The 57401-nt window shown below is 35.4% G+C and overlaps 2 protein-coding genes across 2 annotated transcripts; one reads left to right on the top strand and one right to left on the bottom strand.

Moving 5' to 3' along the window:
* Positions 1–1736: 1736 nt before the first annotated feature.
* LOC123553760 (DNA excision repair protein ERCC-5-like) lies at positions 1737–40424 on the bottom strand. Its single transcript, XM_053548826.1, is given in 16 exon segments — positions 1737–5439; positions 5817–5889; positions 14766–14892; positions 15055–15317; positions 16008–16195; positions 18712–18831; positions 20014–20237; positions 23484–23583; positions 25169–25491; positions 27155–28403; positions 29932–30075; positions 32772–32841; positions 33265–33473; positions 34319–34494; positions 34711–34818; positions 40284–40424. Coding segments are annotated over 15 exon segments (5043 nt in total). The 5' UTR covers positions 34799–34818; positions 40284–40424; the 3' UTR covers positions 1737–3750.
* LOC123553761 (leucine carboxyl methyltransferase 1-like) lies at positions 40409–57033 on the top strand. Its single transcript, XM_045343381.2, has 6 exons — positions 40409–40732; positions 41905–42088; positions 46999–47240; positions 48800–48906; positions 51515–51598; positions 53143–57033. Exons 1-6 carry the CDS (start codon positions 40532–40534, stop codon positions 53264–53266), a joined length of 942 nt encoding a protein of 313 aa, XP_045199316.2. The 5' UTR covers positions 40409–40531; the 3' UTR covers positions 53267–57033.
* The last annotated feature ends 368 nt before the right edge of the window (positions 57034–57401 follow it).

The following is a 57401-nucleotide window of genomic DNA, read 5'->3' on the forward strand; positions in this document are numbered from 1 at the left end:
AAGTACTGTTTAAACCAAGAACAAGTTTGGTGAAGATTCATCATGGTAGCCCTTGGCTGTCCTTAAAAGGGGGTCAAGTGCCACAATTAAACAAACTTGAAAGAGGTCCAAGGATGCTACAGTATGTTTGGTGAAAATCGTCATGTGGTTCGTGGAAGGTTTTTCTATTTTCAGTTCTGGTAGCCCCTAAAAGGGGCCAAATGCAACCATTTGGCCAAACATGAGAGAGGTCCAAGGATATTACAGAGTAAGTTTGTTGAAAATGCATCAAGTGATTTATGTGAAGTTATTTTAAGATTTTTCCATTCTAAGCTCCAGGTGTCAAATGGAACCATTTGAACATACTTGAGAAAGGTTCATGTCAGAATGCTACACATTTTAAGCACTTTATACTGTCTTTTGTTATGTCAAGTAAGATCAAACTTTTGTTCACCTGAATCAAAACTACTTAGTTGAATATTCAAAACTGTGAAAAAATAAGAACAATATGGGAGGTTCTAAAAACGTTTCATGGCATGTGTGCTCTACTCTATATTAAGTTCCTTTCACCTGAATCAAAGTCACAAATCATCTGTCGGCCATCATTTATTGCAAAATATGTCATATTACATTAAAGTCCCTTCAGTGGAGCTTCAGTTAATGCCTTCAAAGTTTCAGGATGAACAGCTAGAGAGAGGAATGGACAAAATAGCAATAACAAGAGCTGTCAGTGGACAGCGCTCTACTATTGTCAGTGCTTGATAGTATAATATAAGCAATGAGTAAAACTTTAACATTACAATAAGCATATTCTAAGTCGAAAAGGGGCCATAATTCAGTCAAAATGCTTAATAGAGTTGCCTCCTCCTTTTTACAGACTGGGGTCATGATGGTAAACAAGTATGCAAAATATGAAAGCAATATCTCAATGGACTTTGAAAATATTTAGGGTGGTACACAAACTTTAACATTTACTCTAAGTCGAAAGGGGGCCATAATTCAGTCAAAATGCTTGAAAGAGTTGCCTCCTCCTTTTTACAGACTGGGGTCATGATGGTAAACAAGTATGCAAAATATGAAAGCTATATCTCAATGGACTTTGAAAATATTTGGGGTGGTACGCAAACTTCAACATATGTGTGACGCTCACGCTCGCGCCGACATGTCGAGTAGGATAGCTCCGCTATTCTTCGAATAGTCGAGCTAAAAAGTGATTCAACTTAGTCCTGTACATCAACAAGAGCTGTCAGTGGACAGCGCGCTCGACTATTCTCATTGCTTGATAGTATAATATAAGCAATGAGTAAAACTTTAACATTACAATAAGCATATTCTAAGTCGAAAAGGGGCCATAATTCATTCAAAATGCTTGATAGAGTTGCCTCCTCCTTTTTACAGACTGGTGTCATGATGGTAAACAAGTATGCAAATTATGAAAGCAAGATCTCAATGGACTTTGAAAATATTTGGGGTGGTACGCAAACTTTAACATTTACTCTTAGTCGAAAAGGGGTCATAATTCTGTCAAAATGCTTGATAGAGTTGCCTCCTCCTTTTTACAGACTGGGGTCATGATGGTAAACAAGTATGCAAAATACGAAAGCAATATGTCAATGGACTTTGAAAATATTTGGGGTGGTACGCAAATTTTAACATTTGTGTGACGCCCACGCTCACGCTGACACCGACGCCGGGGCGAGTAGGATAGCTCCCCTATTCTTCGAATAGTCGAGCTAAAAATTAAACAATGTCAAATATTATTGCTGATAATTTATTATCTAAGTCAAATCAAGACAAAACAAAATATTTAGAAACATTGTAAGAGATTATCTTAACACTAGTTCTGTTATAAGCACTTCATGGCATGTAATAAATAGAAATTTTATATCAACAAAAATACATCATTCTTAGTTGTACATAAATATCACAGATAAAAATTCGCAGATAACATTTTACATTTCATACAAAAATATACATCTATCATTAAAAAACTGACCAATCTAAAGCTACCAGGCTACCCCACAGGGGCCATGATGGCCTCAGAAAGTACATTTATCATTAAAAAATTGACCAATTTAAAGCTACCAGGCTACCCCAAAAGGGCCATGATAGCCTCAGAAAGATCACCTGAGTTTCACAGCAGTTTTGGTTGGGGGTTATGCAAGCAAAATATCTGAGACATTATATTAAAATACAGTCTGAGTCATATGTCAAGTAGCCATTAAGTGAATGAATGATGGCACAGTATACTAAGAGACAATATCAAGAACCATAGCAAACTGAAAGTAAACAAATGTGTGTGTGTGTGTGTGTGCTTGTGTGTGTGTTTGTTTGAAGAAGTAGAGGGAGTGAGGGTTATGTGGGCAGGAGCTTCAGGAAATTTGGTAGAGGGTCACCCTGGGAACATTTGTAGAACATAGATGTTTGAATTTGGGCTAGCAAGTTTTCCATTTAGAGAAAACAAGCCTGCCCCATAAAGGCAGCCACGCTTTTTTAGCAAATCAATATGGCTTGAAAAAGTCTGGTAAAAGGTCACCCAAGAATCATTAACAGCAATTGAATCTGCATTTTCAGAGGAGATGTTCAAAGTCTTTCATATAGCCATACTATCACAGACAAATGCATGCCACAGATTTATGAGGAAAAGAATTTAAAGGTTTTCCTTTAGTTTGCCATGGCAACCAGAATTCTGAATGGATGACCTAGATTTGAATGAATCTGAAAGGGACCACCAAAGGAATATCCTGTAAAGTCTGGTTGAAACTGGCCTGGTGGTTCAAGAAGAGATGTTTTTATAGAAATTGTGGACAACAGACAGATGGATGATGAACGGACATCGAATGATCCTGAAAGCTCACCAAGAGCACTTAATGCTCAGATGAGCTAAAAGGTAAATGTCCATGTACTCTAGTAACAATAAAGAAACAAAATAGAGCCTGGTACTTTTGTACAAGAGGACACAATCCCCCATCTCTTAGTTATGCATTATACATAATAACAATGTAGAATTATTATATTATTATACCAGATTTATATAGCACCCTTTTCATGATCAATTTCATGTTCAAAGGCGCTTTACATGGTTCAAATTCCGCCACACAGGACGCATAATTCATCCTCTACTAGTACAGACACAGAGCAATCTGACCAGAGGGACAGAGTGAGACAAAGCCCCCACGACAGAGAGATCAGAAATTACAGGATACAGGCTTGTCAGGCTAACTTAGCCTATCTCGTTTGAATAGACAGCCTGGTTCTTTAACATGCCCAGTGTATAGCAGTGGATTGCCTGGGTTCCTGACCAGTACACCTCTAGTTGGGTGGGAAACTATGAAAAGCGTTTCTGAAAATTCCCAAGTAGCTGCCGGGGATCGAACCCCCGACCTCAGGATTGGAAGGCCAGTGTGCAAACCACTGAGCTATCCGTCCACCTATAATTAAATCTAGGTAATTTAGAATATTAAAGAAAATCAGGAACAAGTTGCTGAAAAGTTTTTTCCCACTAGATAACTAACTTTCTTGCTAAATCATCAACCCCAGTTTACAAAATATTCATCAATGTATCTGGTAAAAATGGCAATAAACTTGTTATAAGGAACAATGTTCATTGTTTAATCTGTATATTTGACCACACTAATAAATATGAAGGCCACAGCAACTTTGTTTGGAAAGCTTTTCTGTAAGGTGATTGTTTTATACAATTTTTGTAATTTCTAACAATCAGGAAGCTAGTCTTTCGTTTTAAATGCAGAATTAAAGTAACATTATAATTTAATCATCAGAATCACTTTCAGATAAATTCACACTTTCAAATGTTTTCTTATTTTCTATCTGTTTTGATTTTACCACTGTTTCTACTGGTGCTATAGTGTGAAGCTTTATTTTCCCCTGACCCTTTGCACTTTGCTTCTTTTTCTGCCCTTTCTTCTTGTCTGCCCAAGGCAATCCAGTCACAACTGGCTTAATTGGGTCATTTGTATAAATACTGTCATGCTTTGGTTTGCTCAATTTTGCACCGGTCTTTTCTGCTTTAATTGGCTTAACAGTTGCAACAGACTTAACTGATTTACTTTCATCAATTAAAATCACCTTTTCAGACATTTTCAATTGGTTGGATTCAGTGCAACTATCACTTTTAACTTTATCCACTTTTTCTTGTTTGAACATTGATTTAATAACTACAGATTTATCTCTCGTACTGTTTGTTCGGCTTGACCTGGTCCTTTTTGTTCCAATCTTACAAGATTCTTCAGAACCAATATCTTTAAAATTTGAGAGTTTTGAAGTAGCAATTCTTTCCTCAGAGAGTTCTTTTCTATTTCTATTTATCTTAACTGATTTTTTATCAAAATCTGAAGTCAATGCAATGGTCTTTTCTGAAGATTCAACAGCTTTAACTATTTCATCTGTCATTGTTTCAGGCCACTCTTCCATTTCATCCTCCTCCTCCTTTATAAACCCACCTTCATTTGCAAACGTATCATCAATAATTTGATCTGTTTCAAGCAAATTTCCATCTTGGTCTGCTTCTCCTTCAGCTGCCTCTTCAACAGTATTGCAAACATCAATTACTTTATTTATGTCATCTGCTCCACTTTCAAGGTGCAGAATTTCATTCACATTCATCACATTTTCGATTACCTTTCCTTTTTGTTTGGACATTTTAACAGGTTTAGCTACATCAAAACTACATCCCATTTTCAGGTTTAATATTTCATCTATGTTTAAACCTGTTTGTATGACATTTATTCCACTGCCTCCTTCATCTTCCTCATCATCAAAATCACCATCACTATCATCAAAATCACCATCATCTGATGATGATGATGTTGTTGAAGAGTCACTTTCTGAATCAACACTTGATTCACTATCCGAATTAAACCTTTCTTTCTCCTCAACTTTTGAGCTCCTTAAGCTTCTAGTTGATCCCGCACCTTTGCCTCTGCCCCTTCCACGACCTCTGCCCCTGACAGATTTACCTTTTCCAGTCTTTTCCGAACCCAGTTCTGCATTATCAGTGTTCTTACTTTCATTTGCCACTACATCAAGTACAGCAGTTTCATCAGGAGCTTCTTTTAAATGCCCCTGAGCTTTTGGATTTGGTTTCTTTTCTGTCATACTTTCTATATTCCCACCATTTTCCTTCTGTATAACAGCTCCATCGTTTTTCTTATTAACAGCTTTGGTTCTTCTTTTACTTACACTACTTGTACCAGTGACTTCCTTTTGATTGTCACAATCATATTGACCTTCTGACCCAGTCTTTTCATCATCACCTTTACCTTTCTGACCTTTTGACCTAGTTTTCTTTTTGACATTCTTCTGTTCATCATCAGAATCCTCTTGTTCTTCTGTAGGGTTGATGAATTTATTCACTACTTTTTGGAGTCTCTTACTTTTCACAGGTGCAGGGTTCATGTAGACCTCAGGTTGGAAAAATGCACTGATACTTCTTTGATGCTGTAAACGTGTAAATGTAACATTACAATTATTCAGCTTTAAAAAAAGCAACAGACGTATGTTTTGCTTTGGTGATAGCAACCTTCTTATACATAGTTTTCGGTATCAGTGCAAGTTACACCTTTCAAGGGTATGTCTCCAGATAAACATTATAAATTCAAAATTTGAAGAACTCATAGCACCATATATCAAATCTAGGCCTGAAGATGATGGATTTGGTAACTATTAATATATATTTCTTTGTTTTAATTCAAAAATGAACAACACTGGTTACTACAAACAGCTATTAAAATTTTGAAAATTTGATGTAACTCTTGTGGCATGCTTAGGATCAAATGTTCATTATACATGTAAACATGATGTAGAGGTACTCTCACCTGTTTTTCACTCAATCGTTTGAGTACAGGTAGAAGAACCTCATCTGTCTTTTCACGATTCCACTTCAGCTTACTCCCAGCAAATGTAGAGGCAAGTTAAGGAGAATATATCCCAAGTTTATACTACCAATCTAAGTTGTTTTTTTTTTCTGTAAAAACTTATTTTTTTCTTCAACAAGAGCTGTCCGTAAGACAGCCAAGCTCGACTATTCGAGAAAATTGTCCCAGAAGCAGGAAAATATTACACAAAATGTTAAATATCAAAAGAGTTTTTAGTTCAAAAGGGGACATAATTTGACCAAAATGCATATCAAAGTTATGGGACTTGATGCTATCAACTAGTTTTATAACCCCGAAGGCACAAGTGAAGTTTCAATTCAATATCTGCATTAGTTTTGGAGATAGTAACTTGCATGTAAAACTTGAACCAGATTTTTTTAAGTCCAAAAGGGGGCATAATTTGCCAAAAATACATGTCAGAGTTATGGGTCTTGACCCAGTGAGGTTGATAATTGATCTAGAAAATGAAAAAATAAGTTTCAAATCTATAAGCCTTCAAGTAATAGCTGTATGTACTTGCACGCAAAACTTTAACAAGGATTTTCTAAGTCCAAAGGGGGCATAATTCGGCTAAAATGAAGGTCAGAGTTATGGGACTTGATGCTATCAACTAGTTTTATAACCCCAAAGTTTCAATTCAATATCTGCATTAGCTTTGGAGATAGTAACTTGCATGTGAGGTTGGTAATTTATCTACAACAAGAGCTGTCACTAATGGTGACAAATGCCCCCGCAGCGCCTTGACCTTTGACCTGGTGACCCCAAAGTCAGTAGGGGTCGTGTACTCATTAAGTACTATCAGCATGTGAAGTTTGAAGGTCCTGGGTGCAGTGGTTCGCGAGTAAAGTGCCTTCATGCAAAAAGTTAACGTTGCTTTCATGCAAAAAGTTAACGTTGTGACAAACAGACGGACAGTTGAAAACTAATATGCCTCCCTTCTGGGGCATAAAAAGAAGAAATAAGTTTCAAATCTATATGCCTTTTAGTAACAGCTGTATGTACTTGCACGCAAAACTTTAACCAGAATTTTCTAAGTCCAAAAGGGGGCATAATTTGGTCAAAAAGAAGGTCAGAGTTATGGGACTTGGTGCTATCAACTAGTTTCATAACCCCAAAGACACATGTGAAGTTTCAATTCAATATCTGCATTAGTTTTGGAGATAGTAACTTGCATGTAAAACTTTAACCAAAATTTTCTAAGTCCAAAAGGGGGCAAAATTTGCTCAAAATACATGTCAGAGTTATGGAACTTGGCCCAGTGATGTTGGTAATTGACCTAGAAAAAGAAATCAAAGGCCTGAAGGGCCTGAGAGTTGGCTAATGATTGATGTACTGGTAGTATAGTCTAACAGTTTCAGTTTGGTTTTAGTTTTTTTCCCCAACTGAACAGAGATTTTGTTACAATAGATGAAATGGACATTCAATCGATGCCTAGTAAAACTTTGATTGACATTATACAAGTATTTAAACCCAATATATTTCTCTAAAATTGAAGAGTGGTTCGCAGAAATAAAAATGTTGAAAGTACAAACTACAATTTGACAGGTGACACTAAGATACTGCCCATGACTATAAATATTTTTCCAGTAAACATTTGCCTCCGGCATTAGCAAAACAGGCAATTATCGGCTGGTATATATTCGCACATGATAAAATTTGAATATGAAAATTTATATATTTATATTTTATAGCGCGGATTGCCACATGCAATTTGTAACGGATGGACGAAAGAATTGTTCAGATATTTTACAGATAAGGGGCCTGGCAATAACCGTGTCACACGCTAGGTATTGTTCAATCATATTATAAGGGATGTGAATTTAAAGTATACTTACTTTTGCGTTTAAAGATATGTAAATGTTGCTGAGTGTCAATATATAGTGTCATGAATGTTTACACTGACAGGAAAATTGCGCATTCGAAACTAAGAGAAGTTACTCGGACTAGCTACCAATTTCGGAAAAGATAACCAATATTAATAAATGCAGTTCTTTTTTAGTTAAAACCATCATTTATTCTATTTCAGACCTGTTAACCCCTTCAAAACCATGTCAGTAGTCCCCAAGTCTATGTACTTTCAATTATCCGTTTTGATTCATGTAGACAGACAGGCCCAGACTGGGCTGAAAAAATGTTTGAGCCATTTTTACGTGGTCGGTAGCAGGGTGGGTTTGGGGAGGGGTGTTCCTTCCCGCTTTGAAATGCAGTCAGATTTTGAAATGGGCATTGTGGCAGGTGGTAAAAGAGCAGATGTATCAAACTGTAAAGTGGCAATATGGGGGGAGGGTGTGGGAGGATACCCCCTCCTGCAATTAGGGTTTGGGGTATCACCACAAGGAAATTTTGAAAATGTAGACCCTTGATACTGCCTTTGGTGCGATTTCTAACTGAAAATTTTATGTTACAATTTCTAAATATTACCTCTAGATTCCTTTTTAGTATTACAATATTCAAAGTTTGAATGACTGTCACTTCATATTTTTACTTTCAGGTCATGCCTCAGCACTAGAATATAAGTCTGATATTGATTCTATGTATGTATTATAAAAATAAATTCTAGAATCATTTCTGTTACAATAATATCTATCATGTCTGTTACTTTAATGTTTAAATTTCATAACACAGCTCGATATTTACCCAAAATATTATATCCGGATATGATTACACTTTCTTTTATACCGCCAAAATCTCCAGTTTCAACAATATGTTTTACAAATTGTGATGATATGAAGACAGTTTAGCAGCAATTGGCAATATCTGACATTGAAATTTACGGTGAAATTATTTAAATCATTTCATAAAAAAAAAATTTATCGTTTCGTCAAAGCACTCTAACATAGACGATCTACTTTCGATTTCAAAAACTACAAGAAAATACAATTTAATGTTTCGCCGATTTGTTTATTTCTCGAAAAATAAGAAATAAAATCATTTTTAAAATCAGTAGTAATTAAACAAATCAGTAAGAGCTCTTTCTCGGGATAATTTATCCGCTTACTGACTGCAAAAATCAAGCCATGTGTCATCATGAAAAGCAGAATGGGTGACGGTTTCATTTTTTTGCGAACCAGAATCGTAAGCAAATTATCCAAACCAGTCAAAATTCCAGAAAGGTTACGATCTAGATTCTTTCTAGTATTACAATATCCAAAGTATGACTTGACTTCATCTTTTTACTTTCAGGTCATGCCTCAGGACTAGAATACCAGTCTGACATAGATTATATGTAGGTGTAATAAAAATAAATTCTAGAATCATTTCTGTTACAATAATATCTATCATGTATGTTACATGAATGTTAAAATTTCATATTAAACACAGCTCGATATTTACCCAAAATATTATATCCGGATACGATTACACTTTTCTCCATTTTCAACAATATATTTTACAAATTGTGATGATACGAAGGCAGTTTAGCAGCAACTGGCAGTATCTGACATTGAAGTTTACGGTTAAATTACCTCTTATTTAAATCTTTTCATTAAAAAGTTGTTTCGTTTCGTGAAAGCAGCCAAACATAGACAATCTACTTTCGATTTCAAAAACTACAAGAAAATACAATTTTATGTTTCGCCGATTTGTTTATTTCTTGAAAAATAAGAATTAAAATCATTTTTGTGGGCAGCGAAGCGTGACCACAGATTTACCATACCACAAATTTACGGTCAAAATTCTTATCCGAAACCGAAGAACAAGTAGTTCCATGTCCTCCATAAATTTTACGTAATTTAAGTCTGTTTAACTTTCAGAAAGCTTCTGAGATTCAACTTTATCAAAAAATGCACTGCATAAGTACAAATTTGTCGTAATCTATATTCTACAACAAAAACAACGCCTATGAAAATGAGCATGCTTGCTTTGATCACATGACCAAAACAATTCTTCATCACGTGACCATAATAAACTGTAAATAACCTATAAAAATACTATATAGTACTTCAGCACCATCCGCGTAGATCTATAATCGGTATTAAAACCAAGCTGTGTCTTTTGTAAACGTTTTAAATTAAAACTCAGTTCCTGCTAGAAAAGTTAATCGAAATTTTATTATTATAACAACTGTTACACCAGAGCTTTGTTGTTTCAAAGAAGTATATATATATAGCTCTTTGGTTGTTTTGGTCACATCTAACTAGCTTTCAGATAAAATTGCACCCGTGTATCCGTTGAACTTTGTAGCATAGAAATTGGTTTATAGAAAGATATATTGCATGAAATCAACTGAAGAGGTGTTATCCTATTTATTTTCCATAGAGAAAGATACGATCCTTTCATAATATTTACGTAAATAATTTTTATTTGCAATTGCAGCCGTAACGGAGGGGGCGAAAAATTCGTACCTGTTTCCCGAAAATACGAACGTAAGCACTTCAATTTGATTTAATATTACATTCCACCTGGCGTTTGTGATTGACATATCATTAAAGGGTATAATTAATTCGAAAGAAGCATTATTTTTCACAAATTCGCATTTTAATCGCCGATAGATTTGCGGTGTTTTCGTCCCCAAATAATCACGTTATGGAGTACGATTTCTTCTCGGATAATTATACAATAGCGGAATTCGGAAGACTGCAATGAAATCATTTGAGATCATTCAAACTAAGTAAGAAAAATTTAAGTTTTCAATATTTATATTCGTAAAAAGATCCTTTGGAAGATAGAATGCAGCCAAGAAGACTAATAGCAGACTCGGTTTGATTGAGCCTGTTCATGAGAGGTAATGAAATGTGCCCCTAGCGCCGGCTTATGCAGAACTCTATTACACATATGTTGAATGGACTCATGATCCCAAAGGACCAGAAATTTAACAATACTTAAACATGCATGTTGTCATGATTATGAGACATATTATATTAATCTACAGTTGAAAAATGACTGAATGCAACCCGAAGATCATGATGTGTGCTGATATTGGAGATAGTAGTAGTTGTTTTGGTTGTTTTGAAATTGAATGAAACATTTAATTTCATTGTAAATATTCTTTTATGGTTGCTTTTAGTTTAAGAATAATTCTGAAATGTCTTTTACCTATGTAATTTATGTTTAATATATTCACAGTCTGCTATTACCAAGATGAGATCTCATTTGGAAAATTTTTTTTAAAAAAAAATCACCTGTCAATGTCACAGGGGCCTGAACATGGAAACCCGTTTCTGATCAATAACTTGAGGACCACTGACCCAGAATGTTGAAACTTCATAGGATGACAGGACATGTTGAGTGGATGACCCCTATTGATTTCTGAATCATTTGATCAAATGTTAAGGTTACAAGAACCAGAACTTTGAAAACGGTTTCCAACCAATAACTTTAGAATTATTTGACCCAGAACCTTTAATCACGATGATAGGAATTACAAAGTCAATGACCCTTAATGTTCTGGGGTCACTTGACTTAAGGGAAAGGTCACAGAGGCATGAAGATGGAAAAACTATTTCTGGATCAATAACTTGAGAATCAGTTGACCCAGAATGTTGAAACTTCATAGGATTATTGGACATGCAGAGTAGATGACTCCTGTTGATTTTGGACTCACTCGAGCAAAGATCAAGGTCACAGGGGCCTGAACATGGAACACGGTTTACTTGAGAACCATTTGACCCTGAATTTTGTAACTTCATATGGGGATTGGACATGCCAAGTAGATGATCTCTTTTGCAGCCAAACATAAGTGTCTCTTTGTCTTTCGCTCCTATCCTCTATTGACTTCTTCCCTATTACGACGACTATGCATTGGGGGACTAGGGAGACATGGGCATTTTCTAATTTGGAATTTAGTTGCCCTCATTCGAAGGAGATGGGATAAATTGTAAATGTTAATGTTTGATGATGGATGTTGGCCAGTCTGTAAACAAATCAGTTTCCGGATGATAGCTGGAGAACGCTTGGGCCTAGGATCATGAGATTGGGAGATTTGTCATGACCAGGAAATGACCCCTATTGGTTTTGAGTTCAGTAGGTCAAAGGTCAATATCACATTGACAATAGAACTTTTTTGCCAGAAAACTAGATTATGCTTTGGTCTAAGATCACATTTGATATGGTGGTCATTTAAGACTGGTAAATGACCCATGATATTGATTTAAGATCAAGACGTTAAATGTCCAGTAGGCAGTGACCAAGTAATTTCTGTTCCTTGTCAGTTAATTCATGCAAGTGTTCTACAAGCTCTTGTTATAACTAGAATCTCAAAACAACACATAATTATCAATTAGTCCATGACCTTTCCGTAAAAGCAGGGTGTTTACCATTGATTTGTTGAAAAATAAATGCTTATAATTAAAAGGGAAATTGAGCAAAATTAACCAAACCTCACAAAATTTTCAATAAGCACACAAGCTTTGCTCATATATTATTTTATTCCCTTTGACAGAGTAAAAGCAGAGTTTTACCCCTTGATTTAGTAAAAGAAAGGTTGAAAATGCTTATTAATCAGAAGTAGTTTAACTAGAATCACCAAACTTAAGCTATCGGTTCATGCCCATTACTAGAAGCTGCCAACCGCTGCCCACATCAGTCCTCTCAGTGCTTTGATTAATATCTGTAGTAACTAAACAAACCAGTAAGAGCTTCTTCTTCCGATAATTTATCCGTTTACTGACTGCAAAATTCATGTGTGTGTGTAGAAACCCACACAAAGTTTATAGAAATCATACGATGCGTGTATACGTTCAATGTGGGAGAATTAAGGCTGATCGGGATCGGCTATGTTACCTAACGCATCCAGACGATTCAGGTTTTGTTTTTAAAAAAGCATTGTGTGCATTTCTGTAATTTTATATATGTTTTTATACGCGTAGAAATTATTAGACATGCGTCTTTGCATTATTTCTATACGTAATTTACGCTAATACGCATCTTATCTGGAGCCCTGTGGAACTATTTTTTGTCTTTCGCTGGATGTTACGCAAGCTTTGTAAGCCTGCGCAATTCATAAAATGCACATTTATGCTTAATGAGTTACATTCGAGTATTGCACAATTACAAGTCATAAATGTGACAGATTACATCGTATATTGGTCATAGCAAAGGGAATTCACACAACTTAACTTCATTCATGCAGTGAACTGTTTGAAGTTTGAGAAATCTAATGGAACTACATCCCTTCACTGTGTTATTTGGTCCATTTAGACTTAGAGAATCGCTGGATAGCAAGGACTCGTCAAAACGATTTCATCGTTTAGCCGACTCAAAAATAGGTTTCAAAGCTATATGCCTTTAAATGACAGCTGTGTGTACTTGCATGCAAAAACTTAACCAAGGTGTGACGCCAACGCCGACAGTGAGGCCGACGCCAGGGTAAGTAGAATAGCTAGATTATTCTTCGAATAGTCGAGCTAAAAACTTATTACATTCATGGGACAAGAGCTTGTAGAATATGAAATGCCCACCTTGATGCGTTCAGTAACTGCACAAGGAACAGAAATTATTTGGTCGCTGTGCACTGGACGTTTGACATACTGACGTCAATAATTATGGGTCATTTACTAGTCATAAGTGACCTCTGTATCAAATGTGATCTTAGATCAAAGCATTCTCTAGTTATCTGGCAAAAAAGTTCTACTTTTTCTGGGTCAAAGTGACCTTGACATCTGACCTACTGACCTCAAAATCAATAGGGGTTATCTGCTGGTCATAATCAACCTCCCCATTAAGTTTCGTGATCCTAGGCCCAAGCGTTCTCAAGTTATCACCCTGAAACAGTTAAACTATTCTGGATCATAGTGACCTTGACCTTTGACTTCAAAATCAATAAGTTCATCTGTTGGTCATGATCAACCTCCCTGTCAAATTTTGTGATCCTAGGCCCAGGCGTTGTAAACGATCAACTGTTCCAGGTCACTGTGACCTTGACCTTTGACATGCTGACCTCAAAATCACTAGGGGTCATCTGCTGGTCATGATCAACCTCCCTATTAAGTTTCGTGGTCCTAGGCCAAAGCATTCTCAAATTATCATTGGGAAACCATTTGACTGTTCCGCATCACTGTGACCTTGAGCTTTGACCTACTGATCTCAAAATGTATACAGGTCATCTGCTGGCCATGACTAACATCCCTATCAACTTTCATGATCCTAGGCCAGAGTGTTCTTGAGTTATCATCCGGAAACATGTTTGTTGTCCGGGACACTGTGACCTTTACCTTTGACCTATTAACCTCAAAATCAATAGGGGTCATCTGCTGGTCATGACCAACTTCATTATCAACTTTCATGATCCTAGGCCCAAGCGTTCTTGAGTTATCATCCGGAAACTGATTGGTCTATTGACCGGAGGACCGACAGACCTACCGACATCTGCAAAACAATATACACTCCTTCTTCGAAGGTGGACATAATAAAATCATGCAAGAGTTCTATACAATATCATTTACATTTGCACAGCTCCCTTTTGGCACTTGACCCGTATTTTGGCAAAACTTCAACCATCAATGCAGAGTTTGTGGGCCTGAGCCCCCACCCTGGACTCACGACCATGACTTCTTCTCATATGACACCAGTATTGGTTTTTCCAGGAAGCGGATTCGAGAGTGGTTCCAATAAGTTTGTGTAATGTGAGCTATATTAACCACATGACTAAACAAGCTCTTCTGTATTTTCAAGTAATAAAAATGGCATATTGTAAAACCACCAATATTTGTAGTGTACTTACTTTCGTGGATTTTGTTACTATGAAACCAGCAAATTTCATGGTGGACTAATTTTTCATGGATTTTATTGTTGCATCAATCCATAAAATTAACTCCCAATCAGCAAATTAAATTCCAGTTCATGTTATATCAAAACTAGGACATCTCGAACTTATAACCCCACAAAATTGCCAATACCACCCAAAGTATGAAATTTCCTGCACACAAAATTAACTGATTTTACGGTATTTACACCTTTGATCATTATCAAGGATATTGTCTCAGCTGCTCAAGATTTGGTAGAGACCAAGAGAACTTCTCTCTGGAATCATCAACAACTGGAGATAGGTAAGCTTCAACCACCTGCGGATTTGGGAATCCTGAAAATGAAAAGGTATGCAAAAAATATGTCCTTGGCAGAAATAAAAGAAGTTTGCATGGTGATCACAATAAAAAAGTATGCAAGTAGTTTATCTAATCAGCATTAAAATGGCGTGCAAAAATTACATAATGAAATAGAAAGAGACTTTTTTCAATGTTACCTTCATCTATATCCAAATCCCTCAACTTAGAAAGAAGTTTAGATTGTTTTGAAGGCACTTTGATTTCCTTCTGAGCATTATCCCACCATGTCTTCAATTTAACGAGACTTTCAAGACCATTCCCTGGAAACTTTGCCAGAATTTCCATTGCAGTGACAGTTCCAACACCCCGGATTCCCTCGGTGTAGTCGCTACCACAAAGCAGGGCAATATTTATCAGGCTTTCTCTGGTTAACCCCAGCTGTGACTTGATATTCACTTCTCTGCAAGTACAATAAACGAACACTGTAGTTAAATACGATAATGTTAGCAAGAGGTCGTTTCATCAAAATCTGTCATTCCCTTTAAAAATTTCTCATGATTCAAATAAAACTGTAACCTTTAAACACTCAACACTTTTTAACTTATCAGTCTCTTTTATATCTTCAAAAGGCTTTGAACAACCTGAAAAGCTGCAGTTGCTGTGTCTATCAACAATGGCAAATATCCAAGCAATTTTATCCACTTTGTAAACAAAATTTAATAAGACCTGTCCAATAATCTGAAAAGTAATCTGTACAAAAAATAGGACCTTAGATGTTCAATACAAAAAAGTAAGTATTTCTTTTACCCCATGTGCATACAAACTGACCTGATGTAGCTTAGTAAGCACATTTTACTAATACAAAATTCCTTTTCCTTTACTGTAAGACCACTCCCACCCAGCTAGCTAGAGGACAAGATTCCCAGATAGTGTTCTAGATGATGATTCACTTCTGACAATGTGTTCATTTATCCTGCCACTCTGGTGTATGTGGGGAAGTTGTCATTTTCTTGCTGAGAACAAGTTAATACTGGTAAGGAATCAAATAATGTTGGTAAGGTTAACTGACCTGTGTACATACTTAGTGTAACTGAAACTCTGTTACATAAGTGTTAAACATAATACAAAGAAAGAAAGAAAACCTACTTACTTAAAACACTCTACATGTTTTTGCTGATTGAAGAAGTTCTTAAAAACACATTTTCCACCAAACAGCCAGATATCGCTATCATCTGTTATTGTTCCATTTGTGAGTTTAATGAGCTCTAATTGAGCACACTGAGCTTCAGCTTCAGTTGGACTCACAATAAATGGGATACCAAACAGCTGAAGTAATTCCTGAAAAATATTACTCGCAATAAATGGTATACCAAACAGCTGAAGTAATTCCTGAAAAACATTACTTGCAATAAATGGGATACCAAACAGCTGAAGTAATTCCTGAAAAATATTACTCGCAATAAATGGTATACCAAACAGCTGAAGTAATTCCTGAAAAACATTACTTGCAATAAATGGGATACCAAACAGCTGAAGTAATTCCTGAAAAATATTACTCGCAATAAATGGGATACCAAACAGCTGAAGTAACTCCTGAAAAATGTTACTCGCAATAAATGGGACACCAAACAGATGAAGTAATTTCTGAAAAATGTTACTCGCAATAAATGGGACACCAAACAGCTAAAGTAATTCCTGAAAAATATTACTCACAATAAATGGTATACTAAACAGCTGAAGTAATTCCTGAAAAATATTACTCGCAATAAATGGGATACTAAACAGCTGAAGTAATTCCTGAAAAATATTACTCACAATAAATGGGAAATTGGATACCAAACAGCTGAAGTAATTCCTGAAAATATTACTCGCAATAAATGGGATACCAAACAGCTGAAGTAATTTCTGAAAAATGTTACTCGCAATAAATGGGACACCAAACAGCTGAAGTAATTTCTGAAAAATGTTACTCGCAATAAATGGGAAACCAAACAGCTGAAGTAATTCCTGAACAATGTTACTCGCAATAAATGGGACACCAAACAGCTAGAATGTGTTTGTCGGACACAGGGTGTGCCCCCCACTGGTACATTTGTCACAAATAAGGGGCAATAATTCAAATGTTTGCAGTCTTAATGGGGTATAGCCTCAACAAACATTTTATGAAAAGGATTCATTATTCTAGGCCCTATACTTTTTGAGCGATGAACATCACAAACAAAAAATCCACTATTTTGGCTATTTCAAGGGCCATAACTCTGTAATAAGAGCTAAGATTCTCAATAAGAATGCCAAGTGTGCAAGGTCACATCACGATAAAGACTCCAGCAAGGTTTCCTGAATTTACATCTAATACTTTTTGAGCTAGGCACATAATTAGGTGAAAAAGTGCATTTTTTTACTATTTCAAGGGCCATAACTTTAAAAATAGGGGGTGGAGCCAGCCAAAAAATTAGAGGTGTGCAAGTTTATATCATGATAAAGACTTATGCAAGTTTTCAACCATTTATATTAAATACTTTTTGAGCTAGGTGCGTCACAAGGTGAAAATGTACATTTTTGACAATTTCAGGGGCCATAACTCTAAAAATAGGGGGCAGACCTAAATGAAAAATAGGAGGTGCGCAAGTTCATATCATGACTAAGACTCATGCAAGGTTTCATGAATCTATATCAAATACTTCTTGAGCTAGGCTTGTCACAAGGTGAAAATGTGCATTTTTGACTATTTCAGGGGCCATAACTCTGAAAATAGGGGGCGAACCCAAATGAAAAATAGGAGATGCGCAAGTTCATATCATGATGATACTCGCAATAAATGGGACACCAAACAGCTGAAGTAACTCCTGAAAAATGGTACTCGCAATAAATGGGACACCAAACAGCTGAAGTAACTCCTGAAAAATGGTACTCGCAATAAATGGGACACCAAACCCAAACAGCTGAAGTAACTCCTGAAAAATGGTACTCCCAAGAAATGGGACACCAAACAGCTGAAGTAACTCCTGAAAAATGGTACTCGCAATAAATGGGACACCAAACAGCTGAAGTAACTCCTGAAAAATGGTACTCGCAATAAATGGGACACCAAACAGCTGAAGTAACTCCTGAAAAATGGTACTCACAATAAATGGGACACCAAACAGCTGAAGTAACTCCTGAAAAATGGTACTCGCAATAAATGGGACACCAAACAGCTGAAGTAATTCCTGAAAAGTGTTACTTGCAATAAATGGGACACCAAACAGCTAAAGTAACTCCTGAAAAATGTTAATTCATGATTCTTTACAACCTTCCAGTACAAGCATCTTCAATTTAAGATTACCACTTTCACTGAAGCGTGTTTGAATGCAACAGGATTAAAATTTGAATTAAACAGATTTTTCATCAAAATTTTGGAAATCGGTCACTTTGCAACAATTTTCTGGATAAATTACCAGTAAGTCCTCTGTTAGATAATGGCAAAGTCCCTATATTTAAGGAAGGCAGGTGGGTGACCAATAAATTGCTTATAATCTCCCTTGTTTAATTCTTATGAGGTGTTCCAATCAAACATCAGACTAAACATTGATGAAACATGCATTTAGATTAATTTAGCAGCATTTGTGCTTTAGGAAGCAACTGTGGCGACTACAGTCACATTCCGAAAAGGAATAAAACCCTAGCCCTACAGATGAGGATCAAGAAAGATGCTCTATTGAAAACCACGAGCCTCCATCTGATTTACTCATCTATCAAGGTTACACATGAAAAAGTAAAACACAATTTGCCTCTTTTGTCTGCAGTATCAAGATACCACTCACATCATCCTGATTGTCTAAGGAAGAAATTGAGAACACCCAACAGAAACCAACCTGAGCTTCTGAATGCATCTGATCAGTGATAGACACTGCAAGCCTCTCCTGTCTCCCCTGTTCTAGTCTCAACTGTCTGTTCTCTGATGCTAAATTCTCTCTCATTCCACGCACATTTTGCTGAAAACATTAGACATAATCAATTAAACAATCTATATGAATTGATTGTAACCTAATTCTTACTTTACTGTAGCTATGACATTATATAGCAGGAAAATACAGTATCTGCAGTAAACAGATATTTAGAAATATAATGTTTTCTATAATGTTTATGTTTTCCTCATTCAGAGCAAGTACTTGTGCAAGTTTCAGCTGTATCACACTGTCTTCTTCAGCACTGAAACGTGACTGAAGGTCATGTGACCTGGCCTGAAACAGGAGCTAGTATACAAGTTATTAAAGCCCCTTGTATCTGTTCAGAGACAGGCTGCACTGTAGTATCTTGATAGCCTCTTTAATTTCTGTTTGATGAGAGAACTTTCATTGGTTGTAATTTTTGTTTTCAGTTCTTGCAGTGTGGCATGACCTCCCATATATAAGCAGCATCTCTTGTCAGGTCACAAGCATGTAGTCATAGTTCGGAGCAAAGGAAGACAGTGCGACGCTGTTGAAAATAATTCACCATGAGCCAAGGAAACAAATACATTATGAATCATCCAGAACATGGAAACAACCTATATAGTTGACATTCAGAAAGATCATGTCTGTATTGTTTGCTGCTTTCAATATCCAATCTCAATCATCAATTCTATATCATTTTTTCCTTACAGCAATTTCCATAGGACATATTCAAAATGAAACCATTTTATCAGCCTAATCATACACAACTGTCTTTATAGTGGCAACTTCTTAATTATTAGGGAGACTAGTTTCTACAGGAATTATATCATCAGCTTTCAACATGGAGAAAAACTGTAAATAAAACCAAAAATTACCATGCTACTGCTATGTAAAACTTAAAAAGTAGAATGTTTTAGACACTTATTTCTGCACAACTACATTTCACAGCTGTAGTAAAAAAAATGATAAAATATTTGGTTTTATTATAACTGCACCAAAATTTAACTCATAACTTTACCTAAATAAAAATTGTGCTAGATATGTCTAAAAAGATAAACTGATATAGGTGGAACACATTACAGTCGTACTTGATGACAATAGTGTAGTCCTCAGTCAAATATTGTGGTTCAATGAGAAATCATTACTGATTATTTATTCAGTAAATGATAACTTTATGGATGACTGTTAGAAAATATAGGTACATGCAGCATCAGTAAAGTTAAGGTATTTAACAACACTTACTTCATTCACACTTTCAAACTGTCTTACAAGACTTGGTACCGCAGGGCTAGACGCTCGTTTATTACTGTGTTCCACCATACCTGGTTCCTCTGAAGATTCATCAGAAATGTTGTCTGCTTCTGTTTCCATGGTGATGTTATCTTCTGCTCCAATTTCTTCACCTTCTGTTGCCTTTGCTTCAAGCTTTTTGTCAACATCAGGCTTGGTTTTAATTCTTATATCACCTGAAATCCCAAAACAAAACCTGAACGTTTTCCGTTGTTTAGTATGACAATCATAAACATCTGTGACTGCAAGTCTGGCTTTAAATATTTGAGTTGCACCATGTGAAAACCAACATAGTGCATTTGTGATCAGCATGCCAGCCTGCGCATCCATGCAGTCTGGTCAGGATCCATGCTGTTCGCTTTCGAAGTCTATTACAATTACTGAAACCATTAGCAAATGACTCCAGATGCGCAGACTGGTCTGGATACATGAAACTGAATAATTTGATTAAACGCCTATTTTTATACAAAGGTATACTCAATGGCGTTGTACATAATAATAATGATAATAATAATAATAATGATAATAATAATAATAGTTATTATAACAATATTAATAATGACAATAATAATAATAACAGCCTTATTGTAACAAACAGTTATGACCGCACACCTCACCTTGAGGTCATTTTACCCCTATTGCCAATACCAGTGCTTAAAGCATCTGGTACGCCCAGACAAGCTGCATATAGAGGTTCAAACCCCACGGTTAATGGTGCCATCATCTACTATTTAAGAAAGAAATACCACACACTTCCCTACCCATAGCGCCTTACCAACAAGTGCGTTTATTAAACAAACATTGGAAATATAAATGTTGAAATGTAAAACCTTTTACAAAAATTTAAGAACTATCACCTGCTGTTTTTGCATGATAAACAGTTATCAAAAAATTTAAAAGAATGCCGCAAAATCTCTCAAATAGTGTCTTAAGATTTTTTTGAATGTGTCAAGTGATAACTTTTGCATAGTTCTAACGGCAGTTCATGCCAAAGTTTTGGACCAATAGTACAGAAACTTCTATCATTGAATGTTTTGCACTTGTTGTATGGAACAACATAACGACATTCAGAATTTTCAGACGATCTCAAACCTTGTCTACTAGGAATATACTCTGTAAGCAATTCTGTTAAGTACAGAGGTGCTCTGCCAGTGTGACAGCTATACACGAAAGAGGGTTTCTTGAACTCAATTCTTGCTTTCACCGGCAACCAATGTAAGTGATACAATGCTTGTTTAGAACTATCAAATTTCCTCCTGTTAAGGACAAGTTTTGCGCACAATGTCATGTTTTGAATACGTTGCATCTTACGCACCTCACAGTTAGCTACACCATACAGTATGACATTGCAATAATCCAGATGTGAAATAACTAGAGGCAAAACTAAAATTTCAGTGGCTGCTTTTGTTAAGTATTTTTGAAAGTTCTTAATTCGTAGGTAATTCAACATGGCTGTACGACATTTGCGATTTACATGATCTTTAAAGTTCAAGGTTTTGTCAAGAAATGCACCAAGATATATAACTGTGCTTTCACGTTTGACATCATCACCAGCAATGTTAATGGAATTTGTAAAACAGTTGTTCAATTGAGGTCTGCTACCAAACATAATAAATTCAGTTTTGGAAATGTTCATTTTCAGTTTGTTTCTATTCATACAGTCATTGATTATAAATGTGCACCTTTCAAGGTCTCTGATCGCTTGTGATTCTACGGAAACAGATGTAGGTCGAAAGCTTTTATTTGCTATATGATCATCAGCAAAACCGTAGACTGATATGGATTTTGGAATGACATCAAAAAGAGTTCCAGCATAGGTGAGATACAGCCACGGACCTAGGCAACTGTCCTGGGGCACACTGCATTCAAGATGGCGGTCTGATGAATATACATTGTTGATATTAATCTTACAAGTACGAGACCTTAAATAGGAGTCTACCCATTGAAGAGCTGTATCACAGATGCCATATTGTGCTTTTAGGACATCTAGAAGAATGTCATGGTTGACAGTGTCAAATGCCGCACTTAAGTCAATTGCAATAAGGGCCGTGACTTCCTTTTTCTCCATACCACTTAGAAGATCATTGACCAACCGAAGTAACGCAGATTCATAGGAAAGGTATTTCCTGTATGCAGACTGGTTCTTAGGCAAAAGACTGTTTTCATTTACACGTTTGTTTAATCTGTAAAGAACAGCTTTCTCAATAAGTTTTGATAGACATGATAAATTACTCACAGGACGATAATTGGAGAGCTCTAGTTCAAGACCAGCTTTTTTTAACAGAGGTCTAATAACTGCTTGTTTGTATTTCACAGGGAAAACATCTTGTTGTAATGAGAGATTCACCAATTTAGTGATACTAGAGAGAAGTTCATCTACATGTGATTTCAGAATACGTGTTGGCAAAATATCTAACTCTGAAGACATAGTATTCAATTCATTGATGAGATATTTCACTTCATCTTGAGTCAGTTCAGTAAATTTATTTAAATTTTGTATATCCTTTACTTGAGGTTCAAAGTTTTGGTATTCACTTAGGGATTGTTGTATTTTGGAGATTTTTGCCATGAAAAAGTCAGCAAATGTTTCGGCCAATGAATTATTAGACTCTCCTTGAGGCAGTGGGTTTTCAGATTTGGTACCAGTAACATGCTGATTGCAAATGCACTATGTTGGTTTTCTCATGGTGCAGCTCATTTATGCATGCACTAACACTGGAACATTTTTCTAATGCACATGATCTCACAATCTAATTTTATGCAAATAAAAATGAGAAGCACAACTAATTTTGCTGCTGATACTGGCCACGTACAGAGTATCAGAATCTTTCAGAAATTTGACAAAAATATGCAAACAAAAAGTCCCTTCCAATTATCAGTATTTACTTCTTAAAATGTGTAAATTTCTCTAAGATAAATTCCACATTCTGCAACTCCAAGTGTTTAAAAGAATATTTTAAGTCCTATTAATCAAGACACTATATATTGCACTTTGAGAAAGGAAGTATTCATTTAATGGCCCAATTAGTTAAATTTAATGATAAAATATAACATATAAATCCAACCAATGAATGATCTTTTACCAAAATAAAGCTGGTACTCACTTATAGAAGTTATGAATCTTTTCATAAATATGGGTCAGGTTGTGTATATTATGATGGTAGCATTTATACACTGAAAATACATTTATCTAACATTCACATTGATTTTGAGAGTTTGACTATCTAACAGCAAAATATTATGTCCCTTGGAAAGCAGTATACATGTATACAAATTTCTAACTATTTTGAAACCTATCATTTCTATAAAACCTAACAACTGCTTCGGGTCAGTTATCTCTTTGTTTACAATTCAAACAAAAATATTTATATGAAGTAGATACTGTTCAGTATCTGTGATTCTGATAGCTTTCTTATACTGACCATTTCTATCTTCACTCTCCAATCCTTCTTCTTCACTCTCTACAACAGTAATCTGGTCATCAATGTGTCTCTTGTCTTTATCAAACTTAGATTCCTCATCCTGTTTTTAGAAAAAAAAGACACTATTTGTACAATCAAGCTAAAGGTCCTAAAACTCAGGGAAAGTGATGATACCTATTGTCAAAATTTACCTACCACAAGTCAAATTTCCTTTTTCAATATTGTATATATACAGTCAAACCTGTGGTAAAGGCCACCTCTAAATAAACGCTACAACTAGAAAATCTGCTTATAAAGGCCATTTTATGCATTTATCATAGTGTACTTGTGTTGAGGGACCACCCATATATAAAGATCACTTTTTTCATTTCCCAAAGGTGATTTATACAGACTGACTGCATTGCCACATTTGACTGTGTTAGTAGTAAAAACAATATTACTTTACAATTTAATATATATGAAGGAATATTTGGTCTGAAATAAAGTCTAATGAATATTTACAATTACATCAGAAAAAATATTCAATTGTGAGCCTCTTTGTTTTAAATGTGTCAAAAGGTTCTCATTTCAAACAAGTTTTCAGGCTTATTTTTCTAAAATTATAGCCTATTTTGGCTGATACAACAGTAGAAAAAGGTATATGTCTATAATTAAAGTGTCATTAACCTTTAGCTTGCTGGCAGCAAGTGATTTTGCCTTTGCGAACAGTGCAGACCAAGATCAGCCTGCATGTCCATACATTACATGTAGTAGTACTGCCCAAATTGAATGATGTACCAGTCTGTTTTAGAAATTTAGCTGGGTAATTGAATGATGTACCAGTCTGTTTTAGAAATTTAGCTGGGTAATTGAATGATGTACCAGTCTGTTTTAGAAATTTAGCTGGGTAACTGAATGATGTACCAGTCTGTTTTAGAAATTTAGCTGAGTAACTGAATGATGTACCAGTCTGTTTTAGAAATTTAGCTGGGTAACTGAATGATGTACCAGTCTGTTTTAGAAATTTAGCTGGGTAATTGATGTACCAGTCTGTTTTAGAAATTTAGTTGAGTAACTGAATGATGTACCAGTCTGTTTTAGAAATTTAGCTGAGTAACTGAATGATGTACCAGTCTGTTTTAGAAATTTAGCTGGGTAACTGAATGATGTACCAGTCTGTTTTAGAAATTTAGCTGGGTAATTGACGTACCAGTCTGTTTTAGAAATTTAGCTGAGTAACTGAATGACGTACCAGTCTGTTTTAGAAATTTAGCTGGGTAAGGGTTAAAGCAGTACCTTCTTCTGCAATAATGCATTCTGCTCTTGGCATTTTGCCTGACAGTATCACACTCAGTGCAAGTGCCTTGTGAAATACAGGTCTAGCAAAATATACCTACTGCATATCAGGTACAGTTTTAATAACCCTATTATACTGCAAACATCACTACTGTTATAGGTATGCAGTAAAAAGGTGCTATAAAATAGTTGGACTTTAGCTGCACTGCACACCAAATAAAGTAATGCATTGTACTTAGATAACACTGAATTATGACTTTTGACATTTACTAGTAATTCATTTCCATTTATTTCAATAGGTGTATCTGGAGGAATGTCCTGTTACAATTAAGACTTTATTCCTTAAGAAAGTACTGAATATCCAATCTGATATAAACTAAACTTACTTGGACAATGTTTTTAGTACAAACCTCAATCCCATTAACCTCGACATCATTTTCAACCTCTGCTATAGTCTCTACTTTCTTGTGTGCTGCTGAACTGACATTCACTTTATTTTCCACTTCTACATCCTTACGTACAACACTGACAAATGCTTTTTCATTTGCTGTCTCTACAGTTACTGTATCATTAATATCTTCTGTACTGTTTTCCACTTCCTTGGCATTGTCTTTGTTGACTTCAGGTTTGTAACTTGCAGTTGCCTCCCCTGTATCAGTCTCAAACATACTGGCAGGAAACAAATCATCTTCCTTCACTTTGGTCAAGTCCACTTTCACCTCTATAAAGTCTCCTGTAAAATGAAAGTGGTATTTTAGGTAACACTGCATCAACAGATGCATTGTGTGAAACCATTACTTTTAAAAATATAAATGGTATAGTTTAATGGTGTATTTGTGACTCAGAACTCTGTCCCATGTCACAGTACCCTTTCAAGCAGATTCTGACCTATTAAGAACAAGAGCTGTCTCCATAGGATGACACATGCCCCCGATGGCACTTTGAATGAATAGTTATGGCCGATGTTAGAGTTTAGGACCTTTGACCTACGGAGCTGTGTCTTGCGTGCGACACGTTGTCTTACTGTGTCACACATTCATGCATAGTTATTTTAAATCCATGCATGATGACAAAGATATGGACGACACGCCATCAATGCACTATCCTTTACGTTAAGTGTGACCTTGACCTTTGAGCTACGAACCTGGTCTTGCGCACGACACGTCTGTCTTACTGTGGTACACTTCATGCCAAGTTATTTGAAAATCCATCCATCGATGACAAGAATGGGCCGGACACGCCATACATGCACTATCGTTTAAGTCTAAGTGTGACCTTGACCTTTGAGCTACGACCTGGTTTGTGTGGACACGTGTCTTACTGTGGTACACATTCATGCCAAGTTATTTGAAATCCATCCATACATGACAAGATATGGACCGGACACGCCATCAATGCACTATCCTTTAACGTCTAAGTGTGACCTTAACCTTTGAGCTACAAACCTGGGTCTTGCGCCGACACGTCGTCTTATGTGGTTACACATTCATCAGATATTTGAAAATCCATCATCGATGACAAAATATGGACCGGAACGCCATCAATGCACTATCCTTTACGGTCTAGTGTGATCTTGACCTTTGAGCTACGGACCTGGGTTCTTAGCGCGACACGTGTCTTACTGTGGTACACATTTTTTGCCAAGTTATTTGAAAATCATCCATCGATGACAAAGATATGACCGGACACGCCATCAATGCACTACCCTTTAATGTCTATTTGTGACTTTGACTTTGAGCTTGGACCTTGGTCTTGCGCGGAACGTCGTCTTACTGTGGTACACATTCATGCAAAGTTATTTGAAAATCCATCCATCGATGACAAAATATGGACGGACACGCCATCATGCATATCCTTTAATGTTTAAGTGTGACCTTGACCTTTGAGCTACGGACCTGGGTCTTTCGCTCGACACGTTATCTTATGTGTACACATCATGCAAGTTATTTGAAATCCATCATCGATGACAAAATATGGACCAGACACGAAATTGCGGACAGACCAACAGACCGAAAGACGGTTCAAAAACTATATGCCTCCCTTCGGGGGCATAAAAAGCAATTCGGCTTTCATTTCAAGACAGAATGAAATATAGGTGTTTAAGTCAAGGCACATATTTACAGGTGAATAAATATTCCAATTCTATCTTGACATACAAAATATTATTTTCTTGGGTACATATACATATACAAGATAAAGAAAGAATGATAATGTCATCATGCAATCATTAGCTGCATCAGAAATGAAATAGTGATTCTAATTATATTTTTGAATTTTTCTCTTTTTTTTTTTTTACTTCTGTTTATATTTCAGAAAGATCCATCTGATTTCACATGTTTTCTAATTCATTAATTCCCCTTTAAATTACTTATACCATACAGTATTGCCAATCTCACCTTCAGAGTCGGAAGATCCGTCACTGTCGGCTTCTACTTCACTATCAACATCTGATAAATCTACTTTACGTACTTTATTTGATTCTTCACAACTGTCAGTCGACTCGTTTGAAAGACATGAAATCTTCCTTTTAAAAATACCAGTGGTAGACTTTATTTCTTCCATTCTTGCAGTAGAGTCTAAGCCATCTGATTTGTCTATACTTCCTGCATCAGTTTTGGTCTTTTTGACTCTTTTATTCTCTCTGGCAGAATCTGCTTTTTCTATTATTTTAGTTTTACTAGTTCTGATTTTCTCAAAGGTTTTACCACTATTCACCTTGTTACTAGCACGTAATGTTTCTGTTCTTCTTTGTTCAACTGAATCCTGTTGTTGAACTGACGAGTCTCCTACAATGTTTTTTTGTCTTTGTTCATTGGATCTTTGACGTGTTTGTCTTCTGGCTGTTACTACAGGAATGCCTGAATTATTAGAATTTTTATTCAAACCACTAAAAGATTCTACATCTTTTGACTTCTTGCCTGTATAATGTTTACTTTTTTCATTTAAATCTTCTTGTTTACTTTTATCTATATGTCTCTGTTCCTTCAATGACAGCTCAATTGCAAACTGCAGCTCAGGATCAACTTGTGGGTCATCTATTACAACAGCCTCATTTTCCATTGTTTCAACTATTTGCACACTTTCATCACTACTTTCAGACCCAGAATCTGATTCTACTTCAATGACTGCACGAAATCTAGGCTTATCCTCTACAGTGCCCTCTTTCATTTTGTTTCTCTGAATTTCTTTCGTTTCTGTGGTTTTGCTTTTCATTTCTTCTATATTTTCACTTACATCATCAAGTTTACCACCTAACTCCTCAAAAATCAGTCTACTCTCTTCCATAATATCTATTTTATCACAATTATCTTCATCAGAATCCAGTAATAACTCATCTGCTTCTTCTACCGTTTCAAGCTGATCATTAACAGTTTCCAACAAATATTTGTTCATTTCTCTTTCCTTTTCTTCCTCCTCCCTCTTCCTTCTTAAATTTCTTTTAACTAGAATATAATGTGAAGAATCTTCAGACACCACTCTCTGAGAATAAATATCATCCGTATCTTGGAATCTTTTGCCATAGCGTTTGGTCAACGAACGTGTCTGTCTATCATTCATTTCTTTACGGACTTCATCAAGTCTTGTATTGAGTTTATTATGCTTTACAAGTTTAGCTATTTGGTAGTTGGCGAAATCTTTAGAATCCTGTGTAGTGTAAAAAGATAATTGAAGATTTTAAAATGTTTCCATTCTTAAAGTAGTTACAATAATAGTTGTTTACAATACAATATAACGAAGGTCTGTCTTTTCAATCAAGGTGAAAATATTACTGGTTAAATGTATTTATCACAGCTTAAAGTAAGTACTGGTACCTATTTGTAGTGAATTATTTTATGGAACTTATACTGATATCAAAACTATGTTTTTAAATAAGAGTACCAGAAACACCACATAGAAACAAACTATACCAGAATCTTCTGAGAAATCTGTTAACATAATCTAACTGACTGAAGTCTAAAACACAAATGAAATCTTCCAATTTGTTTATATAACTGGGTTAAAAGAGAATTTTTAACAGTATTTCAGTTATGCAATTAACAGTATTTCAGTTATACAATTAACAGTATTTCAGTCATGCAATTAACAGTATTTCAGTCATGCAATTAACAGTATTTCAGTCATGCAATTAACAGTATTTCAGTCATGCAATTAACAGTATTTCAGTCATGCAATTAACAGTATTGCAGTCATGCAATTAACAGTATTTCAGTCATGCATTTAACAGTATTTCAGTCATGCATTTAACAGTATTTCAGTTATGCAATTAACAGTATTTCAGTCATGCAATTAACAGTATTTCAGTCATGCAATTAACAGTATTTCAGTTATGCAATTAACAGTATTTCAGTCATGCAATTAACAGTATTTCAGTCTACATAACAGTATTTCAGTCATTACTTTACAGTATTTCAGTCATGCATTTAACAGTATTTCAGTCATGCAATTAACAGTATTTCAGTCATGCAATTAACAGTATTTCAGTTATGCAATTAACAGTATTTCAGTCATGCAATTAACAGTATTTCAGTCATGCAATTAACAGTATTTCAGTCATGCAATTAACAGTATTTCAGTCATGCAATTAACAGTATTTCAGTCATGCAATTAACAGTATTTCAGTCATGCAATTAACAGTATTTCAGTCATGCAATTAACAGTATTTCAGTCATGCAATTAACAGCATTTCAGTTTATGCAATTAACAGTATTTCAGTCATGCAATTAACAGCATTTCAGTTTATGCAATTAACAGTATTTCAGTCATGCAATTAACAGCATTTCAGTTTATGCAATTAACAGTATTTCAGTCATGCAATTAACAGCATTTCAGTTATGCAATTAACAGTATTTCAGTCATGCAATTAACAGTATTTCAGTTTATGCAATTAACAGTATTACAACTAACCATATTTCAGTTATGCAATTAACAGTTCAGCAATTAACAGTATTTCAGTTTATGCAATTAACAGTATTACAACTAACCATATTTCAGTTATGCAATTAACAGTTCAGCAATTAACAGTATTACAGTTGTACCAGTACCAGCACCTACATGGCTCAGAGATGGGTGAAGAATGCCTTCAAACACAATATCACACATCGGAATTAAACCTTTCAGCTACTTACTGAGCAAACTGGGCTAATGTTCCAATAAGTACAAACAAAATTCTTACATCTGGTAAATCAACAATTTTTGACAGGTTGTAGTTTTTCTTTCGTAATCTCATATCTGTCATGATTTCATGTTGAACATCTGGTGGCAGAGCTTGGAAATCCTCTGATTCCACGTCAATTTTACTGATATCTTCATACGCATCCTGCAAGTGAAAAATTGTAATATGTCATTGGCAAATTCTTAGAATCAATGACTTTCCATAACGCAGCTTGAGTGCTTCTTAATATGAATGGATTCTACATTCAAACCTAGGTGCCCTACCCATAGCAGAGAGGGGCAAGTGATTCAAAGTTGGCAACATAACCCTTCCGCCACATTGCCACCCTTGTACACAATGTAATACAGTCAAACCAGTCTGGAATAGCCAGCCTTTGGAAATTAAAAGTGGTCTTTGTTGATGGGTGGTCTCTCAATACAGGTAAATTTTTATGATTTACTGTTAAACAGGAGGAGGAAATGGCAGCTTTTATAAGCTGCTCTGACATAGTAATGACTTTTATTCAAGGAAGGACTTTTGGGCAGGTTTGACTATATACTCAGTAATCATGTTTATCACAGCAAGAACATCCATCTTTTATATGATAATAAAATCATTTTGCTTCTTCCACTTTATCAAAAGCTTAACAGCATTTATGCATGCTTTATTTCACAGGGTTAACAGTCAAGCTGATAAAGCTGATAACATACAGTCATTCTCGATATGAAGAAAACTCTGGATGTCTCTTCGACTGGGCATTAATTTATACACATGTTGTCTCCTTGGTAGACTCATTGTCAAAAATAATAACCACAAAGCTATGTAGATCAGGCCTTAAATGTGTTTTCTAATGTCTGCAATGTCCTATTGCTGTCAGGTATACAGAAATTCTAGCAATCAAAAACTTGATGTCAGAAGCAGTGCTGATAATACAGCTTAGTTATGATAAGGTGAATTGCCACTATTAGCTCATAAAATTAATGCTAACTAATTATAACAATGCATTACTTTTCATCATTATACTTGTTTTAAATTTTATAAACAGCAACAGGAAACTATCAACCTTAAACAAGAGGGTCATGATGACCCTGAATCGCTCACCTGAGTAATATAAGCCACATGTTTAAAATGGCACACTGATGCTAAACTATTAGAAAGTAGGTCACATTCATGGTCACTGAAAGTCAGTTTTAAGATCGATTTGCAAAACTGTACATGTCATACATATTTCAAGGCTTTAACTTAAAAAACAAGAAAGTAGGTCAGTAGTTCAAGGCCACAGTCAAGTGACCCCTAACTGCTTGTGGTCATCAGGTAATTATAACAAGGCAGTCTGAAAGACAGCTAAATCCCTCGCCACTGCTATGGATAGTGAAAGGGTAAACCTTTGACCTTTAGCTGTGACCTTGACCTTGAACTGACATGGCTTACACATGAATTCTGCACGTCCTGATGAGGTGATCATTTGACCCAAGTTTCATGAAAATCCTTCAAGGGGTTTAAGAGATACAGAGCTTAAACCTTTGACCTTGAGTTGTGACCTTGACCTTGAGTTGACATGGCTGACTCATGAGTTCTTAATGAGGTGATCATTTGACCCAAGTTTGATGAAAATCCTTCAAAGGGTTTAGGAGATACAGAGTGGACACAAAATGGAAGGCTCATACCTTTGACCCTAAGTTGTGATCTTGACCTTGAGCCAGCATGGCTGACTCATAAGTTCTGCACATCGTTTTGATGAGGTGATCATTTGACCTAAGTTTTATAAAATTCCTTCAAGGGGTTTAGGAGATATAGAGTGGACATAAAATGGAAGGCTCAAACCTTTGACCTTGAGTTGTGACCTTGACCTTGAGCTGGTATGGCTGACTCATGAGTTCTGCACATCGCCTTGATGAGGTGATCATTAGACCCAAGTTTCATATGAATCCTTCAAGGGAATTAGGAGATACAGAGCAGACACAAAATGGAAGGCTCAAACCTTTGACCTTCAGTTGTGACCTTGACCTTGAGCCGGCATGGTTGACTCATGGGTTCTGCACATCGTCTTGATGAGATGATCATTTGACCCAAGTTTCATGAAAATCCTTCAAGGGGTTTAGGAGATATGGAGCGGATACGAAAGTGTTACGAAAGTGGAAGGATGGAAGGACGGACGAAGACCATTCCTATAACCCCCCACCACTTGTGGTGGGGGATTAACAGAACAGTCTAGGAAATATGATCTGATAATTTTTTAAGTATTTATTCCTATATAACTCATATAACAAATGACCCCCAGGGAGGGGCCTCTTTTCACCCAAGGGGCATAATTTTAACAATCTTGTTAGAAATCCACTATGCAATGCTACATATCAAATATCAAAGGCCTAGGCCTTGAACATTCAGACAATAAGTTTTTTTCTCTCCCTATTTGAATAATCCTTATAGAGGACCATTAGATGATGTCACATGCCAAATATCAAGACTCTACGCCTTGCAGTTTTGGACAAGAAGATTTTTAAAGTTTTTCACTTCGGTTGCCATGGCAACCAGAGTTCTGCATGGAATTCAATTCTTTGAAAAATTTTGAAAGGGGGGCACCCAAGGATCATTCCTGTGAAGTTTGGTGTAATTCTGCTCAGTGGTTTTCAAGAAGAAGATTTTTTTAGAAATTGTTGACGGACGCACGCCGCACAACCCACGATGGACTTTGGACGACAGACATTGAGTGGTCACAAAAGCTCACCATGAGCCTTTGGCTCAGGTGAGCTAAAAATGGTAACATCCTCAGCATTATTTAATTTTCTCAGATTGACATATATCACACATCACCCTCACTAGCCTATGTCATTTATATATTATCTACTATTACTCCATACCTCAACCATCTCCTGTAGTTCTCGTCTCTCAATGTACATCTGATCTTCATCATTTTTCTGGGACATATACCTATAGTATGATGTAACATTAGGCGAGAATTTTTTGGATTCATAAACATTTATTCAAGTTTGTTAAAACATATTTATTCACTTCAGCAGCTACAGAAGTGAAAATTCTAAAAACTTATGTTAGCATGCGTCATGTCTAAATCCGGGATTTCTGGCCTATATGCATCTTAATAAGGAATGTTAAAACTGAAATATTACTTCACTTCTCACCAGATCTGAACCCAAGACTTTCAGATTACAAGTCCAGTGCTCTACCCAAATCCATTTGGAAACATTTGGCATAAAGCTAACTCTGGGAGTTTTCAAGCTCACTAAATCAGACAAATAAGACTATGAAAAGAATTGTTAATTCATCTGTTACAAAGTAATGTAATAACACTTATATTTATCATGCTTGACTCTTTTGATATAAATAAATACATACGGCTTGGAAGCTTCTGGTATGGGTGGCAACTGGAACATAACATCTTTATTTCCCTTTGCAGAGCTTTTCGGTGGTGGAGGTAAATCTGGTAATTTGTCCAGTCCACAAGCCTCTTTGAGAGCCTGACTACGAATCAGATTGGTTAGAATCTTTTGCTGCATTAAGGAGCTTGTTTTTTCAGCATCTTCTCTCTTATTACGTCTGGAAGCCTAAAAGGAAATAAGTACCTGTTTAAAACTTACAAGAGTTTTCTCATTTGTCCCAATGTGAATGCCTTGAGTGCAACATTTAAAGTAACTTTAAACAACTTCTCATATTTAAACATCCTTAATAACAGCATTAAGTTGTATTACTTTTTTTCTTTTTGCATGCATACATACATCTAACATTTGAGCAGAAAAAAGTCATATGAATGAAACTGTACAAAATCAAGGTTTTAGGTAAATCTAGATTGTTACTTTTCTATAATGCAGAAGCATGTCTCTAAAAAGGGAACTTTGACTTGTCTCCAATATTAAGCACACAGAACAACCAGTATGAACCTTTACTATTCACTAAGTATTTGATCATTGATCTCGGATCATGACCTCGGCTAAGCATGACCTTGACCTTGAGTCAAAATGGCTGAAAGTTGCTCTATGTATGCACAACATAAAATAGTGGCAAAATAATAACGCCATATTACATGTGTATTTGATAATCCTTAAATAGATTCAGAATATCCAGCAGACATGACAGATTCATATCAAGCAAAATTTAAAGAAAGATTTTTCTCTATTATTCATTTACCTGCATAAACAAAAGTTAAAGAAAGCACAGATTGTCTGTAATCTACTGTGCTTAGAGCCATTTCACTTCAAACAACTCTTTGACAATCAAAGACGGTACAAATGTGTATCTCTAAAGAATAGCAACAGAAACAATAACTTCTGTAAAAAAAATATCTTTCTTTCTTTCTTGGAACATTTGAAAATGAACTCAGAAAACCTCCACTTTTTACTATAAATGACATTTAAACACAATGCAATTATTTACAAACTTCAAAATAACTAACCAAAGTCTGTTTCTTCAGTGTAGGGACACCACCATCAAAGACAAACACAGGTTTAATTCTGTAAAACAGAAGCTTGCAGATCCTTGTAAACAAACCATGAAGATGTGCGTTAGGTAGCGGGTTCCCAGAACTGTCTCTCATTCCCTTTGACAACTGGTGTAACCATACACTCACATCTGAAACAAATAAATACTTCATGTATGCCAGACTGTAAATAAAATTTAGTACTTCTTACACTAAACTCCATTTTCCATTTTTGTTATAATATTGAGAAGTTGGAAGACTAAAATGTCTTTTGCAGATGGACTTTGAGCCAGTTTACTGTAAGCTCTGACATTAACAGCTGAACTTGTTTAACACAATCTTTAACTTCACGGGAAATAAATACACACCAACAGCCAGTACTTTCCCCTCCAGTGAGTCTAAAGGTACAGGCTTGCCTGTAGAACTCAACAGCTGCCAGAGTCCATGCACTCCCATGTTGTTGATGATAAATATGCCTGTAAATAGAGTTTGAAATTTATCTTTATTTATTTTTTCCATTAACAATAAATATGAATAGAACATTCTTAAACCAATCTGTAACTCTTAAAGCTCAGGAAAACTGTATTTCAGGAGTAGAAATAAAGAACCAGATAGATCTACTGGTCTTGTTTTTACAGTTTCCAACAGAACAAAATTAAATGGTAACTAGAAAATGCTTTTGTAAAAAAGCGCATGTCTCCCCCAATGCAAAGTCCTATAGGCAAGAAGTCAATAGGGGTCAGGAGTGAAAGTCAAAGAGACACTGATGGTTGGCTGCAATAGGGATCATCTACTTGGCATGTCCAGTCATCCCGCTAAATTTCAACACTCGTGGCCTAGTGGTTCTCAAGTCACTGTTCAGGCTCCTGTGACCCTGACCTTTGATCAAGTGACCTCAAAATAAATAGGGGTCATGTACTCTGCATGTCCAATCATCCTATTAAGTTTCAACATTGTAGGTCAAGTGGTTCTCAAGTTATTTCCAAAAAATGATTTTACATGAACAGGCCACTGTGACCTTGACCTTTAATAGACTGACCCCAAAATCAATAGGGGTATAGGGGTATTCTACTCTGCATGTTCAATCATCCTAAGTTTCAACATTCTGGGTCAAGTGGTTCTCAAGTTATTGATCGGAACTGGTAATCAATGTTCAGGCCCCTGTGACCTTGACCTTTAACGGAGTGACCCCAAAACCAATAAGGGTCATTTACTCTGCATGAACAATCATCCTATGAAGTTTCAACATTCTGGGTTGAGAGGTTCTCAAGTTATTGATTGGAAATGGTTTTCCATGTTCAGGCCCCTGTGGCCTTGACCTTTAACAGAGTGACCCTAAAATCGTTAGGGTTCATCTACTCTGCATGACCAATCATCCTACGAAGTTTCATCATTCTGGGTCAAGTGGTTCTCAAGTTACTGACCGAAAATGGTTTTCAATGTGCGGGCCCCTGTGACCTTGACCTTTCACAGAGTGACCCCAAAATCGTTAGGGGTCATCTACTCTTTATGACCAATCATCCTATTAAGTTTCAACATTCTGGGTCAAGTGGTTCTCTAGTTATTGATCAGAAATGGTTTTCAATGTTCAGGCCCCTGTGACCTTGACCTTTGACGGAGTGATCCCATAATCAATAAGGGTCATCTACTCTTTATGACCAATCATCCTATCAAGTTTCAACATTCTGGGTCAAGTGGTTCTCTAGTTATTGATTGGAAATGGTTTTCAATGTTCAGGCCCCTGTGACCTTGACCTTTGACAGAGTGACCCCAAAATCAATAGGGGTCATCTACTCTTCATGACCAATCATCCTATGAAGTTTCAACATTCTGGGTCAAGTGGTTCTCTAGTTATTGATCGGAAATGGTTTTCAATGTTCAGGCCCCTGTGACCTTGACCTTTGACGGAGTGACCCCAAAATCAATAGGGGTCATCTACTCTTCATGACCAATCATCCTATGAAGTTTCAACATTCTGGGTCAAGTGGTTCTCTAGTTATTGATCGGAAATGGTTTTCAATGTTCAGGCCCCTGTGACCTTGACCTTTGATGGAGTGACCCCAAAAACATTAGGGGTCGTCTACTCCAGCAGCCCTACAACCCTATGAAGTTTGAAGGTTCTAGGTCAAATGGTTCTCCAGTTATTGCTCGGAAATGAAGTGTGACGGACGGACGGACGGACGGACGGACAGACCGACGGACGGACAGGGCAAAAACAATATGTCTCCTGGGGGAGACATAATTATCTTAAGGCACCTTAAAGCCAGCTGACCCTCTGCTTACATCAAGGCCAGTTGCCCCGCTGCTTACATGAAGGCCAGATGCCCCGCTGCTTACATGAAGGCCAGTTGCCCCGCTGCTTACATCAAGGTCATATTGTAAATATGTGTTTTTTATGAGGCTCAAAGGGAAGATTAGGCTAAACTCCTGGTCTAGAAGTCCAGATACCTGACACCTAGCCACTTCCCATTAAAGAAGGAAGTGTCTAGGGGTACGGATCTGTACCTCTAGACAAGCCTGTTAGGGGTTTTCTAGGGGTACAGACCTCCATTTTTCTAGAGATTTAGGGTTTCATATTTACATCTTAAAATTTGTTGAAAATGAAATATCAAATTTATAAGACTTAACCAGTGTTCACTTAAAACTTGGATCTAAATGGTTAACAGATACCAGCGTCCACCCAATTGTTTACCTTTTCTTTCAAAACCTAAATAACCGAGGAACTCCAAATGAATACACTGTTCCATGCTGATTTTAAGAAATAATTTATAGCAAAAGAGTGTTTTAACACTATTTAAACAGGCTGGTAACATTGCCCAATCGGGCTTTCAACAGAAAAACTAATATTTCTTGAAAAGTAACGAAGATATTTCTTTCAAACTTGGTCCATTTTATAAGCATTACATATCATACAAAATAAAATAAAAATAACTTGGTTGCCTTCAGTTTTGGTAGAATTATTTCCCCTTTTCAGATTGTTATGATGCATAAGTTTTGAAGTCCAAAAAAAAACATGCTTTAATGCAAAGTTTAAAACATAAAGGGTTCAATGGCTTTCTAATGCTCTAAATTATTGTACTTGTACATGAATGTATACATTTTACTGTGCTTTCACTTACAACATTATAGAAAAATGTTAGCTGTAAAAAAATTGTTCATACATCTGCACTAGAAACTAGTCCAAAAAATTTGACGTTCAGATTGTTTTATTTTTCTGATGGGCAATCTTAATGTCAAGGACCAAAATAATGGAAGTTAAATCACAGTACACAGTCATGTAAAGTTATTGGTTTTATATGGCATGTAAACACACGGTAAACGTTGATTGTGTACAATACATACAAAGGTTTAAATCACCAGAAAATTCGTAATTTTGGATATTATTTGATAATTTTTACATAGATTAATGAGGAATTGAATCCCCTTTCGATACATGTAAGTTTTATTTTAATTTATGGCCAATTCGTGAAATAATCGGCATTTAAACCTATAGCATGTAAAGCGTCGGCAGCGATGAAAATTTCATCGGAAGTTGCTTCAACTATTTTGGTCTTTCGAGTATTTGACACAAGTGGGGATATTGCCCATATGAAAAAAATATCTCAATATTTCCTAGGATCGCGTCAAATTAGTTGGACTACACTAGAAACAAAGTATTAATCCTTAATATATAGAATAAAGGTATTGGTGCACAAGTTTGGAGCAATAGAAAGCCATTGAACCCTTTTCTGTTTTAAACATTGCATTAAAACATATTTTTTTGGACTTCCAAAATTATGCATCATAAAAGTCTGAAAAAGGGAAGTAATTCTAACAAATCTGAAGGCAACAAAGTTATTTCTGGCAAAAAATGGCTGATATTGTACACGGTACTCAACCACAAAAATTAGTCCCCCATGAATATTAATGATTTCACAGTATCATTTTTATGTTGAAAGCTGGATCGGGCAATGTTACCAGCCTGTCTAAACAGTAGATAAAATATAGAAGCGCTCTTCCTTGGTCGCAACAAATGTCTGTACATAGAAACATGGAGCTCCGTACCCACTGACCATATCGACATTATCCCGTGTTCCGGTATTTCCGTAAACAGGGTCAGGGGGGCTGGCGAGATTAACCGATATATGGACCGTGTACAATATCAGCCATTTTTTGCCAGAAGATAAGATTTTAAGAAAGTACTTACTTTTTCACAATGAAAATAGATCTAGTATTTTAAGACCTCGGCAAAAAAATTTTTGCAAAAATAATTAGTTAACATTGAAAAATGCGAATAATTTCACACCTTCGGTGTCGAGCAACGGAAGTGGCAGTGAAGAATAAAAGATAAAATTTCAAAAATAAATTAAACTTTGAGGATATTTTTGCTAAATCTTAATGTCAACAATGTTTTATGATAATCTGCAATACTTTTTTATTCATAGTCTTTGTTTAAACCTTGAAAAAAGGATATTATTAAACACTACTGCTATACAGCGTAATGACCGATATCCCCCTCACCTGGAACAACTGATACGGGGACTGGAAACCGGCATTTATCTTATCTGATGCTGTCGTCCAATCGAAGCGTATGCCGTAGGTTATTCTGGTATTACTCAAACACTTACGCCTTACAGTTTAACTCGTCCTTTCAGTGAAAATCTGAGAAAGCATTTGTTGAATTTTTATGTTGAAAACAAAAGTTCTGCCATGAAATTATTGCCTGCATCTGTTTTTAAATGGAAAATATCTACATTAATGTTACTTTTCGCCCTGTGAAAATGGCTAAATCTAGACTTGTCTTACCCAGAAAGAAAGATGTCGTTTTTTACATGATATTTGCCTTGTTGATTCAGAGTATTTAGAATAAAAGATTAGGACATATTTTAGTGAAAATAGCAAGTCAAAACTGTAAACTGTTGCCTGAAAATATTTGTTTATGATATTGCTCTGTTCTTCACCATTTAAATGCGTGTTAAACCTAGATGATTTTCTGCAGTTTTATCTAAAAGTTCGGAATACTAAATGTGACTTCGTTGTCAGCCTTTTTTAAAAAAAAATATTATTTTAATTTAAATACATTGTATTTTTCACACATCAGTTTTAAGATTAAATTTATTAACTAATTTTTGGAGTTTAAACAACAATTTCGTTTGATACATTCCCTACGTTCAAGAATGTTTGTTTCTGTATGTAGAAATCTGACATTATAAACAATAATTATGACTCTACAAGATTAAGAAAAGTGTCAGCTTTCTGTTATTTTCCATTTTTTTTAATTCAAATCCAACAAAAATCGGCCCTTTGATAAAGGTTTGAAGTTACGTGGTAAAATATTTCTTCAGGGAAGTGAGCTCGAGTTAATTCATAATAATTAAGCATATCACCACATGCAGTCGCATGCTGTTTTTGCTTCAGAATCCCTTTAGATCAATCTCTGATCATCTAATTATCGCCACTTAACATGTGACTGGTAAACCCTTTGAACAATAAGTGTTATAGCTCCATGATTAACATGAGGTAATATGCTAATTACGCGCTAATCGATAGTGGCGAAAACAAAATATCGATCGCTAACGACTGGTCGATATTTACAGGTATGGACGACAGCATAGTACAGATAAATGTATTGATTTATACGGAGTTTCTACTCCCCGTATTAGACCTTCCTGCCCTCACCGTAAAACCGGGAATGGGTGTTTATTGGTGGGTAATTCCAGAAAACGGGATTTATCCTATAATGTCGATATCGAGAATAGAAAACCCCTAACAGACTTGTCTAGAGATACGGATCCGTCCGTACCTCTAGACAACTCCATTAAAAAAGAGGCATGTGTATGATAAAAAATTATTATAGGCCCTAGAAAGAACTAACAAACTCATTACATCGTTCCTTTATCCTGGACATTTATTCATTTTACAAATTATAATGAAAAATATGTGAGACGTTCAAATTACCAACCAAGATATAGAAGGTGTATATCGTCTGTTTAATTTGTACCATAAACTGTGACAATTTAATTAATGACAGAACATTTTATTATCAAACCAACATCATGGATTTTTTTACATGAACACCGCTTTAGAGTTATTTACACGACTCGTAATTTATTACAAATCACCGCCGGAAAAACCCATGTAAACAAATCTAAAGAATTTTTAAGAATTAACATGATTTTGAAGTGATTAAGTCAGAATATTTCATGTGCAATGTCAAGTGAGGAAGGTGTAAGAGCTACAAATGATGACGCGTCCCAGTGCAAAAGATTTGCCGTTGACAAAGGCTACTGGGCAGACCCCTACATTTCAATGTTCACTCCAAAGCCCAAACAAACCCATGCCCCAGAGATTAGTATTGGTTACTACGCACGTGTGAAAGGACTTCGACTGCTGGTTGAGAAATTTGTTTCGGTATATTAATTATAATAACATTTTCAGGCAATAACCGGTTATCTTCCCCTCTATGGAATGAAGTATATCCCCGACCACCACCCCTAAGAGTGTCTTAAACTTATAGATATTGAATTATGACATTCAGAAAGGTTTCTAAATCAAAGTATTTTTTACCTCCCTTTATTATTTTCATTCATTCCGTACACAGAGGGGAAGATTCCCGGATATTGCCTATTTTCAATTCTTTCTAGTCTAATTAACACTGTTTCAAACCTATCAAGACACATGCATCGGCGTGTGTCACACGCATTTCAGCCCTAGATCACGCTCACACACCTATTATTCCAAGTCACACGCGTTTAAAAAAATAAAAAAACTTTTTTTTATAGAAAATCATTGAATCAAACTTGCCTGGCGACATTAACATGGTGTTTTCATACCGCTTCATACCATATATAATACAGGTTTTACATTCACCGGTGCAACGTGTTTTTTCTGCAGCATAAATTAACATCATAGATGATTCAAAACCAGGTCAATTTGGTGTTTAAAAAAACCAACTAAATTTCCATTTGAGGTTGTCTCCGGCTTCCAGGGCGCTTCGCCTCCCAAACCCCCATGACGGTCAACTGCCCCTTCGAACTCCGATCACACTCGTGGCCTCTGTAGAGCCTTGACAGCTATGCTGTTTAATATGTAGTTAAAATAATTCAATGTTTAGATTGTTTTATATTTGTGACGGGCAATCTAACATTAAAACTTTGATTGACAACCCTGCAGTCCATAAAGGATTTTGAAATAACTTGGCATAAATGTTCACCATGATTAGACGATATGTCTTACGCTAGACCAAGACCCCTAGCTCCAAGGTCACAGAGATCAAAGGTTAACAGGGTCTGTTTCGTGTCTGATCCATAACTCTGCCACCCATGAAGGGATTTTGCAATAACTTGGCATAAATGTTAATTATAATTATGAGATGATGTGTCATGCACAAGACCCAGACCCCTAGCTCCAAGGACAAGGTCACAATTATAAGTCAAAGGTTAACAGGTGTCCGGTTCATCACACTGCCATTCATCAAGGGATTTTGAAATTACTTGGCATAAATGTTCCCCATAATGAGACGACATGTCATGCCCAAGACAACAGGAAATAGTAATTTAATGTTTCTTGGTACTGTATTTCAGTTGACAAAGGGAAAATGTCAGGTGATCAGCCTGGGTGCTGGCTTCGACAGCCTCTACTGGAACTTAAAGGATGCAGGAACCAATCCAGCTTCCTATGTGGAGACAGACTTTCCTGCTGTCACATCAAAGAAAATACAGTTTATCAGGAGATCACAGGCATTGCTTCAGAAAATTACAAGTGAAGGTAAGTACTCTTGAAAATGTTTACACCTTACAGCTATAGCCAGTAATTTGTTAACATTTCTTTCTCCTGCATGGGTAAGATTTTTTTATATAAACAGAGCCTGTTTGCAGAGCAAAAACATCTGGAAGTCAATTAAACATTTCAAAGTTTGTTACCAAATAAATTATATAATTCAATTTTTAAAGTATTGGAGATTTTAAAGAAAAAATACAGTATTCACATTCTTTGTGTAGCAGATTATATTATATAAGCTTAACAGTAACCTTAAGGTGGAATAGCACTTTGTAATTTTTTTACAACCCGCATATGATTTTGATACCATATTAAAGTAGAAGTTATCCCCGGCATGAATGTGTAGCTGTTTTCTTGGTTACTAGTGAAACTTTTTAGCTATGACGTCGCAAACATTACCATGCACGTCTGTTTTGGCGCCATGTTAAAAAGCAATAAAAAATCGGTTTATTCTCTCTCATTTGTTTATTTTTCTATTTACAGCAATGAAACTTACATCTTTATGTGAGTTACACAAAAGTCTATGGCGCTAGACAGTATTTGTCACTTTTATTTTCAAAATTATGAAAAAAATGAAGAAAAACGATATTTCCAGTTTTTCAGATTTTTAGAAAAAATGGCACACTTGTCTAATTAACGGAAAAACGGCTCGAAATTTTTTTGCCAATTTTTTTCAAGATAAACTTATGTTTGATAGTATATTAAAAAATCAAGTACCTTTACCATCCAGTTATTTTTTAATTAATGGTTTATTAAACATATCCCTCAGTAAATTGTGACGTCAAAATATAAACTCTATCTAATTAACGTTGCGTCAATAGAATAATATGGATGAACAGACACAATACATTTTCAATCACGCTTTGTATGTGCATATGACAGAAATCGCAAAGTATCTAGCTTTAAGTATTTTTGCATTATGTATTGTTATTTAAAAAATACTTTATGTTAAATGTATTTTTGCATGTATAACATATTACGTACTCTTCCTATGTGGAGGTAATAAAAGAATTCTATTCTATTTTCTATTCAGAACATTTTTATAACCGAAAAAACAATAAAGCACTGAACATATATAATAAATCAAAAATGGCTATTGAATGAAAAAAAACAAAAACGCATTAACTCATTTTCATAACAGTTGGAAAAAATGTACTATTGCATTTTAGTTTAAACATATTTTATCCCCAGTTATACATATACAAATTAAATACATACTTCATAGTTTGAACACAGTAAGTAGGAAAGGGTAAGAATGAAAGACATAATTTATAGAATTATTGCATTTGATTAAACATTTGATATAGATTGTTCCACGCAATATCGATGCGATCCCAAACTATTACACGTACAATGAGTCCATTATTTTTGACCAGTTAGTTGCACTAGCACTTTTCCGACCTTCTCAGTTAATATTGCGCATATTCCCTGCTGACGGTCACGGCAATGTGCCATTTTTAGCATTTCATCCTGTCGATAAAAATTGCAAATAATTTGAATGTTGACATACTTTTAATGTCTTTATTCTTTATAGAAAAAATGCCTGTCTACAAACAAGATCGAACTTTACACTGTTAATATTTTAAGGATACCAGCACTGTATTATGCGACGTTATGTTTAGGAAAAGGGCATTTATCTCGAGCCCATGACGTCTTATATCGAGCGCATGACATTTTATCTTGTGTCTTTGACATTTTATCTCGTACGCGCATATAATCTCCTGCGCATGACAATTTATCTCTTCCCTTAAATAATGCACAGACGGAAACATAGGGTCTCCTCCATCATCAAAAACTAGAAAGCCGCTATATGACTAAAATTGTGTCAGTGTGACGTCAGTCTCAACATCCGTCTGTTTAATTTTTGTTGCTCCACATTGTGAAACTGCTACATGCTTGTCTCAGTATGATGATTTTTAGCTCATCTGATTTTTTGAAAAAAAAAGATGAGTTATTGTCATCACTTGAGCGGTTGTCGGCGTCTGCGTCGGCGTTGCCTGGTTAAGTTTTATGTTTAGGTCAGCTTTTCTCCTAAACTATCAAAGCTATTGCTTTGAAACTTGGAATACTTGTTCACCATCATAAGCTGACCCTGTATAGCAAGAAACATAACTCCATCTTGCTTTTTGCAAGATTTATGGCCCCTTTTGTACTTAGAAAATATCAGATTTCTTGGTTAAGTTTTATGTTTAGGTCAACTTTTCTCCTAAACTATCAAAGCTATTGCTTTGAAACTTGGAATACTTGTTCACCATCATAAGCAGACCCTGTACATCAAGAAACATAACTCCATCTTGCTTTTTGCAAGAATTATTGCCCCTTTTGGACTTAGAAAATCATTTTCTTGGTTGAGTATTATGTTTAAGGCAACTTTTCTCATAAACTATCAAAGCTATTGCTTTAAAACTTGCAACAGTTTTTCACCATCATAAGTGGACATTGTACATCAAGAAACATAACTCTGTCCTGCTTTTTGCAAGAATGATGGCCCTTTTTAGACTTAGAAAATCATGGGTAGGACAATATTTCTATTATACAAAAAAAATCAGATGAGCGTCAGCACCCGCAAGGCGGTGCTCTTGTTGTGATTACAACCTTTCTTTAACCACCTCAGTTAAATCTTACATTTATCCTACAGATAGATGTCCTTTGTTTGCTCGCGAGAATCGATCTCACTGAGTAAAGCATAAAGTATTTTCAAAATATACGACGAAGTTATGATCTGGACAAAAATTAGCCGGACGGACGGACGCACGCACGCATGCACGCACGTACACACGTTTGCACCCACTCACACATGAATATTTCCCTGTATCTATATGACATGGAAAATTTTGTTATTTAAAAGTCACATATCGTATCACTGTTGGACTCACCGATGAACTGAGTGATGTAAGGTGAGGGTCAGGTAAGTGGATAGAGTAGTAATATTTCGTTGGGGACAGACAAATATATCATAACTTTTCATTACTTTCACCACTTTTTATTTCAAATTTGATTAATACAATCGTGTTTCGTTATTCCGGAAGGCCAAACTTGATACGACGTTTCTTTCTCTTTTAATATATTTTTTTGTGGAGGGCGGGGGAGGGGTGGGGTAGGAGGGGTGGTGATGTTCAGATAGGCGAAAAACTGAATAGCACAGTGGCTGTTTTTTATATATTACAATTTATTCTTTAGCAATTCCATTTTTTATCATTTTGGAAGCGGGTTACGTTTTTAATAGTATAGTAATGAGACTGCGGAAGGCCGGTGCGCCATGCTAAATTTTAAATGCCAAAATGTCGTGCTTTCCAGATAATATTCCTTGATCATGAGATAAGTTGTCGAGAGCACGAGATAAGAAGTCGTGCGCGCGAAATAATTTAATCTTCAAAAAATCGATGCATGTCCTAAACATACCACCGTAGTATTAACGTCTGCTTGAAACAGTTTTTAATCACAAATGTACGCCTACGTCTGAATTTTATTCATCAAAACTGCGATATCTCTAATCATCAACAAAATAAAGCACGAGCTTCTATTTATGTTACTAGCAAAGGTAAAAGTACATGTATAAAATCTAAACATCTATGTACCAACACCTATCACTGCAAAGTATTATTTTAAAGGGAAACAAGTAATTGTCAAACACTACTACATTTTAGAAAAAAAAGTTAATACCTGCGGAAAAGTCTTCCTGTAAGACATTGTCTTTATCACTACAATTGATTAAATCTGTTATGTCACATGTTCGTGTGCTCTCGCTGTAGTCATGAGATTCTTCTTTTGTTTGTTTGCTTGTTTTTTGTTGTTTTTTTTCAATAGTATTTCATTTATGCAACATCAGGCAGTTGACCAATTCAGCTTCCCTGGATTCTGTACCAGTACAAACATGTTCCCCGCTAAGTAACTGCCAACTTCCCCTCATGAATCAGAGGTGGAGGACGAATGATTTCAGACACTGTTTTTATCATATCGTCACGTAGAAAGTACGCCTCGCTCAGAGCTCGAGCTCACGAACCCGCGATCTGCAGATCTGCGCTCTCACTACTAAGCGAAGTGGGCGGGCGGGCTCGAGATCCTTCTGTAAAGTTGTTCAGCTTTTACATTCTTTAGTTATTAAAATTTTCAAACAATTTTCTTTTCGTAAAAAATGAAAAAAAAGGTATATTTATAAATGACTTTGATTGCCTACATGACAGCACAATTTTGCCAGATTAAACAAGATCTGGAAAAAAATTGTTATAAAATTCATTCATGAAATATTTTTATAATAAAACAATTAAGAACTGAGAAAAATGAAGTATATTTATAGGGGAATAGTCATGTCTTTTTAAGTATACAGAATATTCTTACAAAAGGTTGTATCTAAAAACGCACTTTGACGTCACTTTTTGTTCGTCGGATAGGGGACAAAATCAGTGACTGAAAAGAATACTAGATGTAAAAGTTCTCAATTTTTTGAAATTTTATCAAACATAATTTTATCTTGAATATATAAAATTATGGCTAAAAAATTTCGAGCCGTTTTCCCGGTAATTTAACGAGTGTGCAATTTTTTCAATAAAAGTAAAATTTTGAGAATGTCGTTTTTCTTCATTTTTACCATCGTTTTGAAAACAGAAGTGACAAAAACTATCCAGCGCCGTAGACCTTTGTGTAACACACATAAATATGTAAGTTTCAATGCCGTAAATTGAAAAATGAACAAATGATAGAAAATAAACCGACTTTTTATCGCTTGTTAACGACGTGCATGGTAATGTTTGCGACGTCATAGCTAAAAAGTTTCACTAGTAACCAAGAAAACAGCTACACATTCATACTGGGGATAACTTCTACTTTGATATGATATCAAAATCATATGCGGGTTGTAAAAAAAATACAAAGTACTATTCCACCTTAATATGTTTCAGATGATGACATCAAGTTTAGCAGTACAGACTTGTACAGTAAAGACTATCATCTTATAGCAGGGAATCTCAAAAACTTAAATGAACTGGATCATAAGCTCACAGAATGCGGGATAGACAAAACTGTTCCAACACTTTTTATTGCAGAATGTGTCTTAGTGTATATTGAAAAAACTGATACAGATAACTTGTTGAAATGGATTACTAAAAATTTTCCAACAGTATTATTTATAAATTATGAGCAGGTAAGTCTTAGGTTTATGCAAAGCACCTTTGAATGTGTTTATCATGAAAAGGGCGCTGTATAAATCTGGTGTAATAATAATGATATGTCAGTTGTGAAATAGTCTAGACTTCCTTGTTGTATATCATATGATAAACCATGATTCAGAATTTAGATGTGCTGGAATTTTAACATTTCCTTTTATACTTTAATAACTATACAAGCATCTGAATGATGAATTGTTGTGGATCAGATGATAAGTCACAAGAAGGCATTACTTACTTTCATTCTATCATGCTCACTAATGTGTGCTGATGCACTTTCATTGTGTGGTAGTGAATCTTGTGTCGTGATGCACCAAAATTTGATGTTATAGGAGTCCTTCTGTGGTTCATGTGCCAAACTAGTTGCTCATTGAAGAATATACAAAGATGGATTTCCTATTTTAGCTCATCTGATTTTTTTGGAAAAAAAGATGAGTTATTGGCATCACTTGATCATTGTTGGCATCGGTGTTGCCTGGTTAAATTTTATGTTTAGCTTTTCTACTAAACTGTCAAAGCTATTGCTTTAAAACTTGCAACACTTGTTCACCATAAATAGCTGACTCTGTACAGCAAGAAACATACTCCATCCTGCATTTTGCAAGAATAATGGCCCCATTTGGACTGAGAAAATATCAGATTTCTTTGTTGTTTTATGTTTAGGTCAACTTTTCTCCGAAACTATCAAAGCTATTGCTTTAAAACTTGCAAACTTGTTCACCATCAAAAGCTGACTCTTCACAGCTAGAAACATAACTCCATTCTGCTTTTTGCAAGAATTATGGCCCCTTTTGGACTTTGAAAATTAGATTTCTTTGTTAAGTTTTATGTTTAGGTCAGCTTTTCTCCTTAATGGTCAAAGCTATTGCTTTAAAACTTGGAACAGTTATTCGCCATTAAAAGCTGACTCTGCGCAGCAAGACATTAACTCTACATTGCTTTTTGCAAGAACTATGGCCACTTTTGGACTTTGAAAATCATGGGTATGACAATATTTCTATTATACAGAGACAAAAAAATCAGATGAGCATCTGCACCAGCAAGGCGTGTGCTCTTGTTTGGTGAAGTAATAAACAAATCAAGCCATCTCAGTTTTTTTTAATAAAAACAGGAATTCAGAGTTAGGTATCAACTTTGAATCTGACATTAGGAAGTGAAAAATTAGTGTTTGCTTTTTTGTTAAAACTAATATAGAATAAATTGATTTTTTCATCATTTTATAAGTGCTTAGAAGTCATTTATGTCATTGCACGTTAACATGACGTCATTTAAATGTAAGTGTGTTTTAACAGATACAAGCATAATAAATTATTAGAATCGTGTTTATCTGTTTTAATTTGTATTAATATATATACGTATGTTATGCAGTAAGTGCTCATTTTTTTATACATACAGTATGAGTGATATTTAAGCAGCTGCTGTACTAAAAATCAGCTGAAAGTAACTTTCTGTCCAGTTGCATTTTCTTATAACATAATATGTGAACAGATGTAACAGAAACAGAACAATAAATATGACTATATTTCCAATATTACAGGTGAACATGGGTGATAGGTTTGGTCAGATTATGATGGAGAATCTACGTTCCAGGGAATGTATGTTACACAGTGAATACTGTGCCAGCATACAGACTCAGATAAAAAGGTATAAAAATCTTCATATTTTGAGCGAAAAAACTACATCAGATTCATGTAAGTTGTTACAAAGTTGGTCAATAGATAGAGCACAGGAATGCCAGTTGAGAAAAATTATATAACTGAGTGGTGTTACACTTAAGGTTAACACGCTGTATAGGTTATTAAGTGCAAAAAATAAATCATTAGATGTCTACTGACTGCTAAGTTATTCTGCGGAATGTAATACTTCTTTTATTTTAACCCTGTTAAACACACTTGCATTGATGTCATGTCATCCTACTATATTTCACACCATGCATGTACCATGAAATACTGCTTCCCAATCTAATCTACTTGTTTACATGAAAGGCATACTAGAATCAAAATAAAATTGAAGAACAAAGTTTTAACATAACTGAACAATACAATTCGTTTATACGCCACATGTATTATTGACTCTGATGTAGTTTTGACATATTAAAACATGGTTCTGCTATTTATTATTTATTTAAGAAAATGTTTGACTGCATTTTGTTCTTCCCATTTGGTTGGTGTAGAGAGGTTTTTCTAGCTCAATTTCCCGATGAACATAACATAATATTGCACTCGCCCCGGCGTTAAAGTTTTTGATGAAGTCAAATATCTCTGTTACTATCAAAGCTATCGACTTGAAACTTAATATAGTTATTTACTATCAAAGTCTACACCAGGAAAAACAATCCCCATAACACTAATTTGAATTTTGACATAGTTATGCCCCTTATTAAATTAGAATGTTTTGGCTAAAGTTTTTGATAAAGTCAAGTTTCTCTGTTACTATCAAAGCCTTTGACTTGAAACTTAAAGTAGTTATTTACTATCAAAGTCTACACCAGAAGAAACAATCCCCATAACCCTGATTTGAATTTTGACAGAGTTTTGCCCCTTTTACTTGCAATTCAGAATCAAGCACTCAGAAAAGTCAAGCATGCTGTCTTACGGACAGCTCTTGTTTACTTGTGGAGAATAATTTGGAACAAAATCAAGGAACACTGGTTAGGGAAATTGTCTGCTTTTCTTTATGAATTATTTAAAGGTTCTGTTCTAAATGTAATTATGTCTAAAAATATAGGAAACAAGTTTGCATTTATCATACCTAAAATACAAGAATGGTAACCAGACACTGTTCCTGTATATTTCACCCAAACATACTGGAAAGGAAAAAACTGGATGTACTTTTTAGAGAGACCCAGAGGTCAGTTTTTTCATACTTATTTGTTTACTTTGGCCTGTATGCTGTTAAGGTTAAGAATTGCATGTTACAGAGGTTGCATAACTTTCAGGTGAAGAAATATTAAGATGTTTCAGTTTATATTTTTGCTTAGCTTTGTCCTAAAGATGTTTGTCATTTGAAAATCATTGATATTGGATACTTTCAGTTTTGAGGATAAACAGTTGAATTGTGCTACTAACTATTTTGAATACTAACAGTGTAGCTAACTTGTTACATTATTAGTCCCCTACTGTTGGAACACAGGAGCGGACTGTAGGAATGCCCTCCATCCGTCTGTCCCCAAAACAGGATCCTGCAAATACTAAAAAATATTTAAGCTAGGTTGATAAACCTTGGTATGTAAATAGAGGGCAATATGTAGATCATGCTTCTACTTGACTTATGCTTATAGGTCAAAGGTCAAGGTCACTGTTGAAGGTCAAGTAAAAATTGTTTCTGCTCTATGACTTTATATGCTTTGATGGGTTATCTTAGTGGTACACAAATGTGATGACACAGTGTTTGAACACATACACCTATGCTTGTTCGTTAAAGGTCGAAGTAACTAAGTTCAGGTAAAAAAAAAATTCTGCCCCATAACTTTTAATTGCATTAAATGATTTTTTATTACTACACAGAAATGTTCCCAATGATTTGACTATAGATGTGTCCCGCACATGACCCATGGTTGTCGGTCAAAGGTCAAGCTCATTATTGATGGTCAAGTAATATTGTTTAAATTCCATTCCATAACTTTTATGGATTATCTTTGTACTGCACACAAGTGTTCCACATGATGAGACAATGTGTCGCGTTCATGATCTGTACTTGAAGGTCAGGGTCACTATTGAAATGTAAATAAAAATAGTTTTTGTTTCTTAGCTCCTAAATGCCTTGAAGCTGTTTTAGTCCTAACACTGTTGCCAACAACCACAAGGAACGAACACTTACAAAGTTTTTATACTGGTAGGGGACTTCTGTATTGTCACTGCATTACTCGGTCACTTGTTCTACTTTAAATGTTCCTCGGCTGATCTCCCAAAAATCAGGTGAGCAATCTAGGGCTATCAAGGTCCTTTTGTTAGTTATTCCCTGTATGTAGAACTTAATGTGTATAGACAAATTTAGTATTTGTTTTAAGCACATAGACCCATAATTTTATTGACTGTTCAATGTGTAAGACCACTCTTACAGTGTTTGACTCAGTTTTTTACACCATGTTTTTTTTTACCTGCTCCATATTAATACCGTCAAGCAATATACCATTATTTTATTACATATTCTAGGTGCATATTTTATCAAATATATTAGGTGGTAAACCATGCAGTTCATACATAGAACCTGGTATCAGGTCATAAACCATGTATATTATGGCACATTTTAGGTGCATAGACCATGGTTTTGATGGTGCTGATGCCATGGAGATGAGACATGTGCTTTCAAGTCTTCCACAAGCTGATGTACAGAGGTAAACTGCTTTTTTTTCTTTTTTGATTAATGTAAAGGGAAGTCTGCCATGGACTACAATTACATAAAGTATGGCTGTCTTTATTAAAGCCTCCTTTGTGAGAGCTTAATGGTGTCTTTATTCACAGCTGATCTTTCTTTTTTTCAGATTAAAATACACTGGAAATATTCTGTGATTTAAGAGCTTTAAATGTAACAGTTGTCTGAAATAAAACAGGAAATCCCAAACCATTTATATTTTGTGACAAACAAGGAAATTGTGATAGAATAATTCACTCTTATATACCTAAGTCTTTCGTAAAAAATGAAATATTTTTCTGTAACTATACTTGTCAAGTAATTCTAATACACAATTTCTCAATTGTAAGAGAATATGGTGGTTGTGATGTGGAACAGTTATAAATTGCATAAGCATATTGCAGTTTATCAAGCTTTAAGTTTGTATGAAGCAGCTGTATGAGATAAACTCTTCACTGTTGTAAATTTAGAAAATTGTAGTTGTAATTTGGAAAAAAAATGTACCAGTATAACTGTTAACCCCTATCATGCTGGACAAGATTTATTCTGCCTTTGTGACCAATTCAGTCAGTACAACCCTTTTAACAGTTAATGGTATTGTCCAAATTGAAACATGGACAAGTTTATTTAATATAGAAATTTAGTAGGTAAGGGTAAAAAACAATTTCAAAGAAACATACTCAGTGCAATTTTCCAATTCATCACCATGTAAAAGTTTCTTTCTGTTAGGCTGAATAAACGTTACTTAAAGTAACTTTATTTAACATCTGCCATTTACAATGGAAAACATTTTTTTATTTCTCAAATTAGATACAAATATGATTTAAACAATTTCGCTACTTGTTTTATAATCAATGACCGTCATACGATCAATAAAATACTTGTATGTAAGCTTTGAGCTTTCTTTACTGCATATACATGCACCTGCAGCATGTTTTCCAAATATCTGTTTGTCTTTTTTTCACATCAATTTTCCCATTTGTGTATAAAACATTTGAAGAAATATTTTACCCATGAGGTCAATGCATGAGGAATTCAGGTCATTTGTTCTTTTCTTTAGGCATTTCTGGCTTCATAATCATTACCTGCTAAAGCCACTGATAATTTCTACTGGCAGTTTTTTTTTCATGAAATACTTTCAGAAGTATATGTGTTTAAGACATTTTGTCAATCATAGTCTTAGTCAAAGCTTATAAGCTAAGAAAATTAGAAACACTTTAAAAAAAATTCCAGTGTATGATTGGTTGTTGCTAAGCACACTTCTGAAATTGACTAAATTAAATAAGTTTGTATAATTATATTCTGAGACTGGTGTCTAATCACAGGTTTTATTATTGAGTTCACAGTTAATATCTTGAAAATTTTCGAAACCAGACTCAGAGCCCCAGCATCTGATTGGAGGAATCTGACCATAGTTCTGAAATTGACCAATGACAATATTTTATTCAGAGACTGTTCTTCATTCTCAGACCTTTGAGCTAGGTTTTCATGAAGTTCTTTTTATATTTGTTTTTCTTGTTGTTTCAGAATTGAGCGGCTTGAGTTTTTAGATGAGAGAGAGTTGTTAGATCAGCTAATGAGCCATTATTGTTACTGCTGGGCATACAAAGATGCCAATAAAGTTGGACTAGAGGAAATTGACTTTACATGATCGGTTGTTTTGTTTGATTTTTTTTGCTGTGCTGTGAAATATTTATGCGTCATCATGCTTAAAAATAGCATTTTGTTAGGAGGCCTTTTGTTCTAAAGCAAATTCATTAACATCATATTTTTATGCCCCGAAGGGAGGCATATTAGTTTTCAACTGTCTGTCCGTTTTCGTCACAACGTTAACTTTTTGCATGAAGGCACTTTACTTGCAAACCACTGCACCCAGGACCTTCAAACTTCACATGCTGATAGTACTTATTGAGTACACGACCCCTACTGACTTTGGGGTCACCAGGTCATAGGTCAAGGTCACCAGGTCAAAGGTCAAGGCACTGCGGGGGCATTTGTCACCATTAGTGACAGCTCTTGTTATTACATTTTTTTTAAGCCCTTATTTGAATTTAACTTAATGTTAAATGTCAAATGCATTAATACAATTGCATGATTCCTTCCTAATATTAAGTAAAGAAAATATCTTCCAAAAGGGTATACAAAAAAAGAATTAGAGATAAAAACAATATGGCCCATTTTAAATATGATGACCTGCATATTAAATTATATTATTTATTTAATTAATATGCTTTTGCTTCTGTTATGCTGCTGAAGGGGGTAATTAATATTGTATTCACATTGTCGGTGGTTCTGCATAGATAAAGCACCTGCTCAAATAAAGAATATTTATAGGTTTTTAGATTTGCATCGAGAAATATGCACAAGTCCTGCAGTGGAAATACTGCGCGACTTTGGGAGCGCAATATTATTCCGCGAAAGAATGTGTTCATATTTCTTGATACAAATTTAATAATCTTTATGGTTTTTTTCATGCTACCCCCTACTTCAAAGAATATATTTATGTTTTTGCTCAAAGTTGGTGGGTCTGTCTGTCAGCCTATCCTTTTGTAGATCATTTAATTTCCATCAGAAACTAGAGAATGCTTTGTCTCCAATAGTTAATCTTTATAGGTGATTACCTGTGCTAGTCACTGCTATTGTATTTGGGGGGTCAAAGGTCAGGGTCACAGTGACCTTGAGATTGAAAATGGTGTTTATGCTTAATAACTAAATAATGCTTTAGTCTATTGTCAGACTTCTTAGGATGATAGCTTGTGGTCAGCAAATGATCCCTAATCTTTTGGGAATCAGTAAACATGTCCAAGGTCATGTTCTCAGTGACTTTGAGACTGAAATTACTTAAGAAGGCTTTGGCCTACAATCATCAGACTTCAAAGAATGACTGCCTGTGGTCAGTAGATGACCCCTGTAGTTTTGGGTGTCAGGAGGTCAAATTCACAGTGGCCTTGTGACTGAAAATTGTTTCCACTGTATAAATAAAGAATTCCTTGGCCTAGAGTCATCAAGATTCATAGGATGATTGCCTGTGGTCAGTAGATGACAACTGTTGTTTTGATGGTCAGTTTGCTGAAGGTCAAGGTCAGTGACCCCTGATATTTTGAAGTCAAAAGACAACCCTTGCTTTTAAGCTTTTTGCATATTCTAGTACTTGTTCTAAATTACTGAAATAATTATTTTTACAACACAGTACATCATAGAAAAAGTATTTTTCAAACAAACCTCAGGACATGTTGCTAGATCACCAAAATTGTTATTATACAGAACATCTCCTTTCACTCCCAAGTTCATTTCAACAAACTGCTCTGGAATATTCCTGAGATGGCCCCTGTTTAATATTCCTTTTAAATCAAAGTAATAAATGCAGAATTCTCATTGCTGTGGCAACCAAAGGGAAAGACTTTAAAAATCTTGTCCTTTTAATAGGTTGTTGATTTCAAAATAATTTAAAAGTAAAGTTCCTTAGATGACCCTGTACCAAAATTTCAAGCTATGGTGACTAGTTAAAAATATGACCACCAGAGGGTGGGGCAATATTCCCAGTATGGCTATATGGACATTAAAAATAATTTCCAGCCTGAAATTTTCAAAGTAACAGCAATGTTAACTGGATGACCCTCTACTTAATTCCTGCCAGTTATGGTTGACCCTCTACTTACCGGTAATTCCTGCCAGTTATGGTCATTTGCTGGAAAACTTGGCTGCCAGCAGCGGAGCTGATTTCCTAAAAGTACTGGCTCAGTATAAAACTAATCTCACAACAGTGTTACATGTAGGACCCTCTGTTAAATTTCTTCAAGCCCTCTTGATTGTTAAAAAACATAGCCGTGAGTGTGTGTGTCCACTTTTCTCTACATTGCTAAAGCAGAAACTTTGTTATTCTGTTTGTCAGAAATTGTTCAAATTTATTTCAACAGAATACCATTTTGTTAAAACCATTTATGCAAGAGAACCTAGCCATTTTAGCTCGACTGAGCCAAAGGCTCATGGTGAGCTTTTGTGACCACTCAATGTCCGTCATGCGGTGTGCGTCGTGCGTTCGTCAACAATTTCTAAAAAAAATCTTCTTCTTGAAAACCACAGCAGAATTACACCAAACTTCACAGGAATGATCCTGGGGTGGCCCACTTTCAAAATTATTCAAAGAATTGAATTCCATGCAGAACTCTGGTTGGCATGACAACCGAAAGGAAAAACTTTAAAAATCTTCTTTTCCTAAACCGCAAGGCGTAGAGCCTTGATATTTGACATCATCTTATGGTCCTCTATGAAGGCTGTTCAGATTATATCCCTGGGGTAAAAATAGGCCCCTCCCCGGGGGTCACAAGTTTTACATAGACTTATATAGGAAAAAACTTAAAAAATCTTCTTGTCTAAAACCACAAGACCTAGGCCTTTGATTTTGGTATGTAGCATTACCTTGTGGTCCTCTACCAAAATTGTTTAAATTATATCCCTGAGGTGAAAAGAGTCCCAGCCCCGGGGGGTTTCAAGTTTTAAATAGACTTACATAGGAAAAACTTTAAAAATCTTTTTGCCTTAAACTGCAAGGCCTAGGCTTTTGATATTTGGTATGTTGCATTGCCTTGTGATCCCCTACCAAAATTGTTCAAATTATGCCCCGGGGCTGAAAAGAGGCCCTGCCCTTGGGATCCCAAATGTAACATAGACTTACATAGGGGAAAAAAATCTTCTTGTCAGAAAGTTCAAGGCCTAGGCCTTTGATATTTGGTATGTTGCATTGCCTAGTGGATCTTGAACAAGATTGTTCAAATTATGCCCCTGGGGTGAAAAGAGGCTCCGCCCTGGGGTCACTTTTTATATGAGTTATATAGGAATAAATATTTAAAAAATTATCAGATCATATTTCCTGACTGTTTAATTATAATTACCTGATGACCCCAAGCGATTAGGGGTCACTTGACCATGACCTTGACCTGCTTTCTTTTTTTTTAAGATACAGCCTTGAAATTTGGATGACATGTACAGTTTGGCACATCGATCTTAAACTTGACTTTCAGTGACCATGAATGTGACTTACTGACCAACTTTCTAATATTTTAGCATCAGTTTGGTATTTTAAACATGTGGCTCATATTGCTCAGGTGAGCGATTCAGGGTCATCATGACCCTCTTGTTATATGTATATAGCTTAAAATTGAAAAAAAAAATATTCATGTCAGAAACAGAATAATTTCACAGATATTTTACTTTCATGGCTATCTACCAATATTTTTTTAAGCAAGCGGTGTCACTCAGGTGAGAGATCTATGGCTTTCTTTGTCCTTATGTTGTATATTTGAAGACGGAGGAGTGATGCAACTTCCCTCTAACATGTTATCAGAAATAAAACTATAAGTGCTGAGGTTTTATGATATTACAGTGTACTCATAAATAATAGAAGAAAATTATGTAAAATGTTTCTGTTTTTACTTTCTGTTCCAGGTCCGACTGTAAAAATGCAAATGAAAGCCTTTGTGTTTAGTACATGTACACCTTTTCATGCAGAATTTACCTAAATATGAAAGTAGATTAGATGAAGTCAAAAAAGAGGCATCAAAATTTTAAAGGGATATTGTCAGATTTTCAAAATTCAGAAAATACTTTATTTAAAGGTAATTATAAATGGAACTTATCAAAACACATTTGTTCAGCGAGTTCTAAGTATTGTTTATTCATGAAAATTCTTTTGTAATCTGTAAAGTAAACTGAAACTGAATAATTTAATTAAACGCCTATTTTTATACAATGATATATTCAATGGCGTTGTACATAATAATAATAAT

Source organism: Mercenaria mercenaria, chromosome 7 (genome assembly GCF_021730395.1).
Source record: "Mercenaria mercenaria strain notata chromosome 7, MADL_Memer_1, whole genome shotgun sequence".
NCBI lineage: Eukaryota > Metazoa > Mollusca > Bivalvia > Venerida > Veneridae > Mercenaria > Mercenaria mercenaria.

What these genes read in the sequence shown, in the direction of transcription:
- LOC123553761 (XM_045343381.2), top strand. Translation starts at nt 40,532, where the DNA reads ATGTCAAGTGAGGAAGGTGTAAGAGCTACAAATGATGACGCGTCCCAG. An exon ending in TCAGAAAATTACAAGTGAAG is followed by an intron (nt 42,089 to 46,998) that starts GTAAGTACTCTT and finishes AATATGTTTCAG; the next exon opens with ATGATGACATCAAGTTTAGC. An exon ending in TATTTATAAATTATGAGCAG is followed by an intron (nt 47,241 to 48,799) that starts GTAAGTCTTAGG and finishes CCAATATTACAG; the next exon opens with GTGAACATGGGTGATAGGTT.